This window comes from Garra rufa, unplaced genomic scaffold (assembly GCF_049309525.1).
Source record: "Garra rufa unplaced genomic scaffold, GarRuf1.0 hap1_unplaced_001, whole genome shotgun sequence".
Taxonomy (NCBI): Eukaryota; Metazoa; Chordata; class Actinopteri; order Cypriniformes; family Cyprinidae; genus Garra; species Garra rufa.
In genome coordinates, this window is record NW_027394276.1 from 20,892,637 (window position 1) to 20,964,725 (window position 72,089).

The following is a 72,089-nucleotide window of genomic DNA, read 5'->3' on the forward strand; positions in this document are numbered from 1 at the left end:
TCAGAGCTTTGAGACTCTAACATAATATTTCATGCAAAACTCTTCTAACACCTTCAGATGTGCATTACTTCATTGCAAACAGCATTTTATTCATGCACTTGACAATTTTTTAATGTTTGAAAGAGTTTGAGTAACATTGCATCAAACCAGCTTTGTCCGGAGCAAAAACGCTGTTTTCAGAGCTTTGAGACTCTAACATAATAATTCATGCAAAACTCTTCTAACACCTTCAGATGTGCATTACTGCATGCCAAACAGCATTTTATTCATGCACATGACAAACTTTTAATGTTTGACAGAGTTTGAGTAACATTGCATCAAACCAGGCTTGTAAGGAGCAGAAACGCTGTTTTCAGAGCTTTGACACTCTAACATAATAATTCATGCAAAACTCTTCTAACACCTTCAGATGTGCATTACTGCATTGCAAACAGCATTTTATTCATGCATTTGACAATTTTTTAATGTTTGACAGAGTTTCAGTAACATTGCATTAAACCAGGTTTGTCCGGAGCAGAAACGCTGTTTTCAGAGCTTTGAGACTCTAACATAATAATTCATGCAAAACTCTTCTAACACCTTCAGATGTGCATTACTGCATGCCAAACAGCATTTTATTCATGCACATGACAAACTTTTAATGTTTGACAGAGTTTGAGTAACATTGCATCAAACCAGATTTGTCCGGAGCAGAAACGCTGTTTTCAGAGCTTTGAGAGTCTAACATAATAATTCATGCAAATCTCTTCTAACACCTTCAGATGTGCATTATTTCATTGCAAACAGCATTTTATTAATGCACTTGACAATTTTTTAATGTTTGACGGAGTTTCAGTAACATTGCATCAAACCAGGTTTGTCCGTAGCAGAAACGCTGTTTTCAGAGCTTTGAGACTCTAACATAATAATTCATGCAAAACTCTTCTAACACATTCAGATGTGCATTACTGCATGCCAAACACCATTTTATTCATGCACATGACAAACTTTTAATGTTTGACAGAGTTTGAGTAACATTGCATCAAACCAGGTCTGTCCGGAGCAGAAACGCTGTTTTCAGAGCTTTGAGACTCTAACATAATAATTCATGCAAAACTCTTCTAACACCTTCAGATGTGCATTACTGCATGCCAAACAGCATTTTATTCATGCACATGACAAACTTTTAATGTTTGACAGAGTTTGAGTAACATTGCATCAAACCAGGTTTGTCCGGAGCAGAAACGCTGTTTTCAGAGCTTTGAGACTCTAACATAATAATTCATGCAAATCTCTTCTAACACCTTCAGATGTGCATTACTTCATTGCAAACAGCATTTTATTCATGCACTTGACAATTTTTTAATGTTTGAAAGAGTTTGAGTAACATTGCATCAAACCAGGTTTGTCCGTAGCAGAAACGCTGTTTTCAGAGCTTTGAGACTCTAACATAATAATTCATGCAAAACTCTTCTAACACATTCAGATGTGCATTACTGCATGCCAAACACCATTTTATTCATGCACATGACAAACTTTTAATGTTTGACAGAGTTTGAGTAACATTGCATCAAACCAGGTTTGTCCGGAGCAGAAACGCTGTTTTCAGAGCTTTGAGACTCTAACATAATAATTCATGCAAATCTCTTCTAACACCTTCAGATGTGCATTACTTCATTGCAAACAGCATTTTATTCATGCACTTGACAATTTTTTAATGTTTGAAAGAGTTTGAGTAACATTGCATCAAACCAGGTTTGTCCGGAGCAAAAACGCTGTTTTCAGAGCTTTGAGACTCTAACATAATAATTCATGCAAAACTCTTCTAACACCTTCAGATGTGCATTACTGCATGCCAAACAGCATTTTATTCATGCACATGACAAACTTTTAATGTTTGACAGAGTTTGAGTAACATTGCATCAAACCAGGTTTGTCCGGAGCAGAAACGCTGTTTTCAGAGCTTTGACACTCTAACATAATAATTCATGCAAAACTCTTCTAACACCTTCAGATGTGCATTACTGTATACCAAACAGCATTTTATTCATGCACATGACAAACTTTTAATGTTTGACAGAGTTTGAGTAACATTGCATCAAACCAGGTTTGTCCGGAGCAGAAACGCTGTTTTCAGAGCTTTGAGACTCTAACATATTAAATTCATGCAAAACTCTTCTAACACCTTCAGATGTGCATTACTGCATGCCAAACAGCATTTTATTCATGCACTTGACAATTTTTTAATGTTTGACAGAGTTTCAGTAACATTGCATCAAACCAGGTTTGTCCGGAGCAGAAACGCTGTTTTCAGAGCGTTGAGATTCTAACATAATAATTCATGCAAAACTCTTCTAACACCTTCAGATGTGCATTATTTCATTGCAAACAGCATTTTATTCATGCACTTGACAATTTTTTAATGTTTGAAAGAGTTTGAGTAACATTGCATCAAACCAGGTTTGTCCGGAGCAAAAACGCTGTTTTCAGAGCTTTGAGACTCTAACATAATAATTCATGCAAAACTCTTCTAACACCTTCAGATGTGCATTACTGCATGCCAAACAGCATTTTATTCATGCACATGACAAACTTTTAATGTTTGACAGAGTTTGAGTAACATTGCATCAAACCAGGTTTGTCTGGAGCAGAAACGCTGTTTTCAGAGCTTTGAGACTCTAACATAATAATTTATGAAAAACTCTTCTAACACCTTCAGATGTGCATTACTGCATCGCAAACAGCATTTTATTCATGCACTTGACAATTTTTTAATGTTTGACAGAGTTTGAGTAACATTGCATCAAACCAGGTTTGTCCGGAGCAGAAACGCTGTTTTCAGAGCTTTGAGACTCTAACATAATAATTCATGCAAAACTCTTCTAACACCTTCAGATGTGCATTACTGCATGCCAAACAGCATTTTATTCATGCACATGACAAACTTTTAATGTTTGACAGAGTTTGAGTAACATTGCATCAAACCAGGTTTGTCCGGAGCAGAAACGCTGTTTTCAGAGCTTTGACTCTCTAACATAATAATTCATGCAAAACTCTTCTAACACCTTCAGATGTACATTACTGCATGCCAAACAGCATTTTATTCATGCACATAACAAACTTTTAATGTTTGACAGAGTTTGAGTAACATTGCATCAAACCAGGTTTGTCCGGAGCAGAAACGCTGTTTTCAGAGCTTTGACACTCTAACATAATAATTCATGCAAATCTCTTCTAACACCTTCAGATGTGCATTACTTCATTGCAAACAGCATTTTATTCATGCACTTGACAATTTTTTAATGTTTGAAAGAGTTTGAGTAACATTGCATCAAACCAGGTCTGTCCGGAGCAGAAACGCTGTTTTCAGAGCTTTGACACTCTAACATAATAATTCATGCAAAAGTCTTCTAACACCTTCAGATGTGCATTACTGCATTGCAAACAGCATTTTATTCATGCATTTGACAATTTTTTAATGTTTGACAGAGTTTCAGTAACATTGCATCAAACCAGGTTTGTCCGGAGCAGAAACGCTGTTTTCAGAGCTTTGAGACTCTAACATAATAATTCATGCAAAACTCTTCTAACACATTCAGATGTGCATTACTGCATGCCAAACACCATTTTATTCATGCACATGACAAACTTTTAATGTTTGACAGAGTTTGAGTAACATTGCATCAAACCAGGTCTGTCCGGAGCAGAAACGCTGTTTTCAGAGCTTTGAGACTCTAACATAATAATTCATGCAAAACTCTTCTAACACCTTCAGATGTGCATTACTGCATGCCAAACAGCATTTTATTCATGCACATGACAAACTTTTAATGTTTGACAGAGTTTGAGTAACATTGCATCAAACCAGGTTTGTCCGGAGCAGAAACGCTGTTTTCAGAGCTTTGAGACTCTAACATAATAATTCATGCAAATCTCTTCTAACACCTTCAGATGTGCATTACTTCATTGCAAACAGCATTTTATTCATGCACTTGACAATTTTTTAATGTTTGAAAGAGTTTGAGTAACATTGCATCAAACCAGGTTTGTCCGGAGCAAAAACGCTGTTTTCAGAGCTTTGAGACTCTAACATAATAATTCATGCAAAACTCTTCTAACACCTTCAGATGTGCATTACTGCATGCCAAACAGCATTTTATTCATGCACATGACAAACTTTTAATGTTTGACAGAGTTTGAGTAACATTGCATCAAACCAGGTTTGTCCGGAGCAGAAACGCTGTTTTCAGAGCTTTGACACTCTAACATAATAATTCATGCAAAAGTCTTCTAACACCTTCAGATGTGCATTACTGCATTGCAAACAGCATTTTATTCATGCATTTGACAATTTTTTAATGTTTGACAGAGTTTCAGTAACATTGCATCAAACCAGGTTTGTCCGGAGCAGAAACGCTGTTTTCAGAGCTTTGAGACTCTAACATAATAATTCATGCAAAACTCTTCAAACACATTCAGATGTGCATTACTGCATGCCAAACACCATTTTATTCATGCACATGACAAACTTTTAATGTTTGACAGAGTTTGAGTAACATTGCATCAAACCAGGTCTGTCCGGAGCAGAAACGCTGTTTTCAGAGCTTTGAGACTCTAACATAATAATTCATGCAAAACTCTTCTAACACCTTCAGATGTGCATTACTGCATGCCAAACAGCATTTTATTCATGCACATGACAAACTTTTAATGTTTGACAGAGTTTGAGTAACATTGCATCAAACCAGGTTTGTCCGGAGCAGAAACGCTGTTTTCAGAGCTTTGAGACTCTAACATAATAATTCATGCAAATCTCTTCTAACACCTTCAGATGTGCATTACTTCATTGCAAACAGCATTTTATTCATGCACTTGACAATTTTTTAATGTTTGAAAGAGTTTGAGTAACATTGCATCAAACCAGGTTTGTCCGGAGCAAAAACGCTGTTTTCAGAGCTTTGAGACTCTAACATAATAATTCATGCAAAACTCTTCTAACACCTTCAGATGTGCATTACTGCATGCCAAACAGCATTTTATTCATGCACATGACAAACTTTTAATGTTTGACAGAGTTTGAGTAACATTGCATCAAACCAGGTTTGTCCGGAGCAGAAACGCTGTTTTCAGAGCTTTGACACTCTAACATAATAATTCATGCAAAAGTCTTCTAACACCTTCAGATGTGCATTACTGCATCGCAAACAGCATTTTATTCATGCACTTGACAATTTTTTAATGTTTGACAGAGTTTGAGTAACATTGCATCAAACCAGGTTTGTCCGGAGCAGAAACGCTGTTTTCAGAGCTTTGAGACTCTAACATAATAATTCATGCAAAACTCTTCTAACACCTTCAGATGTGCATTACTGCATGCCAAACAGCATTTTATTCATGCACATGACAAACTTTTAATGTTTGACAGAGTTTGAGTAACATTGCATCAAACCAGGTTTGTCCGGAGCAGAAACGCTGTTTTCAGAGCTTTGACACTCTAACATAATAATTCATGCAAAACTCTTCTAACACCTTCAGATGTGCATTACTGCATGCCAAACAGCATTTTATTCATGCACATAACAAACTTTTAATGTTTGACAGAGTTTGAGTAACATTGCATCAAACCAGGTTTGTCCGGAGCAGAAACGCTGTTTTCAGAGCTTTGACACTCTAACATAATAATTCATGCAAATCTCTTCTAACACCTTCAGATGTGCATTACTTCATTGCAAACAGCATTTTATTCATGCACTTGACAATTTTTTAATGTTTGAAAGAGTTTGAGTAACATTGCATCAAACCAGGTCTGTCCGGAGCAGAAACGCTGTTTTCAGAGCTTTGACACTCTAACATAATAATTCATGCAAAAGTCTTCTAACACCTTCAGATGTGCATTACTGCATTGCAAACAGCATTTTATTCATGCATTTGACAATTTTTTAATGTTTGACAGAGTTTCAGTAACATTGCATCAAACCAGGTTTGTCCGGAGCAGAAACGCTGTTTTCAGAGCTTTGAGACTCTAACATAATAATTCATGCAAAACTCTTCTAACACATTCAGATGTGCATTACTGCATGCCAAACACCATTTTATTCATGCACATGACAAACTTTTAATGTTTGACAGAGTTTGAGTAACATTGCATCAAACCAGGTCTGTCCGGAGCAGAAACGCTGTTTTCAGAGCTTTGAGACTCTAACATAATAATTCATGCAAAACTCTTCTAACACCTTCAGATGTGCATTACTGCATGCCAAACAGCATTTTATTCATGCACATGACAAACTTTTAATGTTTGACAGAGTTTGAGTAACATTGCATCAAACCAGGTTTGTCCGGAGCAGAAACGCTGTTTTCAGAGCTTTGAGACTCTAACATAATAATTCATGCAAATCTCTTCTAACACCTTCAGATGTGCATTACTTCATTGCAAACAGCATTTTATTCATGCACTTGACAATTTTTTAATGTTTGAAAGAGTTTGAGTAACATTGCATCAAACCAGGTTTGTCCGGAGCAAAAACGCTGTTTTCAGAGCTTTGAGACTCTAACATAATAATTCATGCAAAACTCTTCTAACACCTTCAGATGTGCATTACTGCATGCCAAACAGCATTTTATTCATGCACATGACAAACTTTTAATGTTTGACAGAGTTTGAGTAACATTGCATCAAACCAGGTTTGTCCGGAGCAGAAACGCTGTTTTCAGAGCTTTGACACTCTAACATAATAATTCATGCAAAAGTCTTCTAACACCTTCAGATGTGCATTACTGCATTGCAAACAGCATTTTATTCATGCATTTGACAATTTTTTAATGTTTGACAGAGTTTCAGTAACATTGCATCAAACCAGGTTTGTCCGGAGCAGAAACGCTGTTTTCAGAGCTTTGAGACTCTAACATAATAATTCATGCAAAACTCTTCAAACACATTCAGATGTGCATTACTGCATGCCAAACACCATTTTATTCATGCACATGACAAACTTTTAATGTTTGACAGAGTTTGAGTAACATTGCATCAAACCAGGTCTGTCCGGAGCAGAAACGCTGTTTTCAGAGCTTTGAGACTCTAACATAATAATTCATGCAAAACTCTTCTAACACCTTCAGATGTGCATTACTGCATGCCAAACAGCATTTTATTCATGCACATGACAAACTTTTAATGTTTGACAGAGTTTGAGTAACATTGCATCAAACCAGGTTTGTCCGGAGCAGAAACGCTGTTTTCAGAGCTTTGAGACTCTAACATAATAATTCATGCAAATCTCTTCTAACACCTTCAGATGTGCATTACTTCATTGCAAACAGCATTTTATTCATGCACTTGACAATTTTTTAATGTTTGAAAGAGTTTGAGTAACATTGCATCAAACCAGGTTTGTCCGGAGCAAAAACGCTGTTTTCAGAGCTTTGAGACTCTAACATAATAATTCATGCAAAACTCTTCTAACACCTTCAGATGTGCATTACTGCATGCCAAACAGCATTTTATTCATGCACATGACAAACTTTTAATGTTTGACAGAGTTTGAGTAACATTGCATCAAACCAGGTTTGTCCGGAGCAGAAACGCTGTTTTCAGAGCTTTGACACTCTAACATAATAATTCATGCAAAAGTCTTCTAACACCTTCAGATGTGCATTACTGCATCGCAAACAGCATTTTATTCATGCACTTGACAATTTTTTAATGTTTGACAGAGTTTGAGTAACATTGCATCAAACCAGGTTTGTCCGGAGCAGAAACGCTGTTTTCAGAGCTTTGAGACTCTAACATAATAATTCATGCAAAACTCTTCTAACACCTTCAGATGTGCATTACTGCATGCCAAACAGCATTTTATTCATGCACATGACAAACTTTTAATGTTTGACAGAGTTTGAGTAACATTGCATCAAACCAGGTTTGTCCGGAGCAGAAACGCTGTTTTCAGAGCTTTGACACTCTAACATAATAATTCATGCAAAACTCTTCTAACACCTTCAGATGTGCATTACTGCATGCCAAACAGCATTTTATTCATGCACATGACAAACTTTTAATGTTTGACAGAGTTTGAGTAACATTGCATCAAACCAGGTTTGTCCGGAGCAGAAACGTTGTTTTCAGAGCTTTGAGACTCTAACATAATAATTCATGCAAATCTCTTCTAACACCTTCAGATGTGCATTACTTCATTGCAAACAGCATTTTATTCATGCACTTGACAATTTTTTAATGTTTGACAGAGTTTCAGTAACATTGCATCAAACAAGGTTTCTCCGGAGCAGAAACGCTGTTTTCAGAGCTTTGAGACTCTAACATAATATTTCATGCAAAACTCTTCTAACACCTTCAGATGTGCATTACTTCATTGCAAACAGCATTTTATTCATGCACTTGACAATTTTTTAATGTTTGAAAGAGTTTGAGTAACATTGCATCAAACCAGCTTTGTCCGGAGCAAAAACGCTGTTTTCAGAGCTTTGAGACTCTAACATAATAATTCATGCAAAACTCTTCTAACACCTTCAGATGTGCATTACTGCATGCCAAACAGCATTTTATTCATGCACATGACAAACTTTTAATGTTTGACAGAGTTTGAGTAACATTGCATCAAACCAGGCTTGTAAGGAGCAGAAACGCTGTTTTCAGAGCTTTGACACTCTAACATAATAATTCATGCAAAACTCTTCTAACACCTTCAGATGTGCATTACTGCATTGCAAACAGCATTTTATTCATGCATTTGACAATTTTTTAATGTTTGACAGAGTTTCAGTAACATTGCATTAAACCAGGTTTGTCCGGAGCAGAAACGCTGTTTTCAGAGCTTTGAGACTCTAACATAATAATTCATGCAAAACTCTTCTAACACCTTCAGATGTGCATTACTGCATGCCAAACAGCATTTTATTCATGCACATGACAAACTTTTAATGTTTGACAGAGTTTGAGTAACATTGCATCAAACCAGATTTGTCCGGAGCAGAAACGCTGTTTTCAGAGCTTTGAGAGTCTAACATAATAATTCATGCAAATCTCTTCTAACACCTTCAGATGTGCATTATTTCATTGCAAACAGCATTTTATTAATGCACTTGACAATTTTTTAATGTTTGACGGAGTTTCAGTAACATTGCATCAAACCAGGTTTGTCCGTAGCAGAAACGCTGTTTTCAGAGCTTTGAGACTCTAACATAATAATTCATGCAAAACTCTTCTAACACATTCAGATGTGCATTACTGCATGCCAAACACCATTTTATTCATGCACATGACAAACTTTTAATGTTTGACAGAGTTTGAGTAACATTGCATCAAACCAGGTCTGTCCGGAGCAGAAACGCTGTTTTCAGAGCTTTGAGACTCTAACATAATAATTCATGCAAAACTCTTCTAACACCTTCAGATGTGCATTACTGCATGCCAAACAGCATTTTATTCATGCACATGACAAACTTTTAATGTTTGACAGAGTTTGAGTAACATTGCATCAAACCAGGTTTGTCCGGAGCAGAAACGCTGTTTTCAGAGCTTTGAGACTCTAACATAATAATTCATGCAAATCTCTTCTAACACCTTCAGATGTGCATTACTTCATTGCAAACAGCATTTTATTCATGCACTTGACAATTTTTTAATGTTTGAAAGAGTTTGAGTAACATTGCATCAAACCAGGTTTGTCCGTAGCAGAAACGCTGTTTTCAGAGCTTTGAGACTCTAACATAATAATTCATGCAAAACTCTTCTAACACATTCAGATGTGCATTACTGCATGCCAAACATCATTTTATTCATGCACATGACAAACTTTTAATGTTTGACAGAGTTTGAGTAACATTGCATCAAACCAGGTTTGTCCGGAGCAGAAACGCTGTTTTCAGAGCTTTGAGACTCTAACATAATAATTCATGCAAATCTCTTCTAACACCTTCAGATGTGCATTACTTCATTGCAAACAGCATTTTATTCATGCACTTGACAATTTTTTAATGTTTGAAAGAGTTTGAGTAACATTGCATCAAACCAGGTTTGTCCGGAGCAAAAACGCTGTTTTCAGAGCTTTGAGACTCTAACATAATAATTCATGCAAAACTCTTCTAACACCTTCAGATGTGCATTACTGCATGCCAAACAGCATTTTATTCATGCACATGACAAACTTTTAATGTTTGACAGAGTTTGAGTAACATTGCATCAAACCAGGTTTGTCCGGAGCAGAAACGCTGTTTTCAGAGCTTTGACACTCTAACATAATAATTCATGCAAAACTCTTCTAACACCTTCAGATGTGCATTACTGTATACCAAACAGCATTTTATTCATGCACATGACAAACTTTTAATGTTTGACAGAGTTTGAGTAACATTGCATCAAACCAGGTTTGTCCGGAGCAGAAACGCTGTTTTCAGAGCTTTGACACTCTAACATAATAATTCATGCAAAAGTCTTCTAACACCTTCAGATGTGCATTATTTCATTGCAAACAGCATTTTATTAATGCACTTGACAATTTTTTAATGTTTGACGGAGTTTCAGTAACATTGCATCAAACCAGGTTTGTCCGTAGCAGAAACGCTGTTTTCAGAGCTTTGAGACTCTAACATAATAATTCATGCAAAACTCTTCTAACACATTCAGATGTGCATTACTGCATGCCAAACACCATTTTATTCATGCACATGACAAACTTTTAATGTTTGACAGAGTTTGAGTAACATTGCATCAAACCAGGTCTGTCCGGAGCAGAAACGCTGTTTTCAGAGCTTTGAGACTCTAACATAATAATTCATGCAAAACTCTTCTAACACCTTCAGATGTGCATTACTGCATGCCAAACAGCATTTTATTCATGCACATGACAAACTTTTAATGTTTGACAGAGTTTGAGTAACATTGCATCAAACCAGGTTTGTCCGGAGCAGAAACGCTGTTTTCAGAGCTTTGAGACTCTAACATAATAATTCATGCAAATCTCTTCTAACACCTTCAGATGTGCATTACTTCATTGCAAACAGCATTTTATTCATGCACTTGACAATTTTTTAATGTTTGAAAGAGTTTGAGTAACATTGCATCAAACCAGGTTTGTCCGTAGCAGAAACGCTGTTTTCAGAGCTTTGAGACTCTAACATAATAATTCATGCAAAACTCTTCTAACACATTCAGATGTGCATTACTGCATGCCAAACATCATTTTATTCATGCACATGACAAACTTTTAATGTTTGACAGAGTTTGAGTAACATTGCATCAAACCAGGTTTGTCCGGAGCAGAAACGCTGTTTTCAGAGCTTTGAGACTCTAACATAATAATTCATGCAAATCTCTTCTAACACCTTCAGATGTGCATTACTTCATTGCAAACAGCATTTTATTCATGCACTTGACAATTTTTTAATGTTTGAAAGAGTTTGAGTAACATTGCATCAAACCAGGTTTGTCCGGAGCAAAAACGCTGTTTTCAGAGCTTTGAGACTCTAACATAATAATTCATGCAAAACTCTTCTAACACCTTCAGATGTGCATTACTGCATGCCAAACAGCATTTTATTCATGCACATGACAAACTTTTAATGTTTGACAGAGTTTGAGTAACATTGCATCAAACCAGGTTTGTCCGGAGCAGAAACGCTGTTTTCAGAGCTTTGACACTCTAACATAATAATTCATGCAAAACTCTTCTAACACCTTCAGATGTGCATTACTGTATACCAAACAGCATTTTATTCATGCACATGACAAACTTTTAATGTTTGACAGAGTTTGAGTAACATTGCATCAAACCAGGTTTGTCCGGAGCAGAAACGCTGTTTTCAGAGCTTTGACACTCTAACATAATAATTCATGCAAAAGTCTTCTAACACCTTCAGATGTGCATTACTGCATTGCAAACAGCATTTTATTCATGCATTTGACAATTTTTTAATGTTTGACAGAGTTTCAGTAACATTGCATCAAACCAGGTTTGTCCGGAGCAGAAACGCTGTTTTCAGAGCTTTGAGACTCTAACATATTAAATTCATGCAAAACTCTTCTAACACCTTCAGATGTGCATTACTGCATGCCAAACAGCATTTTATTCATGCACTTGACAATTTTTTAATGTTTGACAGAGTTTCAGTAACATTGCATCAAACCAGGTTTGTCCGGAGCAGAAACGCTGTTTTCAGAGCGTTGAGATTCTAACATAATAATTCATGCAAAACTCTTCTAACACCTTCAGATGTGCATTATTTCATTGCAAACAGCATTTTATTCATGCACTTGACAATTTTTTAATGTTTGAAAGAGTTTGAGTAACATTGCATCAAACCAGGTTTGTCCGGAGCAAAAACGCTGTTTTCAGAGCTTTGAGACTCTAACATAATAATTCATGCAAAACTCTTCTAACACCTTCAGATGTGCATTACTGCATGCCAAACAGCATTTTATTCATGCACATGACAAACTTTTAATGTTTGACAGAGTTTGAGTAACATTGCATCAAACCAGGTTTGTCTGGAGCAGAAACGCTGTTTTCAGAGCTTTGAGACTCTAACATAATAATTTATGAAAAACTCTTCTAACACCTTCAGATGTGCATTACTGCATCGCAAACAGCATTTTATTCATGCACTTGACAATTTTTTAATGTTTGACAGAGTTTGAGTAACATTGCATCAAACCAGGTTTGTCCGGAGCAGAAACGCTGTTTTCAGAGCTTTGAGACTCTAACATAATAATTCATGCAAAACTCTTCTAACACCTTCAGATGTGCATTACTGCATGCCAAACAGCATTTTATTCATGCACATGACAAACTTTTAATGTTTGACAGAGTTTGAGTAACATTGCATCAAACCAGGTTTGTCCGGAGCAGAAACGCTGTTTTCAGAGCTTTGACTCTCTAACATAATAATTCATGCAAAACTCTTCTAACACCTTCAGATGTACATTACTGCATGCCAAACAGCATTTTATTCATGCACATGACAAACTTTTAATGTTTGACAGAGTTTGAGTAACATTGCATCAAACCAGGTTTGTCCGGAGCAGAAACGCTGTTTTCAGAGCTTTGACACTCTAACATAATAATTCATGCAAATCTCTTCTAACACCTTCAGATGTGCATTACTTCATTGCAAACAGCATTTTATTCATGCACTTGACAATTTTTTAATGTTTGAAAGAGTTTGAGTAACATTGCATCAAACCAGGTTTGTCCGGAGCAGAAACGCTGTTTTCAGAGCTTTGACACTCTAACATAATAATTCATGCAAAAGTCTTCTAACACCTTCAGATGTGCATTACTGCATTGCAAACAGCATTTTATTCATGCATTTGACAATTTTTTAATGTTTGACAGAGTTTCAGTAACATTGCATCAAACCAGGTTTGTCCGGAGCAGAAACGCTGTTTTCAGAGCTTTGAGACTCTAACATAATAATTCATGCAAAACTCTTCTAACACATTCAGATGTGCATTACTGCATGCCAAACACCATTTTATTCATGCACATGACAAACTTTTAATGTTTGACAGAGTTTGAGTAACATTGCATCAAACCAGGTCTGTCCGGAGCAGAAACGCTGTTTTCAGAGCTTTGAGACTCTAACATAATAATTCATGCAAATCTCTTCTAACACCTTCAGATGTGCATTACTTCATTGCAAACAGCATTTTATTCATGCACTTGACAATTTTTTAATGTTTGAAAGAGTTTGAGTAACATTGCATCAAACCAGGTTTGTCCGGAGCAAAAACGCTGTTTTCAGAGCTTTGAGACTCTAACATAATAATTCATGCAAAACTCTTCTAACACCTTCAGATGTGCATTACTGCATGCCAAACAGCATTTTATTCATGCACATGACAAACTTTTAATGTTTGACAGAGTTTGAGTAACATTGCATCAAACCAGGTTTGTCCGGAGCAGAAACGCTGTTTTCAGAGCTTTGACACTCTAACATAATAATTCATGCAAAAGTCTTCTAACACCTTCAGATGTGCATTACTGCATCGCAAACAGCATTTTATTCATGCACTTGACAATTTTTTAATGTTTGACAGAGTTTGAGTAACATTGCATCAAACCAGGTTTGTCCGGAGCAGAAACGCTGTTTTCAGAGCTTTGAGACTCTAACATAATAATTCATGCAAAACTCTTCTAACACCTTCAGATGTGCATTACTGCATGCCAAACAGCATTTTATTCATGCACATGACAAACTTTTAATGTTTGACAGAGTTTGAGTAACATTGCATCAAACCAGGTTTGTCCGGAGCAGAAACGCTGTTTTCAGAGCTTTGACACTCTAACATAATAATTCATGCAAAACTCTTCTAACACCTTCAGATGTGCATTACTGCATGCCAAACAGCATTTTATTCATGCACATGACAAACTTTTAATGTTTGACAGAGTTTGAGTAACATTGCATCAAACCAGGTTTGTCCGGAGCAGAAACGTTGTTTTCAGAGCTTTGAGACTCTAACATAATAATTCATGCAAATCTCTTCTAACACCTTCAGATGTGCATTACTTCATTGCAAACAGCATTTTATTCATGCACTTGACAATTTTTTAATGTTTGACAGAGTTTCAGTAACATTGCATCAAACAAGGTTTCTCCGGAGCAGAAACGCTGTTTTCAGAGCTTTGAGACTCTAACATAATATTTCATGCAAAACTCTTCTAACACCTTCAGATGTGCATTACTTCATTGCAAACAGCATTTTATTCATGCACTTGACAATTTTTTAATGTTTGAAAGAGTTTGAGTAACATTGCATCAAACCAGCTTTGTCCGGAGCAAAAACGCTGTTTTCAGAGCTTTGAGACTCTAACATAATAATTCATGCAAAACTCTTCTAACACCTTCAGATGTGCATTACTGCATGCCAAACAGCATTTTATTCATGCACATGACAAACTTTTAATGTTTGACAGAGTTTGAGTAACATTGCATCAAACCAGGCTTGTAAGGAGCAGAAACGCTGTTTTCAGAGCTTTGACACTCTAACATAATAATTCATGCAAAACTCTTCTAACACCTTCAGATGTGCATTACTGCATTGCAAACAGCATTTTATTCATGCATTTGACAATTTTTTAATGTTTGACAGAGTTTCAGTAACATTGCATTAAACCAGGTTTGTCCGGAGCAGAAACACTGTTTTCAGAGCTTTGAGACTCTAACATAATAATTCATGCAAAACTCTTCTAACACCTTCAGATGTGCATTACTGCATGCCAAACAGCATTTTATTCATGCACATGACAAACTTTTAATGTTTGACAGAGTTTGAGTAACATTGCATCAAACCAGATTTGTCCGGAGCAGAAACGCTGTTTTCAGAGCTTTGAGAGTCTAACATAATAATTCATGCAAATCTCTTCTAACACCTTCAGATGTGCATTATTTCATTGCAAACAGCATTTTATTAATGCACTTGACAATTTTTTAATGTTTGACGGAGTTTCAGTAACATTGCATCAAACCAGGTTTGTCCGTAGCAGAAACGCTGTTTTCAGAGCTTTGAGACTCTAACATAATAATTCATGCAAAACTCTTCTAACACATTCAGATGTGCATTACTGCATGCCAAACACCATTTTATTCATGCACATGACAAACTTTTAATGTTTGACAGAGTTTGAGTAACATTGCATCAAACCAGGTCTGTCCGGAGCAGAAACGCTGTTTTCAGAGCTTTGAGACTCTAACATAATAATTCATGCAAAACTCTTCTAACACCTTCAGATGTGCATTACTGCATGCCAAACAGCATTTTATTCATGCACATGACAAACTTTTAATGTTTGACAGAGTTTGAGTAACATTGCATCAAACCAGGTTTGTCCGGAGCAGAAACGCTGTTTTCAGAGCTTTGAGACTCTAACATAATAATTCATGCAAATCTCTTCTAACACCTTCAGATGTGCATTACTTCATTGCAAACAGCATTTTATTCATGCACTTGACAATTTTTTAATGTTTGAAAGAGTTTGAGTAACATTGCATCAAACCAGGTTTGTCCGTAGCAGAAACGCTGTTTTCAGAGCTTTGAGACTCTAACATAATAATTCATGCAAAACTCTTCTAACACATTCAGATGTGCATTACTGCATGCCAAACACCATTTTATTCATGCACATGACAAACTTTTAATGTTTGACAGAGTTTGAGTAACATTGCATCAAACCAGGTTTGTCCGGAGCAGAAACGCTGTTTTCAGAGCTTTGAGACTCTAACATAATAATTCATGCAAATCTCTTCTAACACCTTCAGATGTGCATTACTTCATTGCAAACAGCATTTTATTCATGCACTTGACAATTTTTTAATGTTTGAAAGAGTTTGAGTAACATTGCATCAAACCAGGTTTGTCCGGAGCAAAAACGCTGTTTTCAGAGCTTTGAGACTCTAACATAATAATTCATGCAAAACTCTTCTAACACCTTCAGATGTGCATTACTGCATGCCAAACAGCATTTTATTCATGCACATGACAAACTTTTAATGTTTGACAGAGTTTGAGTAACATTGCATCAAACCAGGTTTGTCCGGAGCAGAAACGCTGTTTTCAGAGCTTTGACACTCTAACATAATAATTCATGCAAAACTCTTCTAACACCTTCAGATGTGCATTACTGTATACCAAACAGCATTTTATTCATGCACATGACAAACTTTTAATGTTTGACAGAGTTTGAGTAACATTGCATCAAACCAGGTTTGTCCGGAGCAGAAACGCTGTTTTCAGAGCTTTGACACTCTAACATAATAATTCATGCAAAAGTCTTCTAACACCTTCAGATGTGCATTACTGCATTGCAAACAGCATTTTATTCATGCATTTGACAATTTTTTAATGTTTGACAGAGTTTCAGTAACATTGCATCAAACCAGGTTTGTCCGGAGCAGAAACGCTGTTTTCAGAGCTTTGAGACTCTAACATATTAAATTCATGCAAAACTCTTCTAACACCTTCAGATGTGCATTACTGCATGCCAAACAGCATTTTATTCATGCACTTGACAATTTTTTAATGTTTGACAGAGTTTCAGTAACATTGCATCAAACCAGGTTTGTCCGGAGCAGAAACGCTGTTTTCAGAGCGTTGAGATTCTAACATAATAATTCATGCAAAACTCTTCTAACACCTTCAGATGTGCATTATTTCATTGCAAACAGCATTTTATTCATGCACTTGACAATTTTTTAATGTTTGAAAGAGTTTGAGTAACATTGCATCAAACCAGGTTTGTCCGGAGCAAAAACGCTGTTTTCAGAGCTTTGAGACTCTAACATAATAATTCATGCAAAACTCTTCTAACACCTTCAGATGTGCATTACTGCATGCCAAACAGCATTTTATTCATGCACATGACAAACTTTTAATGTTTGACAGAGTTTGAGTAACATTGCATCAAACCAGGTTTGTCTGGAGCAGAAACGCTGTTTTCAGAGCTTTGAGACTCTAACATAATAATTTATGAAAAACTCTTCTAACACCTTCAGATGTGCATTACTGCATCGCAAACAGCATTTTATTCATGCACTTGACAATTTTTTAATGTTTGACAGAGTTTGAGTAACATTGCATCAAACCAGGTTTGTCCGGAGCAGAAACGCTGTTTTCAGAGCTTTGAGACTCTAACATAATAATTCATGCAAAACTCTTCTAACACCTTCAGATGTGCATTACTGCATGCCAAACAGCATTTTATTCATGCACATGACAAACTTTTAATGTTTGACAGAGTTTGAGTAACATTGCATCAAACCAGGTTTGTCCGGAGCAGAAACGCTGTTTTCAGAGCTTTGACTCTCTAACATAATAATTCATGCAAAACTCTTCTAACACCTTCAGATGTACATTACTGCATGCCAAACAGCATTTTATTCATGCACATGACAAACTTTTAATGTTTGACAGAGTTTGAGTAACATTGCATCAAACCAGGTTTGTCCGGAGCAGAAACGCTGTTTTCAGAGCTTTGACACTCTAACATAATAATTCATGCAAATCTCTTCTAACACCTTCAGATGTGCATTACTTCATTGCAAACAGCATTTTATTCATGCACTTGACAATTTTTTAATGTTTGAAAGAGTTTGAGTAACATTGCATCAAACCAGGTTTGTCCGGAGCAGAAACGCTGTTTTCAGAGCTTTGACACTCTAACATAATAATTCATGCAAAAGTCTTCTAACACCTTCAGATGTGCATTACTGCATTGCAAACAGCATTTTATTCATGCATTTGACAATTTTTTAATGTTTGACAGAGTTTCAGTAACATTGCATCAAACCAGGTTTGTCCGGAGCAGAAACGCTGTTTTCAGAGCTTTGAGACTCTAACATAATAATTCATGCAAAACTCTTCTAACACATTCAGATGTGCATTACTGCATGCCAAACACCATTTTATTCATGCACATGACAAACTTTTAATGTTTGACAGAGTTTGAGTAACATTGCATCAAACCAGGTCTGTCCGGAGCAGAAACGCTGTTTTCAGAGCTTTGGGACTCTAACATAATAATTCATGCAAAACTCTTCTAACACCTTCAGATGTGCATTACTGCATGCCAAACAGCATTTTATTCATGCACATGACAAACTTTTAATGTTTGACAGAGTTTGAGTAACATTGCATCAAACCAGGTTTGTCCGGAGCAGAAACGCTGTTTTCAGAGCTTTGAGACTCTAACATAATAATTCATGCAAATCTCTTCTAACACCTTCAGATGTGCATTACTTCATTGCAAACAGCATTTTATTCATGCACTTGACAATTTTTTAATGTTTGAAAGAGTTTGAGTAACATTGCATCAAACCAGGTTTGTCCGGAGCAAAAACGCTGTTTTCAGAGCTTTGAGACTCTAACATAATAATTCATGCAAAACTCTTCTAACACCTTCAGATGTGCATTACTGCATGCCAAACAGCATTTTATTCATGCACATGACAAACTTTTAATGTTTGACAGAGTTTGAGTAACATTGCATCAAACCAGGTTTGTCCGGAGCAGAAACGCTGTTTTCAGAGCTTTGACACTCTAACATAATAATTCATGCAAAAGTCTTCTAACACCTTCAGATGTGCATTACTGCATCGCAAACAGCATTTTATTCATGCACTTGACAATTTTTTAATGTTTGACAGAGTTTGAGTAACATTGCATCAAACCAGGTTTGTCCGGAGCAGAAACGCTGTTTTCAGAGCTTTGAGACTCTAACATAATAATTCATGCAAAACTCTTCTAACACCTTCAGATGTGCATTACTGCATGCCAAACAGCATTTTATTCATGCACATGACAAACTTTTAATGTTTGACAGAGTTTGAGTAACATTGCATCAAACCAGGTTTGTCCGGAGCAGAAACGCTGTTTTCAGAGCTTTGACACTCTAACATAATAATTCATGCAAAACTCTTCTAACACCTTCAGATGTGCATTACTGCATGCCAAACAGCATTTTATTCATGCACATGACAAACTTTTAATGTTTGACAGAGTTTGAGTAACATTGCATCAAACCAGGTTTGTCCGGAGCAGAAACGTTGTTTTCAGAGCTTTGAGACTCTAACATAATAATTCATGCAAATCTCTTCTAACACCTTCAGATGTGCATTACTTCATTGCAAACAGCATTTTATTCATGCACTTGACAATTTTTTAATGTTTGACAGAGTTTCAGTAACATTGCATCAAACAAGGTTTCTCCGGAGCAGAAACGCTGTTTTCAGAGCTTTGAGACTCTAACATAATATTTCATGCAAAACTCTTCTAACAACTTCAGATGTGCATTACTTCATTGCAAACAGCATTTTATTCATGCACTTGACAATTTTTTAATGTTTGAAAGAGTTTGAGTAACATTGCATCAAACCAGCTTTGTCCGGAGCAAAAACGCTGTTTTCAGAGCTTTGAGACTCTAACATAATAATTCATGCAAAACTCTTCTAACACCTTCAGATGTGCATTACTGCATGCCAAACAGCATTTTATTCATGCATTTGACAATTTTTTAATGTTTGACAGAGTTTCAGTAACATTGCATTAAACCAGGTTTGTCCGGAGCAGAAACGCTGTTTTCAGAGCTTTGAGACTCTAACATAATAATTCATGCAAAACTCTTCTAACACATTCAGATGTGCATTACTGCATGCCAAACATCATTTTATTCATGCACATGACAAACTTTTAATGTTTGACAGAGTTTGAGTAACATTGCATCAAACCAGGTTTGTCCGGAGCAGAAACGCTGTTTTCAGAGCTTTGAGACTCTAACATAATAATTCATGCAAATCTCTTCTAACACCTTCAGATGTGCATTACTTCATTGCAAACAGCATTTTATTCATGCACTTGACAATTTTTTAATGTTTGAAAGAGTTTGAGTAACATTGCATCAAACCAGGTTTGTCCGGAGCAAAAACGCTGTTTTCAGAGCTTTGAGACTCTAACATAATAATTCATGCAAAACTCTTCTAACACCTTCAGATGTGCATTACTGCATGCCAAACAGCATTTTATTCATGCACATGACAAACTTTTAATGTTTGACAGAGTTTGAGTAACATTGCATCAAACCAGGTTTGTCCGGAGCAGAAACGCTGTTTTCAGAGCTTTGACACTCTAACATAATAATTCATGCAAAACTCTTCTAACACCTTCAGATGTGCATTACTGTATACCAAACAGCATTTTATTCATGCACATGACAAACTTTTAATGTTTGACAGAGTTTGAGTAACATTGCATCAAACCAGGTTTGTCCGGAGCAGAAACGCTGTTTTCAGAGCTTTGACACTCTAACATAATAATTCATGCAAAAGTCTTCTAACACCTTCAGATGTGCATTATTTCATTGCAAACAGCATTTTATTAATGCACTTGACAATTTTTTAATGTTTGACGGAGTTTCAGTAACATTGCATCAAACCAGGTTTGTCCGTAGCAGAAACGCTGTTTTCAGAGCTTTGAGACTCTAACATAATAATTCATGCAAAACTCTTCTAACACATTCAGATGTGCATTACTGCATGCCAAACACCATTTTATTCATGCACATGACAAACTTTTAATGTTTGACAGAGTTTGAGTAACATTGCATCAAACCAGGTCTGTCCGGAGCAGAAACGCTGTTTTCAGAGCTTTGAGACTCTAACATAATAATTCATGCAAAACTCTTCTAACACCTTCAGATGTGCATTACTGCATGCCAAACAGCATTTTATTCATGCACATGACAAACTTTTAATGTTTGACAGAGTTTGAGTAACATTGCATCAAACCAGGTTTGTCCGGAGCAGAAACGCTGTTTTCAGAGCTTTGAGACTCTAACATAATAATTCATGCAAATCTCTTCTAACACCTTCAGATGTGCATTACTTCATTGCAAACAGCATTTTATTCATGCACTTGACAATTTTTTAATGTTTGAAAGAGTTTGAGTAACATTGCATCAAACCAGGTTTGTCCGTAGCAGAAACGCTGTTTTCAGAGCTTTGAGACTCTAACATAATAATTCATGCAAAACTCTTCTAACACATTCAGATGTGCATTACTGCATGCCAAACATCATTTTATTCATGCACATGACAAACTTTTAATGTTTGACAGAGTTTGAGTAACATTGCATCAAACCAGGTTTGTCCGGAGCAGAAACGCTGTTTTCAGAGCTTTGAGACTCTAACATAATAATTCATGCAAATCTCTTCTAACACCTTCAGATGTGCATTACTTCATTGCAAACAGCATTTTATTCATGCACTTGACAATTTTTTAATGTTTGAAAGAGTTTGAGTAACATTGCATCAAACCAGGTTTGTCCGGAGCAAAAACGCTGTTTTCAGAGCTTTGAGACTCTAACATAATAATTCATGCAAAACTCTTCTAACACCTTCAGATGTGCATTACTGCATGCCAAACAGCATTTTATTCATGCACATGACAAACTTTTAATGTTTGACAGAGTTTGAGTAACATTGCATCAAACCAGGTTTGTCCGGAGCAGAAACGCTGTTTTCAGAGCTTTGACACTCTAACATAATAATTCATGCAAAACTCTTCTAACACCTTCAGATGTGCATTACTGTATACCAAACAGCATTTTATTCATGCACATGACAAACTTTTAATGTTTGACAGAGTTTGAGTAACATTGCATCAAACCAGGTTTGTCCGGAGCAGAAACGCTGTTTTCAGAGCTTTGACACTCTAACATAATAATTCATGCAAAAGTCTTCTAACACCTTCAGATGTGCATTACTGCATTGCAAACAGCATTTTATTCATGCATTTGACAATTTTTTAATGTTTGACAGAGTTTCAGTAACATTGCATCAAACCAGGTTTGTCCGGAGCAGAAACGCTGTTTTCAGAGCTTTGAGACTCTAACATATTAAATTCATGCAAAACTCTTCTAACACCTTCAGATGTGCATTACTGCATGCCAAACAGCATTTTATTCATGCACTTGACAATTTTTTAATGTTTGACAGAGTTTCAGTAACATTGCATCAAACCAGGTTTGTCCGGAGCAGAAACGCTGTTTTCAGAGCGTTGAGATTCTAACATAATAATTCATGCAAAACTCTTCTAACACCTTCAGATGTGCATTATTTCATTGCAAACAGCATTTTATTCATGCACTTGACAATTTTTTAATGTTTGAAAGAGTTTGAGTAACATTGCATCAAACCAGGTTTGTCCGGAGCAAAAACGCTGTTTTCAGAGCTTTGAGACTCTAACATAATAATTCATGCAAAACTCTTCTAACACCTTCAGATGTGCATTACTGCATGCCAAACAGCATTTTATTCATGCACATGACAAACTTTTAATGTTTGACAGAGTTTGAGTAACATTGCATCAAACCAGGTTTGTCTGGAGCAGAAACGCTGTTTTCAGAGCTTTGAGACTCTAACATAATAATTTATGAAAAACTCTTCTAACACCTTCAGATGTGCATTACTGCATCGCAAACAGCATTTTATTCATGCACTTGACAATTTTTTAATGTTTGACAGAGTTTGAGTAACATTGCATCAAACCAGGTTTGTCCGGAGCAGAAACGCTGTTTTCAGAGCTTTGAGACTCTAACATAATAATTCATGCAAAACTCTTCTAACACCTTCAGATGTGCATTACTGCATGCCAAACAGCATTTTATTCATGCACATGACAAACTTTTAATGTTTGACAGAGTTTGAGTAACATTGCATCAAACCAGGTTTGTCCGGAGCAGAAACGCTGTTTTCAGAGCTTTGACTCTCTAACATAATAATTCATGCAAAACTCTTCTAACACCTTCAGATGTACATTACTGCATGCCAAACAGCATTTTATTCATGCACATGACAAACTTTTAATGTTTGACAGAGTTTGAGTAACATTGCATCAAACCAGGTTTGTCCGGAGCAGAAACGCTGTTTTCAGAGCTTTGACACTCTAACATAATAATTCATGCAAATCTCTTCTAACACCTTCAGATGTGCATTACTTCATTGCAAACAGCATTTTATTCATGCACTTGACAATTTTTTAATGTTTGAAAGAGTTTGAGTAACATTGCATCAAACCAGGTTTGTCCGGAGCAGAAACGCTGTTTTCAGAGCTTTGACACTCTAACATAATAATTCATGCAAAAGTCTTCTAACACCTTCAGATGTGCATTACTGCATTGCAAACAGCATTTTATTCATGCATTTGACAATTTTTTAATGTTTGACAGAGTTTCAGTAACATTGCATCAAACCAGGTTTGTCCGGAGCAGAAACGCTGTTTTCAGAGCTTTGAGACTCTAACATAATAATTCATGCAAAACTCTTCTAACACATTCAGATGTGCATTACTGCATGCCAAACACCATTTTATTCATGCACATGACAAACTTTTAATGTTTGACAGAGTTTGAGTAACATTGCATCAAACCAGGTCTGTCCGGAGCAGAAACGCTGTTTTCAGAGCTTTGAGACTCTAACATAATAATTCATGCAAATCTCTTCTAACACCTTCAGATGTGCATTACTTCATTGCAAACAGCATTTTATTCATGCACTTGACAATTTTTTAATGTTTGAAAGAGTTTGAGTAACATTGCATCAAACCAGGTTTGTCCGGAGCAAAAACGCTGTTTTCAGAGCTTTGAGACTCTAACATAATAATTCATGCAAAACTCTTCTAACACCTTCAGATGTGCATTACTGCATGCCAAACAGCATTTTATTCATGCACATGACAAACTTTTAATGTTTGACAGAGTTTGAGTAACATTGCATCAAACCAGGTTTGTCCGGAGCAGAAACGCTGTTTTCAGAGCTTTGACACTCTAACATAATAATTCATGCAAAAGTCTTCTAACACCTTCAGATGTGCATTACTGCATCGCAAACAGCATTTTATTCATGCACTTGACAATTTTTTAATGTTTGACAGAGTTTGAGTAACATTGCATCAAACCAGGTTTGTCCGGAGCAGAAACGCTGTTTTCAGAGCTTTGAGACTCTAACATAATAATTCATGCAAAACTCTTCTAACACCTTCAGATGTGCATTACTGCATGCCAAACAGCATTTTATTCATGCACATGACAAACTTTTAATGTTTGACAGAGTTTGAGTAACATTGCATCAAACCAGGTTTGTCCGGAGCAGAAACGCTGTTTTCAGAGCTTTGACACTCTAACATAATAATTCATGCAAAACTCTTCTAACACCTTCAGATGTGCATTACTGCATGCCAAACAGCATTTTATTCATGCACATGACAAACTTTTAATGTTTGACAGAGTTTGAGTAACATTGCATCAAACCAGGTTTGTCCGGAGCAGAAACGTTGTTTTCAGAGCTTTGAGACTCTAACATAATAATTCATGCAAATCTCTTCTAACACCTTCAGATGTGCATTACTTCATTGCAAACAGCATTTTATTCATGCACTTGACAATTTTTTAATGTTTGACAGAGTTTCAGTAACATTGCATCAAACAAGGTTTCTCCGGAGCAGAAACGCTGTTTTCAGAGCTTTGAGACTCTAACATAATATTTCATGCAAAACTCTTCTAACACCTTCAGATGTGCATTACTTCATTGCAAACAGCATTTTATTCATGCACTTGACAATTTTTTAATGTTTGAAAGAGTTTGAGTAACATTGCATCAAACCAGCTTTGTCCGGAGCAAAAACGCTGTTTTCAGAGCTTTGAGACTCTAACATAATAATTCATGCAAAACTCTTCTAACACCTTCAGATGTGCATTACTGCATGCCAAACAGCATTTTATTCATGCACATGACAAACTTTTAATGTTTGACAGAGTTTGAGTAACATTGCATCAAACCAGGCTTGTAAGGAGCAGAAACGCTGTTTTCAGAGCTTTGACACTCTAACATAATAATTCATGCAAAACTCTTCTAACACCTTCAGATGTGCATTACTGCATTGCAAACAGCATTTTATTCATGCATTTGACAATTTTTTAATGTTTGACAGAGTTTCAGTAACATTGCATTAAACCAGGTTTGTCCGGAGCAGAAACACTGTTTTCAGAGCTTTGAGACTCTAACATAATAATTCATGCAAAACTCTTCTAACACCTTCAGATGTGCATTACTGCATGCCAAACAGCATTTTATTCATGCACATGACAAACTTTTAATGTTTGACAGAGTTTGAGTAACATTGCATCAAACCAGATTTGTCCGGAGCAGAAACGCTGTTTTCAGAGCTTTGAGAGTCTAACATAATAATTCATGCAAATCTCTTCTAACACCTTCAGATGTGCATTATTTCATTGCAAACAGCATTTTATTAATGCACTTGACAATTTTTTAATGTTTGACGGAGTTTCAGTAACATTGCATCAAACCAGGTTTGTCCGTAGCAGAAACGCTGTTTTCAGAGCTTTGAGACTCTAACATAATAATTCATGCAAAACTCTTCTAACACATTCAGATGTGCATTACTGCATGCCAAACACCATTTTATTCATGCACATGACAAACTTTTAATGTTTGACAGAGTTTGAGTAACATTGCATCAAACCAGGTCTGTCCGGAGCAGAAACGCTGTTTTCAGAGCTTTGAGACTCTAACATAATAATTCATGCAAAACTCTTCTAACACCTTCAGATGTGCATTACTGCATGCCAAACAGCATTTTATTCATGCACATGACAAACTTTTAATGTTTGACAGAGTTTGAGTAACATTGCATCAAACCAGGTTTGTCCGGAGCAGAAACGCTGTTTTCAGAGCTTTGAGACTCTAACATAATAATTCATGCAAATCTCTTCTAACACCTTCAGATGTGCATTACTTCATTGCAAACAGCATTTTATTCATGCACTTGACAATTTTTTAATGTTTGAAAGAGTTTGAGTAACATTGCATCAAACCAGGTTTGTCCGTAGCAGAAACGCTGTTTTCAGAGCTTTGAGACTCTAACATAATAATTCATGCAAAACTCTTCTAACACATTCAGATGTGCATTACTGCATGCCAAACACCATTTTATTCATGCACATGACAAACTTTTAATGTTTGACAGAGTTTGAGTAACATTGCATCAAACCAGGTTTGTCCGGAGCAGAAACGCTGTTTTCAGAGCTTTGAGACTCTAACATAATAATTCATGCAAATCTCTTCTAACACCTTCAGATGTGCATTACTTCATTGCAAACAGCATTTTATTCATGCACTTGACAATTTTTTAATGTTTGAAAGAGTTTGAGTAACATTGCATCAAACCAGGTTTGTCCGGAGCAAAAACGCTGTTTTCAGAGCTTTGAGACTCTAACATAATAATTCATGCAAAACTCTTCTAACACCTTCAGATGTGCATTACTGCATGCCAAACAGCATTTTATTCATGCACATGACAAACTTTTAATGTTTGACAGAGTTTGAGTAACATTGCATCAAACCAGGTTTGTCCGGAGCAGAAACGCTGTTTTCAGAGCTTTGACACTCTAACATAATAATTCATGCAAAACTCTTCTAACACCTTCAGATGTGCATTACTGTATACCAAACAGCATTTTATTCATGCACATGACAAACTTTTAATGTTTGACAGAGTTTGAGTAACATTGCATCAAACCAGGTTTGTCCGGAGCAGAAACGCTGTTTTCAGAGCTTTGACACTCTAACATAATAATTCATGCAAAAGTCTTCTAACACCTTCAGATGTGCATTACTGCATTGCAAACAGCATTTTATTCATGCATTTGACAATTTTTTAATGTTTGACAGAGTTTCAGTAACATTGCATCAAACCAGGTTTGTCCGGAGCAGAAACGCTGTTTTCAGAGCTTTGAGACTCTAACATATTAAATTCATGCAAAACTCTTCTAACACCTTCAGATGTGCATTACTGCATGCCAAACAGCATTTTATTCATGCACTTGACAATTTTTTAATGTTTGACAGAGTTTCAGTAACATTGCATCAAACCAGGTTTGTCCGGAGCAGAAACGCTGTTTTCAGAGCGTTGAGATTCTAACATAATAATTCATGCAAAACTCTTCTAACACCTTCAGATGTGCATTATTTCATTGCAAACAGCATTTTATTCATGCACTTGACAATTTTTTAATGTTTGAAAGAGTTTGAGTAACATTGCATCAAACCAGGTTTGTCCGGAGCAAAAACGCTGTTTTCAGAGCTTTGAGACTCTAACATAATAATTCATGCAAAACTCTTCTAACACCTTCAGATGTGCATTACTGCATGCCAAACAGCATTTTATTCATGCACATGACAAACTTTTAATGTTTGACAGAGTTTGAGTAACATTGCATCAAACCAGGTTTGTCTGGAGCAGAAACGCTGTTTTCAGAGCTTTGAGACTCTAACATAATAATTTATGAAAAACTCTTCTAACACCTTCAGATGTGCATTACTGCATCGCAAACAGCATTTTATTCATGCACTTGACAATTTTTTAATGTTTGACAGAGTTTGAGTAACATTGCATCAAACCAGGTTTGTCCGGAGCAGAAACGCTGTTTTCAGAGCTTTGAGACTCTAACATAATAATTCATGCAAAACTCTTCTAACACCTTCAGATGTGCATTACTGCATGCCAAACAGCATTTTATTCATGCACATGACAAACTTTTAATGTTTGACAGAGTTTGAGTAACATTGCATCAAACCAGGTTTGTCCGGAGCAGAAACGCTGTTTTCAGAGCTTTGACTCTCTAACATAATAATTCATGCAAAACTCTTCTAACACCTTCAGATGTACATTACTGCATGCCAAACAGCATTTTATTCATGCACATGACAAACTTTTAATGTTTGACAGAGTTTGAGTAACATTGCATCAAACCAGGTTTGTCCGGAGCAGAAACGCTGTTTTCAGAGCTTTGACACTCTAACATAATAATTCATGCAAATCTCTTCTAACACCTTCAGATGTGCATTACTTCATTGCAAACAGCATTTTATTCATGCACTTGACAATTTTTTAATGTTTGAAAGAGTTTGAGTAACATTGCATCAAACCAGGTTTGTCCGGAGCAGAAACGCTGTTTTCAGAGCTTTGACACTCTAACATAATAATTCATGCAAAAGTCTTCTAACACCTTCAGATGTGCATTACTGCATTGCAAACAGCATTTTATTCATGCATTTGACAATTTTTTAATGTTTGACAGAGTTTCAGTAACATTGCATCAAACCAGGTTTGTCCGGAGCAGAAACGCTGTTTTCAGAGCTTTGAGACTCTAACATAATAATTCATGCAAAACTCTTCTAACACATTCAGATGTGCATTACTGCATGCCAAACACCATTTTATTCATGCACATGACAAACTTTTAATGTTTGACAGAGTTTGAGTAACATTGCATCAAACCAGGTCTGTCCGGAGCAGAAACGCTGTTTTCAGAGCTTTGGGACTCTAACATAATAATTCATGCAAAACTCTTCTAACACCTTCAGATGTGCATTACTGCATGCCAAACAGCATTTTATTCATGCACATGACAAACTTTTAATGTTTGACAGAGTTTGAGTAACATTGCATCAAACCAGGTTTGTCCGGAGCAGAAACGCTGTTTTCAGAGCTTTGAGACTCTAACATAATAATTCATGCAAATCTCTTCTAACACCTTCAGATGTGCATTACTTCATTGCAAACAGCATTTTATTCATGCACTTGACAATTTTTTAATGTTTGAAAGAGTTTGAGTAACATTGCATCAAACCAGGTTTGTCCGGAGCAAAAACGCTGTTTTCAGAGCTTTGAGACTCTAACATAATAATTCATGCAAAACTCTTCTAACACCTTCAGATGTGCATTACTGCATGCCAAACAGCATTTTATTCATGCACATGACAAACTTTTAATGTTTGACAGAGTTTGAGTAACATTGCATCAAACCAGGTTTGTCCGGAGCAGAAACGCTGTTTTCAGAGCTTTGACACTCTAACATAATAATTCATGCAAAAGTCTTCTAACACCTTCAGATGTGCATTACTGCATCGCAAACAGCATTTTATTCATGCACTTGACAATTTTTTAATGTTTGACAGAGTTTGAGTAACATTGCATCAAACCAGGTTTGTCCGGAGCAGAAACGCTGTTTTCAGAGCTTTGAGACTCTAACATAATAATTCATGCAAAACTCTTCTAACACCTTCAGATGTGCATTACTGCATGCCAAACAGCATTTTATTCATGCACATGACAAACTTTTAATGTTTGACAGAGTTTGAGTAACATTGCATCAAACCAGGTTTGTCCGGAGCAGAAACGCTGTTTTCAGAGCTTTGACACTCTAACATAATAATTCATGCAAAACTCTTCTAACACCTTCAGATGTGCATTACTGCATGCCAAACAGCATTTTATTCATGCACATGACAAACTTTTAATGTTTGACAGAGTTTGAGTAACATTGCATCAAACCAGGTTTGTCCGGAGCGGAAACGTTGTTTTCAGAGCTTTGAGACTCTAACATAATAATTCATGCAAATCTCTTCTAACACCTTCAGATGTGCATTACTTCATTGCAAACAGCATTTTATTCATGCACTTGACAATTTTTTAATGTTTGACAGAGTTTCAGTAACATTGCATCAAACAAGGTTTCTCCGGAGCAGAAACGCTGTTTTCAGAGCTTTGAGACTCTAACATAATATTTCATGCAAAACTCTTCTAACAACTTCAGATGTGCATTACTTCATTGCAAACAGCATTTTATTCATGCACTTGACAATTTTTTAATGTTTGAAAGAGTTTGAGTAACATTGCATCAAACCAGCTTTGTCCGGAGCAAAAACGCTGTTTTCAGAGCTTTGAGACTCTAACATAATAATTCATGCAAAACTCTTCTAACACCTTCAGATGTGCATTACTGCATGCCAAACAGCATTTTATTCATGCATTTGACAATTTTTTAATGTTTGACAGAGTTTCAGTAACATTGCATTAAACCAGGTTTGTCCGGAGCAGAAACGCTGTTTTCAGAGCTTTGAGACTCTAACATAATAATTCATGCAAAACTCTTCTAACACCTTCAGATGTGCATTACTGCATGCCAAACAGCATTTTATTCATGCACATGACAAACTTTTAATGTTTGACAGAGTTTGAGTAACATTGCATCAAACCAGATTTGTCCGGAGCAGAAACGCTGTTTTCAGAGCTTTGAGAGTCTAACATAATAATTCATGCAAATCTCTTCTAACACCTTCAGATGTGCATTATTGCATTGCAAACAGCATTTTATTAATGCACTTGACAATTTTTTAATGTTTGACGGAGTTTCAGTAACATTGCATCAAACCAGGTTTGTCCGTAGCAGAAACGCTGTTTTCAGAGCTTTGAGACTCTAACATAATAATTCATGCAAAACTCTTCTAACACATTCAGATGTGCATTACTGCATGCCAAACACCATTTTATTCATGCACATGACAAACTTTTAATGTTTGACAGAGTTTGAGTAACATTGCATCAAACCAGGTCTGTCCGGAGCAGAAACGCTGTTTTCAGAGCTTTGAGACTCTAACATAATAATTCATGCAAAACTCTTCTAACACCTTCAGATGTGCATTACTGCATGCCAAACAGCATTTTATTCATGCACATGACAAACTTTTAATGTTTGACAGAGTTTGAGTAACATTGCATCAAACCAGGTTTGTCCGGAGCAGAAACGCTGTTTTCAGAGCTTTGAGACTCTAACATAATAATTCATGCAAATCTCTTCTAACACCTTCAGATGTGCATTACTTCATTGCAAACAGCATTTTATTCATGCACTTGACAATTTTTTAATGTTTGAAAGAGTTTGAGTAACATTGCATCAAACCAGGTTTGTCCGTAGCAGAAACGCTGTTTTCAGAGCTTTGAGACTCTAACATAATAATTCATGCAAAACTCTTCTAACACATTCAGATGTGCATTACTGCATGCCAAACACCATTTTATTCATGCACATGACAAACTTTTAATGTTTGACAGAGTTTGAGTAACATTGCATCAAACCAGGTTTGTCCGGAGCAGAAACGCTGTTTTCAGAGCTTTGAGACTCTAACATAATAATTCATGCAAATCTCTTCTAACACCTTCAGATGTGCATTACTTCATTGCAAACAGCATTTTATTCATGCACTTGACAATTTTTTAATGTTTGAAAGAGTTTGAGTAACATTGCATCAAACCAGGTTTGTCCGGAGCAAAAACGCTGTTTTCAGAGCTTTGAGACTCTAACATAATAATTCATGCAAAACTCTTCTAACACCTTCAGATGTGCATTACTGCATGCCAAACAGCATTTTATTCATGCACATGACAAACTTTTAATGTTTGACAGAGTTTGAGTAACATTGCATCAAACCAGGTTTGTCCGGAGCAGAAACGCTGTTTTCAGAGCTTTGACACTCTAACATAATAATTCATGCAAAACTCTTCTAACACCTTCAGATGTGCATTACTGTATACCAAACAGCATTTTATTCATGCACATGACAAACTTTTAATGTTTGACAGAGTTTGAGTAACATTGCATCAAACCAGGTTTGTCCGGAGCAGAAACGCTGTTTTCAGAGCTTTGACACTCTAACATAATAATTCATGCAAAAGTCTTCTAACACCTTCAGATGTGCATTACTGCATTGCAAACAGCATTTTATTCATGCATTTGACAATTTTTTAATGTTTGACAGAGTTTCAGTAACATTGCATCAAACCAGGTTTGTCCGGAGCAGAAACGCTGTTTTCAGAGCTTTGAGACTCTAACATATTAAATTCATGCAAAACTCTTCTAACACCTTCAGATGTGCATTACTGCATGCCAAACAGCATTTTATTCATGCACTTGACAATTTTTTAATGTTTGACAGAGTTTCAGTAACATTGCATCAAACCAGGTTTGTCCGGAGCAGAAACGCTGTTTTCAGAGCGTTGAGATTCTAACATAATAATTCATGCAAAACTCTTCTAACACCTTCAGATGTGCATTATTTCATTGCAAACAGCATTTTATTCATGCACTTGACAATTTTTTAATGTTTGAAAGAGTTTGAGTAACATTGCATCAAACCAGGTTTGTCCGGAGCAAAAACGCTGTTTTCAGAGCTTTGAGACTCTAACATAATAATTCATGCAAAACTCTTCTAACACCTTCAGATGTGCATTACTGCATGCCAAACAGCATTTTATTCATGCACTTGACAATTTTTTAATGTTTGACAGAGTTTGAGTAACATTGCATCAAACCAGGTTTGTCCGGAGCAGAAACGCTGTTTTCAGAGCTTTGAGACTCTAACATAATAATTCATGCAAAACTCTTCTAACACCTTCAGATGTGCATTACTGCATGCCAAACAGCATTTTATTCATGCACATGACAAACTTTTAATGTTTGACAGAGTTTGAGTAACATTGCATCAAACCAGGTTTGTCCGGAGCAGAAACGCTGTTTTCAGAGCTTTGACTCTCTAACATAATAATTCATGCAAAACTCTTCTAACACCTTCAGATGTACATTACTGCATGCCAAACAGCATTTTATTCATGCACATGACAAACTTTTAATGTTTGACAGAGTTTGAGTAACATTGCATCAAACCAGGTTTGTCCGGAGCAGAAACGCTGTTTTCAGAGCTTTGACACTCTAACATAATAATTCATGCAAATCTCTTCTAACACCTTCAGATGTGCATTACTTCATTGCAAACAGCATTTTATTCATGCACTTGACAATTTTTTAATGTTTGAAAGAGTTTGAGTAACATTGCATCAAACCAGGTTTGTCCGGAGCAGAAACGCTGTTTTCAGAGCTTTGACACTCTAACATAATAATTCATGCAAAAGTCTTCTAACACCTTCAGATGTGCATTACTGCATTGCAAACAGCATTTTATTCATGCATTTGACAATTTTTTAATGTTTGACAGAGTTTCAGTAACATTGCATCAAACCAGGTTTGTCCGGAGCAGAAACGCTGTTTTCAGAGCTTTGAGACTCTAACATAATAATTCATGCAAAACTCTTCTAACACATTCAGATGTGCATTACTGCATGCCAAACACCATTTTATTCATGCACATGACAAACTTTTAATGTTTGACAGAGTTTGAGTAACATTGCATCAAACCAGGTCTGTCCGGAGCAGAAACGCTGTTTTCAGAGCTTTGGGACTCTAACATAATAATTCATGCAAAACTCTTCTAACACCTTCAGATGTGCATTACTGCATGCCAAACAGCATTTTATTCATGCACATGACAAACTTTTAATGTTTGACAGAGTTTGAGTAACATTGCATCAAACCAGGTTTGTCTGGAGCAGAAACGCTGTTTTCAGAGCTTTGAGACTCTAACATAATAATTTATGAAAAACTCTTCTAACACCTTCAGATGTGCATTACTGCATCGCAAACAGCATTTTATTCATGCACTTGACAATTTTTTAATGTTTGACAGAGTTTGAGTAACATTGCATCAAACCAGGTTTGTCCGGAGCAGAAACGCTGTTTTCAGAGCTTTGAGACTCTAACATAATAATTCATGCAAAACTCTTCTAACACCTTCAGATGTGCATTACTGCATGCCAAACAGCATTTTATTCATGCACATGACAAACTTTTAATGTTTGACAGAGTTTGAGTAACATTGCATCAAACCAGGTTTGTCCGGAGCAGAAACGCTGTTTTCAGAGCTTTGACTCTCTAACATAATAATTCATGCAAAACTCTTCTAACACCTTCAGATGTACATTACTGCATGCCAAACAGCATTTTATTCATGCACATGACAAACTTTTAATGTTTGACAGAGTTTGAGTAACATTGCATCAAACCAGGTTTGTCCGGAGCAGAAACGCTGTTTTCAGAGCTTTGACACTCTAACATAATAATTCATGCAAATCTCTTCTAACACCTTCAGATGTGCATTACTTCATTGCAAACAGCATTTTATTCATGCACTTGACAATTTTTTAATGTTTGAAAGAGTTTGAGTAACATTGCATCAAACCAGGTTTGTCCGGAGCAGAAACGCTGTTTTCAGAGCTTTGACACTCTAACATAATAATTCATGCAAAAGTCTTCTAACACCTTCAGATGTGCATTACTGCATTGCAAACAGCATTTTATTCATGCATTTGACAATTTTTTAATGTTTGACAGAGTTTCAGTAACATTGCATCAAACCAGGTTTGTCCGGAGCAGAAACGCTGTTTTCAGAGCTTTGAGACTCTAACATAATAATTCATGCAAAACTCTTCTAACACATTCAGATGTGCATTACTGCATGCCAAACACCATTTTATTCATGCACATGACAAACTTTTAATGTTTGACAGAGTTTGAGTAACATTGCATCAAACCAGGTCTGTCCGGAGCAGAAACGCTGTTTTCAGAGCTTTGGGACTCTAACATAATAATTCATGCAAAACTCTTCTAACACCTTCAGATGTGCATTACTGCATGCCAAACAGCATTTTATTCATGCACATGACAAACTTTTAATGTTTGACAGAGTTTGAGTAACATTGCATCAAACCAGGTTTGTCCGGAGCAGAAACGCTGTTTTCAGAGCTTTGAGACTCTAACATAATAATTCATGCAAATCTCTTCTAACACCTTCAGATGTGCATTACTTCATTGCAAACAGCATTTTATTCATGCACTTGACAATTTTTTAATGTTTGAAAGAGTTTGAGTAACATTGCATCAAACCAGGTTTGTCCGGAGCAAAAACGCTGTTTTCAGAGCTTTGAGACTCTAACATAATAATTCATGCAAAACTCTTCTAACACCTTCAGATGTGCATTACTGCATGCCAAACAGCATTTTATTCATGCACATGACAAACTTTTAATGTTTGACAGAGTTTGAGTAACATTGCATCAAACCAGGTTTGTCCGGAGCAGAAACGCTGTTTTCAGAGCTTTGACACTCTAACATAATAATTCATGCAAAAGTCTTCTAACACCTTCAGATGTGCATTACTGCATCGCAAACAGCATTTTATTCATGCACTTGACAATTTTTTAATGTTTGACAGAGTTTGAGTAACATTGCATCAAACCAGGTTTGTCCGGAGCAGAAACGCTGTTTTCAGAGCTTTGAGACTCTAACATAATAATTCATGCAAAACTCTTCTAACACCTTCAGATGTGCATTACTGCATGCCAAACAGCATTTTATTCATGCACATGACAAACTTTTAATGTTTGACAGAGTTTGAGTAACATTGCATCAAACCAGGTTTGTCCGGAGCAGAAACGCTGTTTTCAGAGCTTTGACACTCTAACATAATAATTCATGCAAAACTCTTCTAACACCTTCAGATGTGCATTACTGCATGCCAAACAGCATTTTATTCATGCACATGACAAACTTTTAATGTTTGACAGAGTTTGAGTAACATTGCATCAAACCAGGTTTGTCCGGAGCGGAAACGTTGTTTTCAGAGCTTTGAGACTCTAACATAATAATTCATGCAAATCTCTTCTAACACCTTCAGATGTGCATTACTTCATTGCAAACAGCATTTTATTCATGCACTTGACAATTTTTTAATGTTTGACAGAGTTTCAGTAACATTGCATCAAACAAGGTTTCTCCGGAGCAGAAACGCTGTTTTCAGAGCTTTGAGACTCTAACATAATATTTCATGCAAAACTCTTCTAACAACTTCAGATGTGCATTACTTCATTGCAAACAGCATTTTATTCATGCACTTGACAATTTTTTAATGTTTGAAAGAGTTTGAGTAACATTGCATCAAACCAGCTTTGTCCGGAGCAAAAACGCTGTTTTCAGAGCTTTGAGACTCTAACATAATAATTTATGCAAAACTCTTCTAACACCTTCAGATGTGCATTACTGCATGCCAAACAGCATTTTATTCATGCATTTGACAATTTTTTAATGTTTGACAGAGTTTCAGTAACATTGCATTAAACCAGGTTTGTCCGGAGCAGAAACGCTGTTTTCAGAGCTTTGAGACTCTAACATAATAATTCATGCAAAACTCTTCTAACACCTTCAGATGTGCATTACTGCATGCCAAACAGCATTTTATTCATGCACATGACAAACTTTTAATGTTTGACAGAGTTTGAGTAACATTGCATCAAACCAGATTTGTCCGGAGCAGAAACGCTGTTTTCAGAGCTTTGAGAGTCTAACATAATAATTCATGCAAATCTCTTCTAACACCTTCAGATGTGCATTATTTCATTGCAAACAGCATTTTATTAATGCACTTGACAATTTTTTAATGTTTGACGGAGTTTCAGTAACATTGCATCAAACCAGGTTTGTCCGTAGCAGAAACGCTGTTTTCAGAGCTTTGAGACTCTAACATAATAATTCATGCAAAACTCTTCTAACACATTCAGATGTGCATTACTGCATGCCAAACACCATTTTATTCATGCACATGACAAACTTTTAATGTTTGACAGAGTTTGAGTAACATTGCATCAAACCAGGTCTGTCCGGAGCAGAAACGCTGTTTTCAGAGCTTTGAGACTCTAACATAATAATTCATGCAAAACTCTTCTAACACCTTCAGATGTGCATTACTGCATGCCAAACAGCATTTTATTCATGCACATGACAAACTTTTAATGTTTGACAGAGTTTGAGTAACATTGCATCAAACCAGGTTTGTCCGGAGCAGAAACGCTGTTTTCAGAGCTTTGAGACTCTAACATAATAATTCATGCAAATCTCTTCTAACACCTTCAGATGTGCATTACTTCATTGCAAACAGCATTTTATTCATGCACTTGACAATTTTTTAATGTTTGAAAGAGTTTGAGTAACATTGCATCAAACCAGGTTTGTCCGTAGCAGAAACGCTGTTTTCAGAGCTTTGAGACTCTAACATAATAATTCATGCAAAACTCTTCTAACACATTCAGATGTGCATTACTGCATGCCAAACACCATTTTATTCATGCACATGACAAACTTTTAATGTTTGACAGAGTTTGAGTAACATTGCATCAAACCAGGTTTGTCCGGAGCAGAAACGCTGTTTTCAGAGCTTTGAGACTCTAACATAATAATTCATGCAAATCTCTTCTAACACCTTCAGATGTGCATTACTTCATTGCAAACAGCATTTTATTCATGCACTTGACAATTTTTTAATGTTTGAAAGAGTTTGAGTAACATTGCATCAAACCAGGTTTGTCCGGAGCAAAAACGCTGTTTTCAGAGCTTTGAGACTCTAACATAATAATTCATGCAAAACTCTTCTAACACCTTCAGATGTGCATTACTGCATGCCAAACAGCATTTTATTCATGCACATGACAAACTTTTAATGTTTGACAGAGTTTGAGTAACATTGCATCAAACCAGGTTTGTCCGGAGCAGAAACGCTGTTTTCAGAGCTTTGACACTCTAACATAATAATTCATGCAAAACTCTTCTAACACCTTCAGATGTGCATTACTGTATACCAAACAGCATTTTATTCATGCACATGACAAACTTTTAATGTTTGACAGAGTTTGAGTAACATTGCATCAAACCAGGTTTGTCCGGAGCAGAAACGCTGTTTTCAGAGCTTTGACACTCTAACATAATAATTCATGCAAAAGTCTTCTAACACCTTCAGATGTGCATTACTGCATTGCAAACAGCATTTTATTCATGCATTTGACAATTTTTTAATGTTTGACAGAGTTTCAGTAACATTGCATCAAACCAGGTTTGTCCGGAGCAGAAACGCTGTTTTCAGAGCTTTGAGACTCTAACATATTAAATTCATGCAAAACTCTTCTAACACCTTCAGATGTGCATTACTGCATGCCAAACAGCATTTTATTCATGCACTTGACAATTTTTTAATGTTTGACAGAGTTTCAGTAACATTGCATCAAACCAGGTTTGTCCGGAGCAGAAACGCTGTTTTCAGAGCGTTGAGATTCTAACATAATAATTCATGCAAAACTCTTCTAACACCTTCAGATGTGCATTATTTCATTGCAAACAGCATTTTATTAATGCACTTGACAATTTTTTAATGTTTGAAAGAGTTTGAGTAACATTGCATCAAACCAGGTTTGTCCGGAGCAAAAACGCTGTTTTCAGAGCTTTGAGACTCTAACATAATAATTCATGCAAAACTCTTCTAACACCTTCAGATGTGCATTACTGCATGCCAAACAGCATTTTATTCATGCACTTGACAATTTTTTAATGTTTGACAGAGTTTGAGTAACATTGCATCAAACCAGGTTTGTCCGGAGCAGAAACGCTGTTTTCAGAGCTTTGAGACTCTAACATAATAATTCATGCAAAACTCTTCTAACACCTTCAGATGTGCATTACTGCATGCCAAACAGCATTTTATTCATGCACATGACAAACTTTTAATGTTTGACAGAGTTTGAGTAACATTGCATCAAACCAGGTTTGTCCGGAGCAGAAACGCTGTTTTCAGAGCTTTGACTCTCTAACATAATAATTCATGCAAAACTCTTCTAACACCTTCAGATGTACATTACTGCATGCCAAACAGCATTTTATTCATGCACATGACAAACTTTTAATGTTTGACAGAGTTTGAGTAACATTGCATCAAACCAGGTTTGTCCGGAGCAGAAACGCTGTTTTCAGAGCTTTGACACTCTAACATAATAATTCATGCAAATCTCTTCTAACACCTTCAGATGTGCATTACTTCATTGCAAACAGCATTTTATTCATGCACTTGACAATTTTTTAATGTTTGAAAGAGTTTGAGTAACATTGCATCAAACCAGGTTTGTCCGGAGCAGAAACGCTGTTTTCAGAGCTTTGACACTCTAACATAATAATTCATGCAAAAGTCTTCTAACACCTTCAGATGTGCATTACTGCATTGCAAACAGCATTTTATTCATGCATTTGACAATTTTTTAATGTTTGACAGAGTTTCAGTAACATTGCATCAAACCAGGTTTGTCCGGAGCAGAAACGCTGTTTTCAGAGCTTTGAGACTCTAACATAATAATTCATGCAAAACTCTTCTAACACATTCAGATGTGCATTACTGCATGCCAAACACCATTTTATTCATGCACATGACAAACTTTTAATGTTTGACAGAGTTTGAGTAACATTGCATCAAACCAGGTCTGTCCGGAGCAGAAACGCTGTTTTCAGAGCTTTGGGACTCTAACATAATAATTCATGCAAAACTCTTCTAACACCTTCAGATGTGCATTACTGCATGCCAAACAGCATTTTATTCATGCACATGACAAACTTTTAATGTTTGACAGAGTTTGAGTAACATTGCATCAAACCAGGTTTGTCCGGAGCAGAAACGCTGTTTTCAGAGCTTTGAGACTCTAACATAATAATTCATGCAAATCTCTTCTAACACCTTCAGATGTGCATTACTTCATTGCAAACAGCATTTTATTCATGCACTTGACAATTTTTTAATGTTTGAAAGAGTTTGAGTAACATTGCATCAAACCAGGTTTGTCCGGAGCAAAAACGCTGTTTTCAGAGCTTTGAGACTCTAACATAATAATTCATGCAAAACTCTTCTAACACCTTCAGATGTGCATTACTGCATGCCAAACAGCATTTTATTCATGCACATGACAAACTTTTAATGTTTGACAGAGTTTGAGTAACATTGCATCAAACCAGGTTTGTCCGGAGCAGAAACGCTGTTTTCAGAGCTTTGACACTCTAACATAATAATTCATGCAAAAGTCTTCTAACACCTTCAGATGTGCATTACTGCATCGCAAACAGCATTTTATTCATGCACTTGACAATTTTTTAATGTTTGACAGAGTTTGAGTAACATTGCATCAAACCAGGTTTGTCCGGAGCAGAAACGCTGTTTTCAGAGCTTTGAGACTCTAACATAATAATTCATGCAAAACTCTTCTAACACCTTCAGATGTGCATTACTGCATGCCAAACAGCATTTTATTCATGCACATGACAAACTTTTAATGTTTGACAGAGTTTGAGTAACATTGCATCAAACCAGGTTTGTCCGGAGCAGAAACGCTGTTTTCAGAGCTTTGACACTCTAACATAATAATTCATGCAAAACTCTTCTAACACCTTCAGATGTGCATTACTGCATGCCAAACAGCATTTTATTCATGCACATGACAAACTTTTAATGTTTGACAGAGTTTGAGTAACATTGCATCAAACCAGGTTTGTCCGGAGCAGAAACGTTGTTTTCAGAGCTTTGAGACTCTAACATAATAATTCATGCAAATCTCTTCTAACACCTTCAGATGTGCATTACTTCATTGCAAACAGCATTTTATTCATGCACTTGACAATTTTTTAATGTTTGACAGAGTTTCAGTAACATTGCATCAAACAAGGTTTCTCCGGAGCAGAAACGCTGTTTTCAGAGCTTTGAGACTCTAACATAATAATTCATGCAAAACTCTTCTAACACCTCCAGATGTGCATTACTGCATGCCAAACAGCATTTTATTCATGCACATGACAAACTTTTAATGTTTGACAGAGTTTGAGTAACATTGCATCAAACCAGGTTTGTCCGGAGCAGAAACGCTGTTTTCAGAGCGTTGAGATTCTAACATAATAATTCATGCAAAACTCTTCTAACACCTTCAGATGTGCATTATTTCATTGCAAACAGCATTTTATTCATGCACTTGACAATTTTTTAATGTTTGAAAGAGTTTGAGTAACATTGCATCAAACCAGGTTTGTCCGGAGCAAAAACGCTGTTTTCAGAGCTTTGAGACTCTAACATAATAATTCATGCAAAACTCTTCTAACACCTTCAGATGTGCATTACTGCATGCCAAACAGCATTTTATTCATGCACTTGACAATTTTTTAATGTTTGACAGAGTTTGAGTAACATTGCATCAAACCAGGTTTGTCCGGAGCAGAAACGCTGTTTTCAGAGCTTTGAGACTCTAACATAATAATTCATGCAAAACTCTTCTAACACCTTCAGATGTGCATTACTGCATGCCAAACAGCATTTTATTCATGCACATGACAAACTTTTAATGTTTGACAGAGTTTGAGTAACATTGCATCAAACCAGGTTTGTCCGGAGCAGAAACGCTGTTTTCAGAGCTTTGACTCTCTAACATAATAATTCATGCAAAACTCTTCTAACACCTTCAGATGTACATTACTGCATGCCAAACAGCATTTTATTCATGCACATGACAAACTTTTAATGTTTGACAGAGTTTGAGTAACATTGCATCAAACCAGGTTTGTCCGGAGCAGAAACGCTGTTTTCAGAGCTTTGACACTCTAACATAATAATTCATGCAAATCTCTTCTAACACCTTCAGATGTGCATTACTTCATTGCAAACAGCATTTTATTCATGCACTTGACAATTTTTTAATGTTTGAAAGAGTTTGAGTAACATTGCATCAAACCAGGTTTGTCCGGAGCAGAAACGCTGTTTTCAGAGCTTTGACACTCTAACATAATAATTCATGCAAAAGTCTTCTAACACCTTCAGATGTGCATTACTGCATTGCAAACAGCATTTTATTCATGCATTTGACAATTTTTTAATGTTTGACAGAGTTTCAGTAACATTGCATCAAACCAGGTTTGTCCGGAGCAGAAACGCTGTTTTCAGAGCTTTGAGACTCTAACATAATAATTCATGCAAAACTCTTCTAACACATTCAGATGTGCATTACTGCATGCCAAACACCATTTTATTCATGCACATGACAAACTTTTAATGTTTTACAGAGTTTGAGTAACATTGCATCAAACCAGGTCTGTCCGGAGCAGAAACGCTGTTTTCAGAGCTTTGGGACTCTAACATAATAATTCATGCAAAACTCTTCTAACACCTTCAGATGTGCATTACTGCATGCCAAACAGCATTTTATTCATGCACATGACAAACTTTTAATGTTTGACAGAGTTTGAGTAACATTGCATCAAACCAGGTTTGTCCGGAGCAGAAACGCTGTTTTCAGAGCTTTGAGACTCTAACATAATAATTCATGCAAATCTCTTCTAACACCTTCAGATGTGCATTACTTCATTGCAAACAGCATTTTATTCATGCACTTGACAATTTTTTAATGTTTGAAAGAGTTTGAGTAACATTGCATCAAACCAGGTTTGTCCGGAGCAAAAACGCTGTTTTCAGAGCTTTGAGACTCTAACATAATAATTCATGCAAAACTCTTCTAACACCTTCAGATGTGCATTACTGCATGCCAAACAGCATTTTATTCATGCACATGACAAACTTTTAATGTTTGACAGAGTTTGAGTAACATTGCATCAAACCAGGTTTGTCCGGAGCAGAAACGCTGTTTTCAGAGCTTTGACACTCTAACATAATAATTCATGCAAAAGTCTTCTAACACCTTCAGATGTGCATTACTGCATCGCAAACAGCATTTTATTCATGCACTTGACAATTTTTTAATGTTTGACAGAGTTTGAGTAACATTGCATCAAACCAGGTTTGTCCGGAGCAGAAACGCTGTTTTCAGAGCTTTGAGACTCTAACATAATAATTCATGCAAAACTCTTCTAACACCTTCAGATGTGCATTACTGCATGCCAAACAGCATTTTATTCATGCACATGACAAACTTTTAATGTTTGACAGAGTTTGAGTAACATTGCATCAAACCAGGTTTGTCCGGAGCAGAAACGCTGTTTTCAGAGCTTTGACACTCTAACATAATAATTCATGCAAAACTCTTCTAACACCTTCAGATGTGCATTACTGCATGCCAAACAGCATTTTATTCATGCACATGACAAACTTTTAATGTTTGACAGAGTTTGAGTAACATTGCATCAAACCAGGTTTGTCCGGAGCAGAAACGTTGTTTTCAGAGCTTTGAGACTCTAACATAATAATTCATGCAAATCTCTTCTAACACCTTCAGATGTGCATTACTTCATTGCAAACAGCATTTTATTCATGCACTTGACAATTTTTTAATGTTTGACAGAGTTTCAGTAACATTGCATCAAACAAGGTTTCTCCGGAGCAGAAACGCTGTTTTCAGAGCTTTGAGACTCTAACATAATAATTCATGCAAAACTCTTCTAACACCTCCAGATGTGCATTACTGCATGCCAAACAGCATTTTATTCATGCACATGACAAACTTTTAATGTTTGACAGAGTTTGAGTAACATTGCATCAAACCAGGTTTGTCCGGAGCAGAAACGCTGTTTTCAGAGCTTTGAGAGTCTAACATAATAATTCATGCAAATCTCTTCTAACACCTTCAGATGTGCATTATTTCATTGCAAACAGCATTTTATTAATGCACTTGACAATTTTTTAATGTTTGACGGAGTTTCAGTAACATTGCATCAAACCAGGTTTGTCCGTAGCAGAAACGCTGTTTTCAGAGCTTTGAGACTCTAACATAATAATTCATGCAAAACTCTTCTAACACCTTCAGATGTGCATTACTGCATGCCAAACAGCATTTTATTCATGCACATGACAAACTTTTAATGTTTGACAGAGTTTGAGTAACATTGCATCAAACCAGGTTTGTCCGAAGCAGAAACGCTGTTTTCAGAGCTTTGAGAGTCTAACATAATAATTCATGCAAATCTCTTCTAACACCTTCAGATGTGCATTATTTCATTGCAAACAGCATTTTATTAATGCACTTGACAATTTTTTAATGTTTGACGGAGTTTCAGTAACATTGCATCAAACCAGGTTTGTCCGTAGCAGAAACGCTGTTTTCAGAGCTTTGAGACTCTAACATAATAATTCATGCAAAACTCTTCTAACACATTCAGATGTGCATTACTGCATGCCAAACACCATTTTATTCATGCACATGACAAACTTTTAATGTTTGACAGAGTTTGAGTAACATTGCATCAAACCAGGTCTGTCCGGAGCAGAAACGCTGTTTTCAGAGCTTTGAGACTCTAACATAATAATTCATGCAAAACTCTTCTAACACCTTCAGATGTGCATTACTGCATGCCAAACAGCATTTTATTCATGCACATGACAAACTTTTAATGTTTGACAGAGTTTGAGTAACATTGCATCAAACCAGGTTTGTCCGGAGCAGAAACGCTGTTTTCAGAGCTTTGAGACTCTAACATAATAATTCATGCAAATCTCTTCTAACACCTTCAGATGTGCATTACTTCATTGCAAACAGCATTTTATTCATGCACTTGACAATTTTTTAATGTTTGAAAGAGTTTGAGTAACATTGCATCAAACCAGGTTTGTCCGTAGCAGAAACGCTGTTTTCAGAGCTTTGAGACTCTAACATAATAATTCATGCAAAACTCTTCTAACACATTCAGATGTGCATTACTGCATGCCAAACACCATTTTATTCATGCACATGACAAACTTTTAATGTTTGACAGAGTTTGAGTAACATTGCATCAAACCAGGTTTGTCCGGAGCAGAAACGCTGTTTTCAGAGCTTTGAGACTCTAACATAATAATTCATGCAAATCTCTTCTAACACCTTCAGATGTGCATTACTTCATTGCAAACAGCATTTTATTCATGCACTTGACAATTTTTTAATGTTTGAAAGAGTTTGAGTAACATTGCATCAAACCAGGTTTGTCCGGAGCAAAAACGCTGTTTTCAGAGCTTTGAGACTCTAACATAATAATTCATGCAAAACTCTTCTAACACCTTCAGATGTGCATTACTGCATGCCAAACAGCATTTTATTCATGCACATGACAAACTTTTAATGTTTGACAGAGTTTGAGTAACATTGCATCAAACCAGGTTTGTCCGGAGCAGAAACGCTGTTTTCAGAGCTTTGACACTCTAACATAATAATTCATGCAAAACTCTTCTAACACCTTCAGATGTGCATTACTGCATACCAAACAGCATTTTATTCATGCACATGACAAACTTTTAATGTTTGACAGAGTTTGAGTAACATTGCATCAAACCAGGTTTGTCCGGAGCAGAAACGCTGTTTTCAGAGCTTTGACACTCTAACATAATAATTCATGCAAAAGTCTTCTAACACCTTCAGATGTGCATTATTGCATTGCAAACAGCATTTTATTCATGCATTTGACAATTTTTTAATGTTTGACAGAGTTTCAGTAACATTGCATCAAACCAGGTTTGTCCGGAGCAGAAACGCTGTTTTCAGAGCTTTGAGACTCTAACATATTAAATTCATGCAAAACTCTTCTAACACCTTCAGATGTGCATTACTGCATGCCAAACAGCATTTTATTCATGCACTTGACAATTTTTTAATGTTTGACAGAGTTTCAGTAACATTGCATCAAAGCAGGTTTGTCCGGAGCAGAAACGCTGTTTTCAGAGCTTTGAGACTCTAACATATTAAATTCATGCAAAACTCTTCTAACACCTTCAGATGTGCATTACTGCATGCCAAACAGCATTTTATTCATGCACTTGACAATTTTTTAATGTTTGACAGAGTTTCAGTAACATTGCATCAAACCAGGTTTGTCCGGAGCAGAAACGCTGTTTTCAGAGCTTTGAGATTCTAACATAATAATTCATGCAAATCTCTTCTAACACCTTCAGATGTGCATTACTTCATTGCAAACAGCATTTTATTCATGCACTTGACAATTTTTTAATGTTTGAAAGAGTTTGAGTAACATTGCATCAAACCAGCTTTGTCCGGAGCAAAAACGCTGTTTTCAGAGCTTTGAGACTCTAACATAATAATTCATGCAAAACTCTTCTAACACCTTCAGATGTGCATTACTGCATGCCAAACAGCATTTTATTCATGCACATGACAAACTTTTAATGTTTGACAGAGTTTCAGTAACATTGCATCAAACCAGGCTTGTAAGGAGCAGAAACGCTGTTTTCAGAGCTTTGACACTCTAACATAATAATTCATGCAAAACTCTTCTAACACCTTCAGATGTGCATTACTGCATTGCAAACAGCATTTTATTCATGCATTTGACAATTTTTTAATGTTTGACAGAGTTTCAGTAACATTGCATTAAACCAGGTTTGTCCGGAGCAGAAACGCTGTTTTCAGAGCTTTGAGACTCTAACATAATAATTCATGCAAAACTCTTCTAACACCTTCAGATGTGCATTACTGCATGCCAAACAGCATTTTATTCATGCACATGACAAACTTTTAATGTTTGACAGAGTTTGAGTAACATTGCATCAAACCAGATTTGTCCGGAGCAGAAACGCTGTTTTCAGAGCTTTGAGAGTCTAACATAATAATTCATGCAAATCTCTTCTAACACCTTCAGATGTGCATTATTTCATTGCAAACAGCATTTTATTAATGCACTTGACAATTTTTTAATGTTTGACGGAGTTTCAGTAACATTGCATCAAACCAGGTTTGTCCGTAGCAGAAACGCTGTTTTCAGAGCTTTGAGACTCTAACATAATAATTCATGCAAAACTCTTCTAACACATTCAGATGTGCATTACTGCATGCCAAACACCATTTTATTCATGCACATGACAAACTTTTAATGTTTGACAGAGTTTGAGTAACATTGCATCAAACCAGGTCTGTCCGGAGCAGAAACGCTGTTTTCAGAGCTTTGAGACTCTAACATAATAATTCATGCAAAACTCTTCTAACACCTTCAGATGTGCATTACTGCATGCCAAACAGCATTTTATTCATGCACATGACAAACTTTTAATGTTTGACAGAGTTTGAGTAACATTGCATCAAACCAGGTTTGTCCGGAGCAGAAACGCTGTTTTCAGAGCTTTGAGACTCTAACATAATAATTCATGCAAATCTCTTCTAACACCTTCAGATGTGCATTACTTCATTGCAAACAGCATTTTATTCATGCACTTGACAATTTTTTAATGTTTGAAAGAGTTTGAGTAACATTGCATCAAACCAGGTTTGTCCGTAGCAGAAACGCTGTTTTCAGAGCTTTGAGACTCTAACATAATAATTCATGCAAAACTCTTCTAACACATTCAGATGTGCATTACTGCATGCCAAACACCATTTTATTCATGCACATGACAAACTTTTAATGTTTGACAGAGTTTGAGTAACATTGCATCAAACCAGGTTTGTCCGGAGCAGAAACGCTGTTTTCAGAGCTTTGAGACTCTAACATAATAATTCATGCAAATCTCTTCTAACACCTTCAGATGTGCATTACTTCATTGCAAACAGCATTTTATTCATGCACTTGACAATTTTTTAATGTTTGAAAGAGTTTGAGTAACATTGCATCAAACCAGGTTTGTCCGGAGCAAAAACGCTGTTTTCAGAGCTTTGAGACTCTAACATAATAATTCATGCAAAACTCTTCTAACACCTTCAGATGTGCATTACTGCATGCCAAACAGCATTTTATTCATGCACATGACAAACTTTTAATGTTTGACAGAGTTTGAGTAACATTGCATCAAACCAGGTTTGTCCGGAGCAGAAACGCTGTTTTCAGAGCTTTGACACTCTAACATAATAATTCATGCAAAACTCTTCTAACACCTTCAGATGTGCATTACTGCATACCAAACAGCATTTTATTCATGCACATGACAAACTTTTAATGTTTGACAGAGTTTGAGTAACATTGCATCAAACCAGGTTTGTCCGGAGCAGAAACGCTGTTTTCAGAGCTTTGACACTCTAACATAATAATTCATGCAAAAGTCTTCTAACACCTTCAGATGTGCATTACTGCATTGCAAACAGCATTTTATTCATGCATTTGACAATTTTTTAATGTTTGACAGAGTTTCAGTAACATTGCATCAAACCAGGTTTGTCCGGAGCAGAAACGCTGTTTTCAGAGCTTTGAGACTCTAACATATTAAATTCATGCAAAACTCTTCTAACACCTTCAGATGTGCATTACTGCATGCCAAACAGCATTTTATTCATGCACTTGACAATTTTTTAATGTTTGACAGAGTTTCAGTAACATTGCATCAAACCAGGTTTGTCCGGAGCAGAAACGCTGTTTTCAGAGCGTTGAGATTCTAACATAATAATTCATGCAAAACTCTTCTAACACATTCAGATGTGCATTATTTCATTGCAAACAGCATTTTATTCATGCACTTGACAATTTTTTAATGTTTGAAAGAGTTTGAGTAACATTGCATCAAACCAGGTTTGTCCGGAGCAAAAACGCTGTTTTCAGAGCTTTGAGACTCTAACATAATAATTCATGCAAAACTCTTCTAACACCTTCAGATGTGCATTACTGCATGCCAAACAGCATTTTATTCATGCACATGACAAACTTTTAATGTTTGACAGAGTTTGAGTAACATTGCATCAAACCAGGTTTGTCTGGAGCAGAAACGCTGTTTTCAGAGCTTTGAGACTCTAACATAATAATTTATGAAAAACTCTTCTAACACCTTCAGATGTGCATTACTGCATGCCAAACAGCATTTTATTCATGCACATGACAAACTTTTAATGTTTGACAGAGTTTGAGTAACATTGCATCAAACCAGATTTGTCCGGAGCAGAAACGCTGTTTTCAGAGCTTTGAGAGTCTAACATAATAATTCATGCAAATCTCTTCTAACACCTTCAGATGTGCATTATTTCATTGCAAACAGCATTTTATTAATGCACTTGACAATTTTTTAATGTTTGAAAGAGTTTGAGTAACATTGCATCAAACCAGCTTTGTCCGGAGCAAAAACGCTGTTTTCAGAGCTTTGAGACTCTAACATAATAATTCATGCAAAACTCTTCTAACACCTTCAGATGTGCATTACTGCATGCCAAACAGCATTTTATTCATGCACATGACAAACTTTTAATGTTTGACAGAGTTTCAGTAACATTGCATCAAACCAGGCTTGTAAGGAGCAGAAACGCTGTTTTCAGAGCTTTGACACTCTAACATAATAATTCATGCAAAACTCTTCTAACACCTTCAGATGTGCATTACTGCATTGCAAACAGCATTTTATTCATGCATTTGACAATTTTTTAATGTTTGACAGAGTTTCAGTAACATTGCATTAAACCAGGTTTGTCCGGAGCAGAAACGCTGTTTTCAGAGCTTTGAGACTCTAACATAATAATTCATGCAAAACTCTTCTAACACCTTCAGATGTGCATTACTGCATGCCAAACAGCATTTTATTCATGCACATGACAAACTTTTAATGTTTGACAGAGTTTGAGTAACATTGCATCAAACCAGATTTGTCCGGAGCAGAAACGCTGTTTTCAGAGCTTTGAGAGTCTAACATAATAATTCATGCAAATCTCTTCTAACACCTTCAGATGTGCATTATTTCATTGCAAACAGCATTTTATTAATGCACTTGACAATTTTTTAATGTTTGACGGAGTTTCAGTAACATTGCATCAAACCAGGTTTGTCCGTAGCAGAAACGCTGTTTTCAGAGCTTTGAGACTCTAACATAATAATTCATGCAAAACTCTTCTAACACATTCAGATGTGCATTACTGCATGCCAAACACCATTTTATTCATGCACATGACAAACTTTTAATGTTTGACAGAGTTTGAGTAACATTGCATCAAACCAGGTCTGTCCGGAGCAGAAACGCTGTTTTCAGAGCTTTGAGACTCTAACATAATAATTCATGCAAAACTCTTCTAACACCTTCAGATGTGCATTACTGCATGCCAAACAGCATTTTATTCATGCACATGACAAACTTTTAATGTTTGACAGAGTTTGAGTAACATTGCATCAAACCAGGTTTGTCCGGAGCAGAAACGCTGTTTTCAGAGCTTTGAGACTCTAACATAATAATTCATGCAAATCTCTTCTAACACCTTCAGATGTGCATTACTTCATTGCAAACAGCATTTTATTCATGCACTTGACAATTTTTTAATGTTTGAAAGAGTTTGAGTAACATTGCATCAAACCAGGTTTGTCCGTAGCAGAAACGCTGTTTTCAGAGCTTTGAGACTCTAACATAATAATTCATGCAAAACTCTTCTAACACATTCAGATGTGCATTACTGCATGCCAAACACCATTTTATTCATGCACATGACAAACTTTTAATGTTTGACAGAGTTTGAGTAACATTGCATCAAACCAGGTTTGTCCGGAGCAGAAACGCTGTTTTCAGAGCTTTGAGACTCTAACATAATAATTCATGCAAATCTCTTCTAACACCTTCAGATGTGCATTACTTCATTGCAAACAGCATTTTATTCATGCACTTGACAATTTTTTAATGTTTGAAAGAGTTTGAGTAACATTGCATCAAACCAGGTTTGTCCGGAGCAGAAACGCTGTTTTCAGAGCTTTGAGACTCTAACATAATAATTCATGCAAAACTCTTCTAACACCTTCAGATGTGCATTACTGCATGCCAAACAGCATTTTATTCATGCACATGACAAACTTTTAATGTTTGACAGAGTTTGAGTAACATTGCATCAAACCAGGTTTGTCCGGAGCAGAAACGCTGTTTTCAGAGCTTTGACACTCTAACATAATAATTCATGCAAAACTCTTCTAACACCTTCAGATGTGCATTACTGCATACCAAACAGCATTTTATTCATGCACATGACAAACTTTTAATGTTTGACAGAGTTTGAGTAACATTGCATCAAACCAGGTTTGTCCGGAGCAGAAACGCTGTTTTCAGAGCTTTGACACTCTAACATAATAATTCATGCAAAAGTCTTCTAACACCTTCAGATGTGCATTACTGCATTGCAAACAGCATTTTATTCATGCATTTGACAATTTTTTAATGTTTGACAGAGTTTCAGTAACATTGCATCAAACCAGGTTTGTCCGGAGCAGAAACGCTGTTTTCAGAGCTTTGAGACTCTAACATATTAAATTCATGCAAAACTCTTCTAACACCTTCAGATGTGCATTACTGCATGCCAAACAGCATTTTATTCATGCACTTGACAATTTTTTAATGTTTGACAGAGTTTCAGTAACATTGCATCAAACCAGGTTTGTCCGGAGCAGAAACGCTGTTTTCAGAGCGTTGAGATTCTAACATAATAATTCATGCAAAACTCTTCTAACACATTCAGATGTGCATTATTTCATTGCAAACAGCATTTTATTCATGCACTTGACAATTTTTTAATGTTTGAAAGAGTTTGAGTAACATTGCATCAAACCAGGTTTGTCCGGAGCAAAAACGCTGTTTTCAGAGCTTTGAGACTCTAACATAATAATTCATGCAAAACTCTTCTAACACCTTCAGATGTGCATTACTGCATGCCAAACAGCATTTTATTCATGCACATGACAAACTTTTAATGTTTGACAGAGTTTGAGTAACATTGCATCAAACCAGGTTTGTCTGGAGCAGAAACGCTGTTTTCAGAGCTTTGAGACTCTAACATAATAATTTATGAAAAACTCTTCTAACACCTTCAGATGTGCATTACTGCATGCCAAACAGCATTTTATTCATGCACATGACAAACTTTTAATGTTTGACAGAGTTTGAGTAACATTGCATCAAACCAGATTTGTCCGGAGCAGAAACGCTGTTTTCAGAGCTTTGAGAGTCTAACATAATAATTCATGCAAATCTCTTCTAACACCTTCAGATGTGCATTATTTCATTGCAAACAGCATTTTATTAATGCACTTGACAATTTTTTAATGTTTGACGGAGTTTCAGTAACATTGCATCAAACCAGGTTTGTCCGTAGCAGAAACGCTGTTTTCAGAGCTTTGAGACTCTAACATAATAATTCATGCAAATCTCTTCTAACACATTCAGATGTGCATTACTTCATTGCAAACAGCATTTTATTCATGCACTTGACAATTTTTTAATGTTTGACAGAGTTTCAGTAACATTGCATCAAACAAGGTTTCTCCGGAGCAGAAACGCTGTTTTCAGAGCTTTGAGACTCTAACATAATAATTCATGCAAAACTCTTCTAACACCTCCAGATGTGCATTACTGCATGCCAAACAGCATTTTATTCATGCACATGACAAACTTTTAATGTTTGACAGAGTTTGAGTAACATTGCATCAAACCAGGTTTGTCCGGAGCAGAAACGCTGTTTTCAGAGCTTTGAGAGTCTAACATAATAATTCATGCAAATCTCTTCTAACACCTTCAGATGTGCATTATTTCATTGCAAACAGCATTTTATTAATGCACTTGACAATTTTTTAATGTTTGACGGAGTTTCAGTAACATTGCATCAAACCAGGTTTGTCCGGAGCAGAAACGCTGTTTTCAGAGCTTTGAGACTCTAACATAATAATTCATGCAAATCTCTTCTAACACCTTCAGATGTGCATTACTTCATTGCAAACAGCATTTTATTCATGCACTTGACAATTTTTTAATGTTTGAAAGAGTTTGAGTAACATTGCATCAAACCAGGTTTGTCCGGAGCAGAAACGCTGTTTTCAGAGCTTTGACACTCTAACATAATAATTCATGCAAAAGTCTTCTAACACCTTCAGATGTGCATTACTGCATTGCAAACAGCATTTTATTCATGCATTTGACAATTTTTTAATGTTTGACAGAGTTTCAGTAACATTGCATCAAACCAGGTTTGTCCGGAGCAGAAACGCTGTTTTCAGAGCTTTGAGACTCTAACATAATAATTCATGCAAAACTCTTCTAACACATTCAGATGTGCATTACTGCATGCCAAACACCATTTTATTCATGCACATGACAAACTTTTAATGTTTGACAGAGTTTGAGTAACATTGCATCAAACCAGGTTTGTCCGGAGCAGAAACGCTGTTTTCAGAGCTTTGAGACTCTAACATAATAATTCATGCAAATCTCTTCTAACACCTTCAGATGTGCATTACTTCATTGCAAACAGCATTTTATTCATGCACTTGACAATTTTTTAATGTTTGAAAGAGTTTGAGTAACATTGCATCAAACCAGGTTTGTCCGGAGCAAAAACGCTGTTTTCAGAGCTTTGAGACTCTAACATAATAATTCATGCAAAACTCTTCTAACACCTTCAGATGTGCATTACTGCATGCCAAACAGCATTTTATTCATGCACATGACAAACTTTTAATGTTTGACAGAGTTTGAGTAACATTGCATCAAACCAGGTTTGTCCGGAGCAGAAACGCTGTTTTCAGAGCTTTGACACTCTAACATAATAATTCATGCAAAACTCTTCTAACACCTTCAGATGTGCATTACTGCATACCAAACAGCATTTTATTCATGCACATGACAAACTTTTAATGTTTGACAGAGTTTGAGTAACATTGCATCAAACCAGGTTTGTCCGGAGCAGAAACGCTGTTTTCAGAGCTTTGACACTCTAACATAATAATTCATGCAAAAGTCTTCTAACACCTTCAGATGTGCATTATTGCATTGCAAACAGCATTTTATTCATGCATTTGACAATTTTTTAATGTTTGACAGAGTTTCAGTAACATTGCATCAAACCAGGTTTGTCCGGAGCAGAAACGCTGTTTTCAGAGCTTTGAGACTCTAACATATTAAATTCATGCAAAACTCTTCTAACACCTTCAGATGTGCATTACTGCATGCCAAACAGCATTTTATTCATGCACTTGACAATTTTTTAATGTTTGACAGAGTTTCAGTAACATTGCATCAAAGCAGGTTTGTCCGGAGCAGAAACGCTGTTTTCAGAGCTTTGAGACTCTAACATATTAAATTCATGCAAAACTCTTCTAACACCTTCAGATGTGCATTACTGCATGCCAAACAGCATTTTATTCATGCACTTGACAATTTTTTAATGTTTGACAGAGTTTCAGTAACATTGCATCAAACCAGGTTTGTCCGGAGCAGAAACGCTGTTTTCAGAGCTTTGAGATTCTAACATAATAATTCATGCAAATCTCTTCTAACACCTTCAGATGTGCATTACTTCATTGCAAACAGCATTTTATTCATGCACTTGACAATTTTTTAATGTTTGAAAGAGTTTGAGTAACATTGCATCAAACCAGCTTTGTCCGGAGCAAAAACGCTGTTTTCAGAGCTTTGAGACTCTAACATAATAATTCATGCAAAACTCTTCTAACACCTTCAGATGTGCATTACTGCATGCCAAACAGCATTTTATTCATGCACATGACAAACTTTTAATGTTTGACAGAGTTTCAGTAACATTGCATCAAACCAGGCTTGTAAGGAGCAGAAACGCTGTTTTCAGAGCTTTGACACTCTAACATAATAATTCATGCAAAACTCTTCTAACACCTTCAGATGTGCATTACTGCATTGCAAACAGCATTTTATTCATGCATTTGACAATTTTTTAATGTTTGACAGAGTTTCAGTAACATTGCATTAAACCAGGTTTGTCCGGAGCAGAAACGCTGTTTTCAGAGCTTTGAGACTCTAACATAATAATTCATGCAAAACTCTTCTAACACCTTCAGATGTGCATTACTGCATGCCAAACAGCATTTTATTCATGCACATGACAAACTTTTAATGTTTGACAGAGTTTGAGTAACATTGCATCAAACCAGATTTGTCCGGAGCAGAAACGCTGTTTTCAGAGCTTTGAGAGTCTAACATAATAATTCATGCAAATCTCTTCTAACACCTTCAGATGTGCATTATTTCATTGCAAACAGCATTTTATTAATGCACTTGACAATTTTTTAATGTTTGACGGAGTTTCAGTAACATTGCATCAAACCAGGTTTGTCCGTAGCAGAAACGCTGTTTTCAGAGCTTTGAGACTCTAACATAATAATTCATGCAAAACTCTTCTAACACATTCAGATGTGCATTACTGCATGCCAAACACCATTTTATTCATGCACATGACAAACTTTTAATGTTTGACAGAGTTTGAGTAACATTGCATCAAACCAGGTCTGTCCGGAGCAGAAACGCTGTTTTCAGAGCTTTGAGACTCTAACATAATAATTCATGCAAAACTCTTCTAACACCTTCAGATGTGCATTACTGCATGCCAAACAGCATTTTATTCATGCACATGACAAACTTTTAATGTTTGACAGAGTTTGAGTAACATTGCATCAAACCAGGTTTGTCCGGAGCAGAAACGCTGTTTTCAGAGCTTTGAGACTCTAACATAATAATTCATGCAAATCTCTTCTAACACCTTCAGATGTGCATTACTTCATTGCAAACAGCATTTTATTCATGCACTTGACAATTTTTTAATGTTTGAAAGAGTTTGAGTAACATTGCATCAAACCAGGTTTGTCCGTAGCAGAAACGCTGTTTTCAGAGCTTTGAGACTCTAACATAATAATTCATGCAAAACTCTTCTAACACATTCAGATGTGCATTACTGCATGCCAAACACCATTTTATTCATGCACATGACAAACTTTTAATGTTTGACAGAGTTTGAGTAACATTGCATCAAACCAGGTTTGTCCGGAGCAGAAACGCTGTTTTCAGAGCTTTGAGACTCTAACATAATAATTCATGCAAATCTCTTCTAACACCTTCAGATGTGCATTACTTCATTGCAAACAGCATTTTATTCATGCACTTGACAATTTTTTAATGTTTGAAAGAGTTTGAGTAACATTGCATCAAACCAGGTTTGTCCGGAGCAAAAACGCTGTTTTCAGAGCTTTGAGACTCTAACATAATAATTCATGCAAAACTCTTCTAACACCTTCAGATGTGCATTACTGCATGCCAAACAGCATTTTATTCATGCACATGACAAACTTTTAATGTTTGACAGAGTTTGAGTAACATTGCATCAAACCAGGTTTGTCCGGAGCAGAAACGCTGTTTTCAGAGCTTTGACACTCTAACATAATAATTCATGCAAAACTCTTCTAACACCTTCAGATGTGCATTACTGCATACCAAACAGCATTTTATTCATGCACATGACAAACTTTTAATGTTTGACAGAGTTTGAGTAACATTGCATCAAACCAGGTTTGTCCGGAGCAGAAACGCTGTTTTCAGAGCTTTGACACTCTAACATAATAATTCATGCAAAAGTCTTCTAACACCTTCAGATGTGCATTACTGCATTGCAAACAGCATTTTATTCATGCATTTGACAATTTTTTAATGTTTGACAGAGTTTCAGTAACATTGCATCAAACCAGGTTTGTCCGGAGCAGAAACGCTGTTTTCAGAGCTTTGAGACTCTAACATATTAAATTCATGCAAAACTCTTCTAACACCTTCAGATGTGCATTACTGCATGCCAAACAGCATTTTATTCATGCACTTGACAATTTTTTAATGTTTGACAGAGTTTCAGTAACATTGCATCAAACCAGGTTTGTCCGGAGCAGAAACGCTGTTTTCAGAGCGTTGAGATTCTAACATAATAATTCATGCAAAACTCTTCTAACACATTCAGATGTGCATTATTTCATTGCAAACAGCATTTTATTCATGCACTTGACAATTTTTTAATGTTTGAAAGAGTTTGAGTAACATTGCATCAAACCAGGTTTGTCCGGAGCAAAAACGCTGTTTTCAGAGCTTTGAGACTCTAACATAATAATTCATGCAAAACTCTTCTAACACCTTCAGATGTGCATTACTGCATGCCAAACAGCATTTTATTCATGCACATGACAAACTTTTAATGTTTGACAGAGTTTGAGTAACATTGCATCAAACCAGGTTTGTCTGGAGCAGAAACGCTGTTTTCAGAGCTTTGAGACTCTAACATAATAATTTATGAAAAACTCTTCTAACACCTTCAGATGTGCATTACTGCATGCCAAACAGCATTTTATTCATGCACATGACAAACTTTTAATGTTTGACAGAGTTTGAGTAACATTGCATCAAACCAGATTTGTCCGGAGCAGAAACGCTGTTTTCAGAGCTTTGAGAGTCTAACATAATAATTCATGCAAATCTCTTCTAACACCTTCAGATGTGCATTATTTCATTGCAAACAGCATTTTATTAATGCACTTGACAATTTTTTAATGTTTGACGGAGTTTCAGTAACATTGCATCAAACCAGGTTTGTCCGTAGCAGAAACGCTGTTTTCAGAGCTTTGAGACTCTAACATAATAATTCATGCAAATCTCTTCTAACACATTCAGATGTGCATTACTTCATTGCAAACAGCATTTTATTCATGCACTTGACAATTTTTTAATGTTTGACAGAGTTTCAGTAACATTGCATCAAACAAGGTTTCTCCGGAGCAGAAACGCTGTTTTCAGAGCTTTGAGACTCTAACATAATAATTCATGCAAAACTCTTCTAACACCTCCAGATGTGCATTACTGCATGCCAAACAGCATTTTATTCATGCACATGACAAACTTTTAATGTTTGACAGAGTTTGAGTAACATTGCATCAAACCAGGTTTGTCCGGAGCAGAAACGCTGTTTTCAGAGCTTTGAGAGTCTAACATAATAATTCATGCAAATCTCTTCTAACACCTTCAGATGTGCATTATTTCATTGCAAACAGCATTTTATTAATGCACTTGACAATTTTTTAATGTTTGACGGAGTTTCAGTAACATTGCATCAAACCAGGTTTGTCCGGAGCAGAAACGCTGTTTTCAGAGCTTTGAGACTCTAACATAATAATTCATGCAAATCTCTTCTAACACCTTCAGATGTGCATTACTTCATTGCAAACAGCATTTTATTCATGCACTTGACAATTTTTTAATGTTTGAAAGAGTTTGAGTAACATTGCATCAAACCAGGTTTGTCCGGAGCAGAAACGCTGTTTTCAGAGCTTTGACACTCTAACATAATAATTCATGCAAAAGTCTTCTAACACCTTCAGATGTGCATTACTGCATTGCAAACAGCATTTTATTCATGCATTTGACAATTTTTTAATGTTTGACAGAGTTTCAGTAACATTGCATCAAACCAGGTTTGTCCGGAGCAGAAACGCTGTTTTCAGAGCTTTGAGACTCTAACATAATAATTCATGCAAAACTCTTCTAACACATTCAGATGTGCATTACTGCATGCCAAACACCATTTTATTCATGCACATGACAAACTTTTAATGTTTGACAGAGTTTGAGTAACATTGCATCAAACCAGGTTTGTCCGGAGCAGAAACGCTGTTTTCAGAGCTTTGAGACTCTAACATAATAATTCATGCAAATCTCTTCTAACACCTTCAGATGTGCATTACTTCATTGCAAACAGCATTTTATTCATGCACTTGACAATTTTTTAATGTTTGAAAGAGTTTGAGTAACATTGCATCAAACCAGGTTTGTCCGGAGCAAAAACGCTGTTTTCAGAGCTTTGAGACTCTAACATAATAATTCATGCAAAACTCTTCTAACACCTTCAGATGTGCATTACTGCATGCCAAACAGCATTTTATTCATGCACATGACAAACTTTTAATGTTTGACAGAGTTTGAGTAACATTGCATCAAACCAGGTTTGTCCGGAGCAGAAACGCTGTTTTCAGAGCTTTGACACTCTAACATAATAATTCATGCAAAACTCTTCTAACACCTTCAGATGTGCATTACTGCATACCAAACAGCATTTTATTCATGCACATGACAAACTTTTAATGTTTGACAGAGTTTGAGTAACATTGCATCAAACCAGGTTTGTCCGGAGCAGAAACGCTGTTTTCAGAGCTTTGACACTCTAACATAATAATTCATGCAAAAGTCTTCTAACACCTTCAGATGTGCATTATTGCATTGCAAACAGCATTTTATTCATGCATTTGACAATTTTTTAATGTTTGACAGAGTTTCAGTAACATTGCATCAAACCAGGTTTGTCCGGAGCAGAAACGCTGTTTTCAGAGCTTTGAGACTCTAACATATTAAATTCATGCAAAACTCTTCTAACACCTTCAGATGTGCATTACTGCATGCCAAACAGCATTTTATTCATGCACTTGACAATTTTTTAATGTTTGACAGAGTTTCAGTAACATTGCATCAAAGCAGGTTTGTCCGGAGCAGAAACGCTGTTTTCAGAGCTTTGAGACTCTAACATATTAAATTCATGCAAAACTCTTCTAACACCTTCAGATGTGCATTACTGCATGCCAAACAGCATTTTATTCATGCACTTGACAATTTTTTAATGTTTGACAGAGTTTCAGTAACATTGCATCAAACCAGGTTTGTCCGGAGCAGAAACGCTGTTTTCAGAGCTTTGAGATTCTAACATAATAATTCATGCAAATCTCTTCTAACACCTTCAGATGTGCATTACTTCATTGCAAACAGCATTTTATTCATGCACTTGACAATTTTTTAATGTTTGAAAGAGTTTGAGTAACATTGCATCAAACCAGCTTTGTCCGGAGCAAAAACGCTGTTTTCAGAGCTTTGAGACTCTAACATAATAATTCATGCAAAACTCTTCTAACACCTTCAGATGTGCATTACTGCATGCCAAACAGCATTTTATTCATGCACATGACAAACTTTTAATGTTTGACAGAGTTTCAGTAACATTGCATCAAACCAGGCTTGTAAGGAGCAGAAACGCTGTTTTCAGAGCTTTGACACTCTAACATAATAATTCATGCAAAACTCTTCTAACACCTTCAGATGTGCATTACTGCATTGCAAACAGCATTTTATTCATGCATTTGACAATTTTTTAATGTTTGACAGAGTTTCAGTAACATTGCATTAAACCAGGTTTGTCCGGAGCAGAAACGCTGTTTTCAGAGCTTTGAGACTCTAACATAATAATTCATGCAAAACTCTTCTAACACCTTCAGATGTGCATTACTGCATGCCAAACAGCATTTTATTCATGCACATGACAAACTTTTAATGTTTGACAGAGTTTGAGTAACATTGCATCAAACCAGATTTGTCCGGAGCAGAAACGCTGTTTTCAGAGCTTTGAGAGTCTAACATAATAATTCATGCAAATCTCTTCTAACACCTTCAGATGTGCATTATTTCATTGCAAACAGCATTTTATTAATGCACTTGACAATTTTTTAATGTTTGACGGAGTTTCAGTAACATTGCATCAAACCAGGTTTGTCCGTAGCAGAAACGCTGTTTTCAGAGCTTTGAGACTCTAACATAATAATTCATGCAAAACTCTTCTAACACATTCAGATGTGCATTACTGCATGCCAAACACCATTTTATTCATGCACATGACAAACTTTTAATGTTTGACAGAGTTTGAGTAACATTGCATCAAACCAGGTCTGTCCGGAGCAGAAACGCTGTTTTCAGAGCTTTGAGACTCTAACATAATAAATCATGCAAAACTCTTCTAACACCTTCAGATGTGCATTACTGCATGCCAAACAGCATTTTATTCATGCACATGACAAACTTTTAATGTTTGACAGAGTTTGAGTAACATTGCATCAAACCAGGTTTGTCCGGAGCAGAAACGCTGTTTTCAGAGCTTTGAGACTCTAACATAATAATTCATGCAAATCTCTTCTAACACCTTCAGATGTGCATTACTTCATTGCAAACAGCATTTTATTCATGCACTTGACAATTTTTTAATGTTTGAAAGAGTTTGAGTAACATTGCATCAAACCAGGTTTGTCCGTAGCAGAAACGCTGTTTTCAGAGCTTTGAGACTCTAACATAATAATTCATGCAAAACTCTTCTAACACATTCAGATGTGCATTACTGCATGCCAAACACCATTTTATTCATGCACATGACAAACTTTTAATGTTTGACAGAGTTTGAGTAACATTGCATCAAACCAGGTTTGTCCGGAGCAGAAACGCTGTTTTCAGAGCTTTGAGACTCTAACATAATAATTCATGCAAATCTCTTCTAACACCTTCAGATGTGCATTACTTCATTGCAAACAGCATTTTATTCATGCACTTGACAATTTTTTAATGTTTGAAAGAGTTTGAGTAACATTGCATCAAACCAGGTTTGTCCGGAGCAAAAACGCTGTTTTCAGAGCTTTGAGACTCTAACATAATAATTCATGCAAAACTCTTCTAACACCTTCAGATGTGCATTACTGCATGCCAAACAGCATTTTATTCATGCACATGACAAACTTTTAATGTTTGACAGAGTTTGAGTAACATTGCATCAAACCAGGTTTGTCCGGAGCAGAAACGCTGTTTTCAGAGCTTTGACACTCTAACATAATAATTCATGCAAAACTCTTCTAACACCTTCAGATGTGCATTACTGCATACCAAACAGCATTTTATTCATGCACATGACAAACTCTTAATGTTTGACAGAGTTTGAGTAACATTGCATCAAACCAGGTTTGTCCGGAGCAGAAACGCTGTTTTCAGAGCTTTGACACTCTAACATAATAATTCATGCAAAAGTCTTCTAACACCTTCAGATGTGCATTACTGCATTGCAAACAGCATTTTATTCATGCATTTGACAATTTTTTAATGTTTGACAGAGTTTCAGTAACATTGCATCAAACCAGGTTTGTCCGGAGCAGAAACGCTGTTTTCAGAGCTTTGAGACTCTAACATATTAAATTCATGCAAAACTCTTCTAACACCTTCAGATGTGCATTACTGCATGCCAAACAGCATTTTATTCATGCACATGACAAACTTTTAATGTTTGACAGAGTTTGAGTAACATTGCATCAAACCAGGTTTGTCCGGAGCAGAAACGCTGTTTTCAGAGCTTTGAGAGTCTAACATAATAATTCATGCAAATCTCTTCTAACACCTTCAGATGTGCATTATTTCATTGCAAACAGCATTTTATTAATGCACTTGACAATTTTTTAATGTTTGACGGAGTTTCAGTAACATTGCATCAAACCAGGTTTGTCCGGAGCAGAAACGCTGTTTTCAGAGCTTTGAGACTCTAACATAATAATTCATGCAAATCTCTTCTAACACCTTCAGATGTGCATTACTTCATTGCAAACAGCATTTTATTCATGCACTTGACAATTTTTTAATGTTTGAAAGAGTTTGAGTAACATTGCATCAAACCAGGTTTGTCCGGAGCAGAAACGCTGTTTTCAGAGCTTTGACACTCTAACAAAATAATTCATGCAAAAGTCTTCTAACACCTTCAGATGTGCATTACTGCATTGCAAACAGCATTTTATTCATGCATTTGACAATTTTTTAATGTTTGACAGAGTTTCAGTAACATTGCATCAAACCAGGTTTGTCCGGAGCAGAAACGCTGTTTTCAGAGCTTTGAGACTCTAACATAATAATTCATGCAAAACTCTTCTAACACATTCAGATGTGCATTACTGCATGCCAAACACCATTTTATTCATGCACATGACAAACTTTTAATGTTTGACAGAGTTTGAGTAACATTGCATCAAACCAGGTTTGTCCGGAGCAGAAACGCTGTTTTCAGAGCTTTGAGACTCTAACATAATAATTCATGCAAATCTCTTCTAACACCTTCAGATGTGCATTACTTCATTGCAAACAGCATTTTATTCATGCACTTGACAATTTTTTAATGTTTGAAAGAGTTTGAGTAACATTGCATCAAACCAGGTTTGTCCGGAGCAAAAACGCTGTTTTCAGAGCTTTGAGACTCTAACATAATAATTCATGCAAAACTCTTCTAACACCTTCAGATGTGCATTACTGCATGCCAAACAGCATTTTATTCATGCACATGACAAACTTTTAATGTTTGACAGAGTTTGAGTAACATTGCATCAAACCAGGTTTGTCCGGAGCAGAAACGCTGTTTTCAGAGCTTTGACACTCTAACATAATAATTCATGCAAAACTCTTCTAACACCTTCAGATGTGCATTACTGCATACCAAACAGCATTTTATTCATGCACATGACAAACTTTTAATGTTTGACAGAGTTTGAGTAACATTGCATCAAACCAGGTTTGTCCGGAGCAGAAACGCTGTTTTCAGAGCTTTGACACTCTAACATAATAATTCATGCAAAAGTCTTCTAACACCTTCAGATGTGCATTATTGCATTGCAAACAGCATTTTATTCATGCATTTGACAATTTTTTAATGTTTGACAGAGTTTCAGTAACATTGCATCAAACCAGGTTTGTCCGGAGCAGAAACGCTGTTTTCAGAGCTTTGAGACTCTAACATATTAAATTCATGCAAAACTCTTCTAACACCTTCAGATGTGCATTACTGCATGCCAAACAGCATTTTATTCATGCACTTGACAATTTTTTAATGTTTGACAGAGTTTCAGTAACATTGCATCAAAGCAGGTTTGTCCGGAGCAGAAACGCTGTTTTCAGAGCTTTGAGACTCTAACATATTAAATTCATGCAAAACTCTTCTAACACCTTCAGATGTGCATTACTGCATGCCAAACAGCATTTTATTCATGCACTTGACAATTTTTTAATGTTTGACAGAGTTTCAGTAACATTGCATCAAACCAGGTTTGTCCGGAGCAGAAACGCTGTTTTCAGAGCTTTGAGATTCTAACATAATAATTCATGCAAATCTCTTCTAACACCTTCAGATGTGCATTACTTCATTGCAAACAGCATTTTATTCATGCACTTGACAATTTTTTAATGTTTGAAAGAGTTTGAGTAACATTGCATCAAACCAGCTTTGTCCGGAGCAAAAACGCTGTTTTCAGAGCTTTGAGACTCTAACATAATAATTCATGCAAAACTCTTCTAACACCTTCAGATGTGCATTACTGCATGCCAAACAGCATTTTATTCATGCACATGACAAACTTTTAATGTTTGACAGAGTTTCAGTAACATTGCATCAAACCAGGCTTGTAAGGAGCAGAAACGCTGTTTTCAGAGCTTTGACACTCTAACATAATAATTCATGCAAAACTCTTCTAACACCTTCAGATGTGCATTACTGCATTGCAAACAGCATTTTATCCATGCATTTGACAATTTTTTAATGTTTGACAGAGTTTCAGTAACATTGCATTAAACCAGGTTTGTCCGGAGCAGAAACGCTGTTTTCAGAGCTTTGAGACTCTAACATAATAATTCATGCAAAACTCTTCTAACACCTTCAGATGTGCATTACTGCATGCCAAACAGCATTTTATTCATGCACATGACAAACTTTTAATGTTTGACAGAGTTTGAGTAACATTGCATCAAACCAGATTTGTCCGGAGCAGAAACGCTGTTTTCAGAGCTTTGAGAGTCTAACATAATAATTCATGCAAATCTCTTCTAACACCTTCAGATGTGCATTATTTCATTGCAAACAGCATTTTATTAATGCACTTGACAATTTTTTAATGTTTGACGGAGTTTCAGTAACATTGCATCAAACCAGGTTTGTCCGTAGCAGAAACGCTGTTTTCAGAGCTTTGAGACTCTAACATAATAATTCATGCAAAACTCTTCTAACACATTCAGATGTGCATTACTGCATGCCAAACACCATTTTATTCATGCACATGACAAACTTTTAATGTTTGACAGAGTTTGAGTAACATTGCATCAAACCAGGTCTGTCCGGAGCAGAAACGCTGTTTTCAGAGCTTTGAGACTCTAACATAATAAATCATGCAAAACTCTTCTAACACCTTCAGATGTGCATTACTGCATGCCAAACAGCATTTTATTCATGCACATGACAAACTTTTAATGTTTGACAGAGTTTGAGTAACATTGCATCAAACCAGGTTTGTCCGGAGCAGAAACGCTGTTTTCAGAGCTTTGAGACTCTAACATAATAATTCATGCAAATCTCTTCTAACACCTTCAGATGTGCATTACTTCATTGCAAACAGCATTTTATTCATGCACTTGACAATTTTTTAATGTTTGAAAGAGTTTGAGTAACATTGCATCAAACCAGGTTTGTCCGTAGCAGAAACGCTGTTTTCAGAGCTTTGAGACTCTAACATAATAATTCATGCAAAACTCTTCTAACACATTCAGATGTGCATTACTGCATGCCAAACACCATTTTATTCATGCACATGACAAACTTTTAATGTTTGACAGAGTTTGAGTAACATTGCATCAAACCAGGTTTGTCCGGAGCAGAAACGCTGTTTTCAGAGCTTTGAGACTCTAACATAATAATTCATGCAAATCTCTTCTAACACCTTCAGATGTGCATTACTTCATTGCAAACAGCATTTTATTCATGCACTTGACAATTTTTTAATGTTTGAAAGAGTTTGAGTAACATTGCATCAAACCAGGTTTGTCCGGAGCAAAAACGCTGTTTTCAGAGCTTTGAGACTCTAACATAATAATTCATGCAAAACTCTTCTAACACCTTCAGATGTGCATTACTGCATGCCAAACAGCATTTTATTCATGCACATGACAAACTTTTAATGTTTGACAGAGTTTGAGTAACATTGCATCAAACCAGGTTTGTCCGGAGCAGAAACGCTGTTTTCAGAGCTTTGACACTCTAACATAATAATTCATGCAAAACTCTTCTAACACCTTCAGATGTGCATTACTGCATACCAAACAGCATTTTATTCATGCACATGACAAACTCTTAATGTTTGACAGAGTTTGAGTAACATTGCATCAAACCAGGTTTGTCCGGAGCAGAAACGCTGTTTTCAGAGCTTTGACACTCTAACATAATAATTCATGCAAAAGTCTTCTAACACCTTCAGATGTGCATTACTGCATTGCAAACAGCATTTTATTCATGCATTTGACAATTTTTTAATGTTTGACAGAGTTTCAGTAACATTGCATCAAACCAGGTTTGTCCGGAGCAGAAACGCTGTTTTCAGAGCTTTGAGACTCTAACATATTAAATTCATGCAAAACTCTTCTAACACCTTCAGATGTGCATTACTGCATGCCAAACAGCATTTTATTCATGCACTTGACAATTTTTTAATGTTTGACAGAGTTTCAGTAACATTGCATCAAACCAGGTTTGTCCGGAGCAGAAACGCTGTTTTCAGAGCTTTGAGACTCTAACATAATAATTCATGCAAAACTCTTCTAACACATTCAGATGTGCATTACTGCATCGCAAACAGCATTTTATTCATGCACTTGACAATTTTTTAATGTTTGACAGAGTTTGAGTAACATTGCATCAAACCAGGTTTGTCCGGAGCAGAAACGCTGTTTTCAGAGCTTTGAGACTCTAACATAATAATTCATGCAAAACTCTTCTAACACCTTCAGATGTGCATTACTGCATGCCAAACAGCATTTTATTCATGCACATGACAAACTTTTAATGTTTGACAGAGTTTGAGTAACATTGCATCAAACCAGATTTGTCCGGAGCAGAAACGCTGTTTTCAGAGCTTTGAGAGTCTAACATAATAATTCATGCAAATCTCTTCTAACACCTTCAGATGTGCATTATTTCATTGCAAACAGCATTTTATTAATGCACTTGACAATTTTTTAATGTTTGACGGAGTTTCAGTAACATTGCATCAAACCAGGTTTGTCCGTAGCAGAAACGCTGTTTTCAGAGCTTTGAGACTCTAACATAATAATTCATGCAAATCTCTTCTAACACATTCAGATGTGCATTACTTCATTGCAAACAGCATTTTATTCATGCACTTGACAATTTTTTAATGTTTGACAGAGTTTCAGTAACATTGCATCAAACAAGGTTTCTCCGGAGCAGAAACGCTGTTTTCAGAGCTTTGAGACTCTAACATAATAATTCATGCAAAACTCTTCTAACACCTCCAGATGTGCATTACTGCATGCCAAACAGCATTTTATTCATGCACATGACAAACTTTTAATGTTTGACAGAGTTTGAGTAACATTGCATCAAACCAGGTTTGTCCGGAGCAGAAACGCTGTTTTCAGAGCTTTGAGAGTCTAACATAATAATTCATGCAAATCTCTTCTAACACCTTCAGATGTGCATTATTTCATTGCAAACAGCATTTTATTAATGCACTTGACAATTTTTTAATGTTTGACGGAGTTTCAGTAACATTGCATCAAACCAGGTTTGTCCGGAGCAGAAACGCTGTTTTCAGAGCTTTGAGACTCTAACATAATAATTCATGCAAAACTCTTCTAACACCTTCAGATGTGCATTACTGCATGCCAAACAGCATTTTATTCATGCACATGACAAACTTTTAATGTTTGACAGAGTTTGAGTAACATTGCATCAAACCAGGTTTGTCCGGAGCAGAAACGCTGTTTTCAGAGCTTTGACACTCTAACATAATAATTCATGCAAAAGTCTTCTAACACCTTCAGATGTGCATTACTGCATCGCAAACAGCATTTTATTCATGCACTTGACAATTTTTTAATGTTTGACAGAGTTTGAGTAACATTGCATCAAACCAGGTTTGTCCGGAGCAGAAACGCTGTTTTCAGAGCTTTGAGACTCTAACATAATAATTCATGCAAAACTCTTCTAACACCTTCAGATGTGCATTACTGCATGCCAAACAGCATTTTATTCATGCACATGACAAACTTTTAATGTTTGACAGAGTTTGAGTAACATTGCATCAAACCAGGTTTGTCCGGAGCAGAAACGCTGTTTTCAGAGCTTTGAGACTCTAACATAATAATTCATGCAAATCTCTTCTAACACCTTCAGATGTGCATTACTTCATTGCAAACAGCATTTTATTCATGCACTTGACAATTTTTTAATGTTTGAAAGAGTTTGAGTAACATTGCATCAAACCAGGTTTGTCCGTAGCAGAAACGCTGTTTTCAGAGCTTTGAGACTCTAACATAATAATTCATGCAAAACTCTTCTAACACATTCAGATGTGCATTACTGCATGCCAAACACCATTTTATTCATGCACATGACAAACTTTTAATGTTTGACAGAGTTTGAGTAACATTGCATCAAACCAGGTTTGTCCGGAGCAGAAACGCTGTTTTCAGAGCTTTGAGACTCTAACATAATAATTCATGCAAATCTCTTCTAACACCTTCAGATGTGCATTACTTCATTGCAAACAGCATTTTATTCATGCACTTGACAATTTTTTAATGTTTGAAAGAGTTTGAGTAACATTGCATCAAACCAGGTTTGTCCGGAGCAGAAACGCTGTTTTCAGAGCTTTGAGACTCTAACATAATAATTCATGCAAAACTCTTCTAACACCTTCAGATGTGCATTACTGCATGCCAAACAGCATTTTATTCATGCACATGACAAACTTTTAATGTTTGACAGAGTTTGAGTAACATTGCATCAAACCAGGTTTGTCCGGAGCAGAAACGCTGTTTTCAGAGCTTTGACACTCTAACATAATAATTCATGCAAAACTCTTCTAACACCTTCAGATGTGCATTACTGCATACCAAACAGCATTTTATTCATGCACATGACAAACTTTTAATGTTTGACAGAGTTTGAGTAACATTGCATCAAACCAGGTTTGTCCGGAGCAGAAACGCTGTTTTCAGAGCTTTGACACTCTAACATAATAATTCATGCAAAAGTCTTCTAACACCTTCAGATGTGCATTACTGCATTGCAAACAGCATTTTATTCATGCATTTGACAATTTTTTAATGTTTGACAGAGTTTCAGTAACATTGCATCAAACCAGGTTTGTCCGGAGCAGAAACGCTGTTTTCAGAGCTTTGAGACTCTAACATATTAAATTCATGCAAAACTCTTCTAACACCTTCAGATGTGCATTACTGCATGCCAAACAGCATTTTATTCATGCACTTGACAATTTTTTAATGTTTGACAGAGTTTCAGTAACATTGCATCAAACCAGGTTTGTCCGGAGCAGAAACGCTGTTTTCAGAGCGTTGAGATTCTAACATAATAATTCATGCAAAACTCTTCTAACACATTCAGATGTGCATTATTTCATTGCAAACAGCATTTTATTCATGCACTTGACAATTTTTTAATGTTTGAAAGAGTTTGAGTAACATTGCATCAAACCAGGTTTGTCCGGAGCAAAAACGCTGTTTTCAGAGCTTTGAGACTCTAACATAATAATTCATGCAAAACTCTTCTAACACCTTCAGATGTGCATTACTGCATGCCAAACAGCATTTTATTCATGCACATGACAAACTTTTAATGTTTGACAGAGTTTGAGTAACATTGCATCAAACCAGGTTTGTCTGGAGCAGAAACGCTGTTTTCAGAGCTTTGAGACTCTAACATAATAATTTATGAAAAACTCTTCTAACACCTTCAGATGTGCATTACTGCATGCCAAACAGCATTTTATTCATGCACATGACAAACTTTTAATGTTTGACAGAGTTTGAGTAACATTGCATCAAACCAGATTTGTCCGGAGCAGAAACGCTGTTTTCAGAGCTTTGAGAGTCTAACATAATAATTCATGCAAATCTCTTCTAACACCTTCAGATGTGCATTATTTCATTGCAAACAGCATTTTATTAATGCACTTGACAATTTTTTAATGTTTGACGGAGTTTCAGTAACATTGCATCAAACCAGGTTTGTCCGTAGCAGAAACGCTGTTTTCAGAGCTTTGAGACTCTAACATAATAATTCATGCAAATCTCTTCTAACACATTCAGATGTGCATTACTTCATTGCAAACAGCATTTTATTCATGCACTTGACAATTTTTTAATGTTTGACAGAGTTTCAGTAACATTGCATCAAACAAGGTTTCTCCGGAGCAGAAACGCTGTTTTCAGAGCTTTGAGACTCTAACATAATAATTCATGCAAAACTCTTCTAACACCTCCAGATGTGCATTACTGCATGCCAAACAGCATTTTATTCATGCACATGACAAACTTTTAATGTTTGACAGAGTTTGAGTAACATTGCATCAAACCAGGTTTGTCCGGAGCAGAAACGCTGTTTTCAGAGCTTTGAGAGTCTAACATAATAATTCATGCAAATCTCTTCTAACACCTTCAGATGTGCATTATTTCATTGCAAACAGCATTTTATTAATGCACTTGACAATTTTTTAATGTTTGACGGAGTTTCAGTAACATTGCATCAAACCAGGTTTGTCCGGAGCAGAAACGCTGTTTTCAGAGCTTTGAGACTCTAACATAATAATTCATGCAAATCTCTTCTAACACCTTCAGATGTGCATTACTTCATTGCAAACAGCATTTTATTCATGCACTTGACAATTTTTTAATGTTTGAAAGAGTTTGAGTAACATTGCATCAAACCAGGTTTGTCCGGAGCAGAAACGCTGTTTTCAGAGCTTTGACACTCTAACATAATAATTCATGCAAAAGTCTTCTAACACCTTCAGATGTGCATTACTGCATTGCAAACAGCATTTTATTCATGCATTTGACAATTTTTTAATGTTTGACAGAGTTTCAGTAACATTGCATCAAACCAGGTTTGTCCGGAGCAGAAACGCTGTTTTCAGAGCTTTGAGACTCTAACATAATAATTCATGCAAAACTCTTCTAACACATTCAGATGTGCATTACTGCATGCCAAACACCATTTTATTCATGCACATGACAAACTTTTAATGTTTGACAGAGTTTGAGTAACATTGCATCAAACCAGGTTTGTCCGGAGCAGAAACGCTGTTTTCAGAGCTTTGAGACTCTAACATAATAATTCATGCAAATCTCTTCTAACACCTTCAGATGTGCATTACTTCATTGCAAACAGCATTTTATTCATGCACTTGACAATTTTTTAATGTTTGAAAGAGTTTGAGTAACATTGCATCAAACCAGGTTTGTCCGGAGCAAAAACGCTGTTTTCAGAGCTTTGAGACTCTAACATAATAATTCATGCAAAACTCTTCTAACACCTTCAGATGTGCATTACTGCATGCCAAACAGCATTTTATTCATGCACATGACAAACTTTTAATGTTTGACAGAGTTTGAGTAACATTGCATCAAACCAGGTTTGTCCGGAGCAGAAACGCTGTTTTCAGAGCTTTGACACTCTAACATAATAATTCATGCAAAACTCTTCTAACACCTTCAGATGTGCATTACTGCATACCAAACAGCATTTTATTCATGCACATGACAAACTTTTAATGTTTGACAGAGTTTGAGTAACATTGCATCAAACCAGGTTTGTCCGGAGCAGAAACGCTGTTTTCAGAGCTTTGACACTCTAACATAATAATTCATGCAAAAGTCTTCTAACACCTTCAGATGTGCATTATTGCATTGCAAACAGCATTTTATTCATGCATTTGACAATTTTTTAATGTTTGACAGAGTTTCAGTAACATTGCATCAAACCAGGTTTGTCCGGAGCAGAAACGCTGTTTTCAGAGCTTTGAGACTCTAACATATTAAATTCATGCAAAACTCTTCTAACACCTTCAGATGTGCATTACTGCATGCCAAACAGCATTTTATTCATGCACTTGACAATTTTTTAATGTTTGACAGAGTTTCAGTAACATTGCATCAAAGCAGGTTTGTCCGGAGCAGAAACGCTGTTTTCAGAGCTTTGAGACTCTAACATATTAAATTCATGCAAAACTCTTCTAACACCTTCAGATGTGCATTACTGCATGCCAAACAGCATTTTATTCATGCACTTGACAATTTTTTAATGTTTGACAGAGTTTCAGTAACATTGCATCAAACCAGGTTTGTCCGGAGCAGAAACGCTGTTTTCAGAGCTTTGAGATTCTAACATAATAATTCATGCAAATCTCTTCTAACACCTTCAGATGTGCATTACTTCATTGCAAACAGCATTTTATTCATGCACTTGACAATTTTTTAATGTTTGAAAGAGTTTGAGTAACATTGCATCAAACCAGCTTTGTCCGGAGCAAAAACGCTGTTTTCAGAGCTTTGAGACTCTAACATAATAATTCATGCAAAACTCTTCTAACACCTTCAGATGTGCATTACTGCATGCCAAACAG